Here is a 72,089-nt window from a genome sequence, read left to right as displayed (position 1 = left end):
CTTGACATGTAGCTAATGTCAGTGTTTCCAACTTTTCAGTCAGGAAATTATCTATTTTCTGTCCTAAAAGTCACTAGAAGTTACTTTTCCAACCCTTCTCCTTTATCCGGACTTGGGGACTGGGTAAAGTGACCCAAAAGAGACACTGGAGCAATTTTCCCTCTAATTTTCCAAAGTCATGAGCTGGCATTCAACTCTCCTGATGATCCCCCCCCCCCCCCCCGGCTGCGACTACAAATTCTTTCCCTACAGATTAACAGAATCAGAACAGAATCCATGACATAGGGCAGCAGTGGCGGAGTCCAACTCACACTGGGAACAAAGCCCACTTACTACCCGCAATGTGGACTAAGATCTGGCTCTGGTCATACACGGACCTAATGGCCCATAGCAGTAGACCATGGACCCCATACTCCCGCAGCACCCTCCACAGGATACCCCAAGGAACACAGTCAAATGCCTTCTCCATATTCACAAAACACGTGGATTGGATGGGCAAACCCCCATTAACCCTCTAGGAGCCTGTGGAGGGTTAAGAGCTGCTCCAGTGTTCTGCGACCATATTGTTCTGCCTGAATTTGGGGTGTGACTATCAGTCGGACACTTTTCTCCAATACTCTGGCACAGGCCTTCCCAGTGAGGCTGAAGAGTGTGATTCCCCTATAGTTGGAACACACCCTCCAGTCTTTTCTTGAAAAGGGGTACCAAGGGTCTTCCAATCCACTGGTACTGTCCCTGTCCTCCATTTGATGGTGATGAGATGAGACATGTCAGCCAAGATAGCCCCACAACATCCAGACTTTTAAGGAACTCGGGATGGATTTCATCCATCCTTGGGGCTCAGCCACCAAGGAATTGTCCAACTACCTTGGAGACCTCAGCCTGGGGGATGGGCAAGCCCACCCCTGAGTCCCAGGGCTCCGCTTCTGCCACAGAAGGTGTGAAGGCAGGGTCAGGAGATCCTCAAAACAGTGCTCCCACCGTCTGATGATACCCCCCCCCCCCCCCCCCCCCGACTTACCTGACAGTTTACGCAAACATCTTTGAGGCCAACCAGAAGTCAAGCTCCATGGCCTCACCAACCTCCTCCCACACCTGTGTTTTTGCCTCTGCAACTGCCAAAGCTGCAGCCCTTTAGCCTGCTGGTACCTGTCACCAGCCTCAGGAGTCTCAAGTGCCAGCTAGACTCCTGAGGCTTGACTCTACCCCTTACCGTTTCTGTCCACCACTGGGTTTGGGGATTGCCACCACAGCAGGCACCAGTGACTGTTTGAACATCTCTAGAGGGGTCTGAAAGATCACTAAATATACCATCAAACTGGTTTAGTGTTTTTTTTTTTTGTTTGTTTTTTTTTTTGTTTTTTTTTCTGACTTGTCTTGTCCAGCCTCATAATAGCAGAATGGTAGTCTGGCTGCCTTTTGGTGCTGAACAAATTTGCTTTGCCAAGGGAAACTTCATAAAGTATACGAAGCTCCCCTTGATATTCTACTATCTTTATTATGAGTGTTGTAGAACCACATTTCGATGCCAGACCTGACATGGGTGTGTGGGTGGGGGGGGGGCAAGAAAGAAGAAGGTGGCGAAGACCCTTACAAGAAAATATCAACAATACAAACAAAAACAACCATGGTGACAATTATAGTGGTAACAATAACTACAACCAGAACTGAGTAAACTGGACAGAAGAGAAAGAAAAAAAAAACAAAAAAAAACCAAATGAAATTACAATAAAATAAAACACATAAGACCTATTAAATGATGAATATAAGAAAAGAAAGCATGAACAGAATATCATAAACAACGTCCGCTCAAATAATACCATTAACAAATCCACACATCAGTTGTTCACATTAATCTGCTGTGACAGAGTGACTGCATCAGAGTAAAGCAAAGAGAACAAGTCAGAGACTGAGGTGAAGAACACAGCCATGCAACCGCAACTGCACCCCCTCCAAGGACCAGGGGCCAACAAAGAGGGCCCCAAGGCCTGGCCAAACAGCAGACACCACAAAATGGGGGGATCCAGCCCGCCCCCCCGAGAGGCAACAGTGCGCCCGCCCCAAAGATGGTCAAGGGAAGCCCCAGCCAGAGGCCCCACAGCAGCCGAGCACAAGCCCCAGGGGCCAGGGACACCAGCTGCCACACCCCCGCTGGGGGCAGGCCACCCAGGGCCAAGCAAGGCGCCGGTCCCCAAGCCCCACGAGCCCAGGAGCCACCCATCCCCCCAGGAAGGGGTACCACCCAGCACGCCAGGAGACCAGGCTGGCCCAGGCAGCCACCTGCCGTGGACCAGTGTGCACCTCAATGCCAGGGCCAAGCGCCCCGGGGGCCTGGAGGCCCCCCCCCCCATCCCTGTCCCACCAACCCCCATAATCCCACACCCACAAGCCCTCCAGTTCCCCACCCACCCACACACATAAGCATATGCACACACACACACCCACTGACATCCAGACACACACACCACCCATTCCACATGTTCAGCCATTCTCACACACCCACACGCACAAACACCTCCACGCATACCCATACACCCACCTACCCACATGCATGCCCACACACACACACACCTACATGTACAAACACACATGTACCCACACCCATCCACAGCCCCCCACACCCACCTACACACACCTGCACTCACCAGACACGTGTATCTGGAGCGCTGCCACCCCCCCCTAGGCAGCAAGCCGCACCGCCGTGAGTCCCCCTAAGGCACGGCAGCCGAATGCAGCCCCACACAGCCCCAGCGCCCACCGGAGCCCAAAGCAGCAACACCAGCCGACAGGAACCCCACCGCGGCCCGCCACCCCACCGGCAACCGCCACACCCCCAATGCCCGCACACACACATCTTTCTTGTTCCAACACGTCCTGCGGCAGGCAATAGGACAGCCAGCCCAGTCAGTAAACACTGACTTTTGCAGCTAGGCAGACAGACTGTTTTTCTGACTGTGACAGTAGTGTCATTTAGAAGGAAAATGTGTGTGTTTTGGTGTTTGAGTCACTTTTCAAAAATTGCTAAAAGTTTCCAAACAAATTTTTAAAGTAGCTAAATTTTTTCAGGTGCTTGTGGAAAAATAAAAGTTGCTATGGTAGTCTGACAAGTTGCTAAATCTAGCAACAAAAGTGCTAAATTGGCATCAGTGGCTAACATTAGCCATCTAGCAAACTATACAAGGACATAAAGTTAGACATGTCTTTTGCAGAACTGACCTAAATGTGCTCTGACAGACTGAAACCACAGCTGAATGTGTTAACAATATAGGGCCATACAGCCACAAATGTTTTGCTGAAAAAGTTTCGTACTAGTTGATATCGATAATAATCACCATGAAGGTCAAATCATTATTTATTGCAGGTTTAAATGCCTGAGTTAAATTTTGAAGAAACCAGACAATTAGTTATGGTTTTAGTAAGACATTATGATGAAAATGATGGAAAAACAAATATGCAGCAAGATGAAAACAATGTAAAAGATAGAATGATTAAAAAAAACCAGGTAGAGGACACGATGAAAATGACAAGACAAAAACACATCAGATGGTGTGTGTCTCAGTAGTTGCAAATTTTGTTATTTCTACTTTATTTTTGTTAATTTTCTTGAACATGGAAAAAAAGATGGGCAAAAGATAAAAATGTTCTAATTATCAGAACATGAGAAATATTTAACCAAACACCACAACATTTCACAAATCCAGAGGTGGAACACTGACAGCAATGCTAATAATAAAATGGTTCTGTAGGGTGATAATCATCACAGCAAATTATCATGATACAAAAATAAATAAATAAATAAATAAATATTTATATCTATATCCGATAATATTGGCCCACCGATATTATTGGCCCAATATTGGCATAAAAATGTAATATCGGTGAATATCGGTATCGGTTTTTTGCCTATCATTAAAACTGATAAAATAATGCTTTGATTTCACCGGCATTTACCGATGCGTAAATGAAGCATTGTTTGTAGCTGAAAGAAATGTGCAGTTTTCAAAACTGTACAGTAGAGTTGCCACACTGTAATAGACTCATGGAGGGAGGGAGAGAAAATAAATAAATATGGCATTTTTTCCAAAACTTAACTCTTTCTCCGCCAATGACGAGATTTTCCGTCAGTCCATGTTTTCACTGTTGTACTGTAGTTGAAGCTGTTGTGGATCATGTGAATTACTTTCCTTAGTCCAGAAACAAACAGTTAAGCAGCTTTTTCGGAAAAATGACAGACCGGGTTTAATGTTTTTGCACTGGAGTCTCCGTGTCCCATGGCAACGCATCCAGCGGCAGTCACTGAATGAGGAAATACAGACTGTGCAGGAACAGCGCACAGTTTTAAAAGCCTTAACGATGATTATGGAGACAGAGTCCGACAATTCAATATATGATGGAGTTACAGAAGAACCATTTAGAGACAGGTACGGAGAAATAGAAGGTGAGGGAGACGGACACAGAACACGGGAAACACGGATCGGCTCAGGTCCGACGCGGGGGTGGGGGGGCACGGAGCGACACGGAGAAAATGACAGACAGGAGGAAGAGAAAAGAGACATTTATAGTGGACATTCAAGGAGAAGACAGACACAGACGTGGGACAAGACAAAGGACAGCTAGTCTGCATCTGTTAGAGTGAGTTCAGATTCAGACTGAGGACATGGAACAGATTCAGCTGTATAATGTCAGCAGGGACACAGGTAAGATACTGTTTGATTTGGCTTTAGTATGAAATAAATAAATACATACATTCATACAGAGATAAATTACTAGATGTCCATATAATTATTTCCAGATCAAACACAGCAGGTAGGCCGACAGGAGGACCTGGTACAGCCAAGCAAAGACCAGAAATCTACAGCATTTAGGGCATTTGTTTCTTTTTTTCTTGAAAATGAGGAATATTGAAGTGTTTATATCAAAAAACTAAACTACTATGTGGAAGACTTATAACTGATGTATGTAAATGTGTAAAGTTTAGAAGGAACCTGGTGCTTTAGAAGATGTTTGGTCTAAAGTTTGGTGTGGATTCCCCTAACATTTTGTGGAATGATGGGATATCTTCAAGCCCGGATTAACCATATGGGCAACTGGGCAATTGCCCAGGGGCCCACGACCTCTGAAGGGCCCTGGGTAGCTCGGGCGTAACGAAAATATCTGGTTATCTTTTGCTTATAAATGAAACTGTCCGCTGCCCGGAGCCATTGCACTGCACAGAAACCCTGCTCCTGCTGTCTGTGACCGTGAGCTGAGACCCGCTCCTCATTGGTCAGTCCAAAAAGCGAATCAGCGGTGACGCAAATCAACGTGCGTGCACTGAGCGGGATGTGAGACGTCAAGAACTACGCAACAAGTATGCGAATCAAAACATTGCAAACATGGAGAAGCAGCTAAGTGGGAGCGCCAAACGAAAATTAAAAAAGGAGGACACTTCCCTCTTTCTAATGAAGTGGATCAATTTTAGATTATACTGATGCTAATGTGTTTTGTTTTCATATCATCATATGCAAGTGAGTGGCCTTGACAAGAGGCTATAGTGGTGCACTTGTAGTTCTACGAGCATTTACACATTTGTACATCAAAATGCATTTGATGATAGTTAGATATTGAAGTATATTTACATATATTCCTTGAACTTATTCTGTATTTTGCCAGATTATAGGGATCCTGGGGTTGTGATGATGGGGCCCTTGAATATTGTTGCCCAGGGTACAATGAAGTGTTAATCTGGCCCTGGATATCTTAGAGCTGTTTGTTACTATTATTGTTGTTATTATTATTTTATTTTGTGATTTGGAATACAGTGTTACTGTTGGTAAATGAGAAAGACTCAAAAATGTAAATAGGAAATCAATTTTATCTTGAAAATCAATGTTTGGAAAAAAATGCAGTTTTCTCAGTTTTTTGCTCAAAATTCAGTTTTTTCATGAAAATGACCAATATTCAAATGTTCATATCTCATGAACGAAATGAAGATAGAATAAAATTGTTTCTTGTGTTTAAAAGTTGAAGTTCTGTTCTTTCTTTTGATGTATTCAGTGTTCACATACTCCTAACACAACATTTTCAGTGAGCCTCCAAAGATTAGTGAAAATGACCAAAAAGGCTGGCACTGGCTACCAACTCACTGGAAAATCCTCTGGCGGGGAAAGAGTTAAGTTGAAGTATGTATTCTTTGCACAGACAGTGTTTACCATTTTAAAAGCCTTGTTGCATTTGAGAATGCATCCAATGGGGCATCACAATAAAATTAGGCATGATGTGTCAATTCCATGACAGGAGATATGTGATGTTACCTAAAATTAGTTTAATATCCCACATACATCGGCAGCAATATCGGTAGATATCGGAATCGGAAATTAAGCGTTGGACAATATCGGCATATCGGTTTTTGGCAAAAAAGCCAATATCGGACATCCCTAATAAATACATATATATATATATATATATATATATATATATATATATATATATATATATATATATATATATATATACGTGTGTGTGTGTATAAATAAATAAATAAATAAATACATGTAAATATATATATATATATATATATATATGTATGTGTGTGTGTGTGTGTGTGTGTGTGTGTATATATATATACACACACACTATATGGCCAAAAGTATTTGCTCACCTGCCTTGACTCGCATATGAATTTCAGTGACATCCCATTCCTAGTCTATGGGGTTCAATATGACGTCGGTCCACCCTTTGCAGCTATAACAGCTTAAACTCTTCTGGGAAGGCTGTCCACAAGGTTTAGGAGGGTGTTTATATAAATTCTTGACCATTCTTCCAGAAGCGCTTTTGTGAAGTCACACACTGATGTTGGATGAGAAGGCCTGGCTCTCAGTCTCCACTCTAATTCATCCCAAAGGTGTTCTATGGGGTTGAGGTCAGGACTCTGTGCAGGCCAGTCCACTTCATCCACACCAGACTCTGTCATCCATGTCTTTATGGACCTTGCTTTGTGCACTAGTGCACAGTCATGTTAGAAGAGGAAGAGGCCAGTTCCAAACTGTTCTCACCAAGTTGGGAGCATGGAATTGTCCAAAATGTCTTGGTATGCTGAAGCATTCACAGTTCCTTTCACTGGAACTAAGGGGCCAAGCCCAGCTCCTCAAGAACAACCCCACACCATATTCCCCCATCCACCAAACTTTATACTTGGCACAATGCGATCTGACAAGTATCGTTCTCCTGGCGACCGCCAAACCCAGACCAGTCCATCAGATTGCCAGATGGAGAAGTGCGATTGGTCACTCCAGAGAAGGCGCCTCCACTGCTCTAGAGTCCAGTGGCGGGGTGCTTTACACCACTGCATCTGGCGCTTTGCATTGCACTTGGTGATGTATGGCTTGGATGCAGCTGCTCAGCCATGGAAACCCATTCCATGAAGCTCTCTGCGCACTGTTCTTGAGCTAATCTGAAGGCCACATGAAGTTTGGAGGTCTGTAGCGACTGACTCTGCAGAAAGTCGGCGACCTCTTCGCACTATGCGCCTTAGCATCCACTGACCCCGCTCCGTTAGTTTACATGGCCTACCACTTCGTGGCTGAGTTGCTGTCGTTCCCAAACACTTCCACTTTCTTATAATACAGCTGACAGTTGACTGTGGAATATTTAGGAGCGAGGAAATTTCACGACTGGATTTGTTTCACAGGTGGCATCCTATCACAGTTCCATGCTGGAATTCACTGAGCTCCTGTGAGTGACCCATTCTTTCACAAATGTTTGTAAAAGCAGTCTGCATGCCTAGGTGCTTGATTTTATACACCTGTGGCCATGTAAGTGATTGGAACACCTGATTCTGATTATTTGGATGGGTGAGCCAATACTTTTGGCAATATAGTGTATATATATATATATATATATATATATATATATATATATATATATATATATATATATATATTAGGCCTGTAACTGTACACAAAATTTTTGGTTTGGTACGTTTTCGGTTTTCAGAGCCACGGTTCGTTTTTTTTCGGTTTGGTACAGGAAGAAAGAAAACCCCTCAAAATGTCTATTAATGCATTTATGAATTTTTTTAAACATTTTTCCCCCAATTTTTGGAGACAATAGAATATAGAAAAACAGGAATAATATAATTATGCTGCTACAAATCAAATATAAAATAAAATAAATTATTAATATTACTAAATGTATTTTGAACATTAGTATTGCACTTTTCCCTGAACGGTAGTTTCGAACAAACAAGAAAAATCTAATCACAGTTCTGTCAGTTCACATTCTGCATAAAAATAACAAAAAAATTCCACATGAAGTGCAATATTAACAAGAGGGTAAACTGGTATTCTGTTAAAACAAACTGAAGAGAAACATTGACAACACAATGAACCAAATTATTTATTTTAGGACAGAGAACAAACTGTTTAAGCCACTGTGTGTATTTGTGTGTCTGTGTGCACGGGGGATTTTTTTTTTTTTTGTCGGAGCCAGGGGGTAGGGGGGGCGCGCAGTTATATACCTGGGGGTGAGGTCCATAACTAACGTAACAAATGCTGTCGTGAAACGAAAGTGAAACTTTACATACTTTCAGCGTTCTCTTTATTCCTCTATTATACAGCGTGCGTGATACACAGACAGACAGACAGACCGACAGAGCTAGTGTAAGTGTTTTAGAACTACCGTAGTTCATAGGGGCCAAACAATGTCCATCTTATTAACGTCTGTTTCCTCGTTGTTGTCTTTCACCTGAACCTGAACTGATCCAAACTGGACTGTAATGGTGGTGGAGGGTCTTCAGTCTCTTCCTTCCAGGTTCACATTATATTTGTTGTTTTTTTTAACCTTATATCAACTGCTATTTCATATTTCGGGTCAATGTGTCCTCCTTTATTAAGTCCGTGTGAAACTTGCGCAGATTTAAAGTTCCGCATCGAACGACGTCTTTCATTCCTTTTTCTTTTTCTCATCATACTAAGCCATTTCGGTACAGCTGTGTACTGAACCGAACAGGTGCGTACCGAAACAGTTTGGTTTGGTACGTGTACCGTTACAGGCTTTATATATATATATATATATATATATATATATATAATGATAAAAAAATTACATTGTGGTGTAAGTGTATCTGCTCTGTAAAATACACTGAAATATATGATTAAGTATTCTTTCTTGTTGCAGTACTCATTTGTGATCCCCGTGCTGCTGAACAATGAGACAAGGTGAGCTGCCATTGGTATTGATCTGAAAGGCGAGACTCTCTGATTCTCTGAGCTCTCTGAAGTTTTTGATGTGAAACATCTGCACAGGAAAAAAGAAACTATCATCAGATTAATGCATGATCTACACAAGAGCAGAAGCAATTGGAAATAAAGACTATACACTCTCACGGCCACTTTATTAGGTACGCCTTGCCAGTACTGGGTTGACCCCTTTTGTTTTCACAGCTTCATTAATGCTTCATGGCACAGTTTCACACGGTGGTAAAAAACATTCCTCAGAGGTTTGGGTCCACATTGTCAGTTTCTTCAGATTTATCCTCTCTCATTCAAAGGATTCAAAGGAGTTTATTTATCATTTCATCACAGAGAAAGAACGAAAGTAGTTACTGAGGACCCGTATTAGCCATAGCGATATAGAATAAATAACTAATAAATAAATGAATACATTAAAATTGACTAAAATCCAAGGCTAATTTAAAAAATAGAGTAAAATATACATCTAAAATTTAGCTTTAAAATACCTACATAAAATAATGGCACATTTACAACCCTAACCTAACCTAAACACAGTACACACTGAAGTACAGTGCAAAAACAGCACAGCAAAGTGCAGGGTGCAAAGAGGCTTGTGCAAGAGTCAGTGAGTGGCTCTGCAGAGCAGTGCAATAAGGTGCAGTTTAGGTACTGGTGTGTCCGTCCCCCTGGGTGAGAGGCTACGGAGCAGTGCCTAAGTTCAACAGCCTCACAGCTGTTGGAAAGAAGCTGTTTTTCAGTCTGGTGGTCCTGCTCTGGATGCTCCACAGCATGAGGAAAGAGGGACAAAAAGTGCATTTGCAAGATGGGTGGGATCCTTCATGATGCAGTTGGCCCTCTTTCTGCATCTGGAGAGGTAAATGTCCGTGTGGTGGGGAGGCTGCACCTGATGACCCTCTGTGCAGCCTTCACCACCCTGTGCAGAGCCTTCCTCTCTGCCACAGAGCAGCTGCCATGCCACACTGTGAAGCAAGAGGTGAGGACACTTCCCACCACACACCTATAGAAGGAGGACAGGACTGATCCTCCAAGTCCAACCTGCCGCAGTCTTCTGAGGAAGTATAAGCGCTGGTGAGCCTTCCTAACCAAGCCTGAGGTGTTGTGGCTCCAGGTAAGGTCCTCACTGAGGTGGACACCCAGGTACCTGATGCTGGGGACCACTTCCACAGCTGCTCCTCTGATGTGCAGGGGAGGGGGGCAGTGTCTGCTCCTCCTAAAGTCCACAATCATCTCCTTTGTCTTTTTCACGTTGATACAGAGGTTGTTGTCAGTGCACCAGCACTCCAGATGTTCCACCTCCTTTCTGTATTCGGATTCATCATTATTGGTGATGCATCCAACCACTGCCGTGTCATCCGCAAACTTTACAATATGACAGCTTGCACGTTTGGTGGAGCAGTCATACATCAGCAGGGTGAACAGGAGGGGCCTCAGCACACAGCCCTGAGGGGAGCCAGTGCTGAGGGTGATGGGGAGGAGGAGATGTTATGGATACGGACAGTCTGTGGTCTATTGGTGAGGAAGTCTAACACCCAGTTGCAGAGGGAGGGGGTCAGTCCAAGATTGTGGAGCTTCTGCACCAGGGTGTGTGGGATGATGGTATTGAATGCAGAAGTGAAGTCAGTGAAGAGCAGGCACACATAAGTGTCCTTTCCCTCCAGGTGGGTTAGGGCTGTGTGGACCACTGATGCGATGGCATCGTCAGTGGTGCGGTTCTGCCGGTAAGCATACTGGTGAGGGTCCACAGTGACAGAGATGGAGTGTTTGATGTGGGCCATGACAAGCCTCTCGAGGCACTTGGTGACAATTGGGGTGAGGGCCACAGGCAGATAGTCACTCAGGCCCATCACTGTGGGACTTTTGGGGACAGGGATGATGGTGGATTTTTTCATGCAGGTTGGAACAGCTGCCTGAGATAGGGAGATATTATAAATGTCCGTTAGTACTTCTGACAGCTGAGAAGCACAGTCTCTGAGGACCCTCCCCAGGATGTTATCTGGGCCGGCATCTTTGCGAGGGTTAATCCGTAACAGGGACTGCTCCACCTCAGCAGTTGTCACCCTAAGGGGTGTTTCCTCTGGTAATGTGGTAAGTCTACTGCTGGGAGAGGTGGCTGAAACCTCAAACCTGGCAAAGAAGCTGTTTAGTGCATCAGGAAGGGTGGGGTCTCTCGGGCTCTGTGCATTTCTGCTGGTGTAATCCGTGATGCATTTAATGCCTTTCCACATGCTCCGGGAGTCATTGGTAGAAAAATGTCCCTGGATTTTCCGAGCATTTGTGGCCTTGGCTCTCCTGATGCCTTTGGTCAGCTGTCTCCTGGCCTCCCTGAGAGCTGCTGCCTCACCCGATCTGAATGCTGCGCCCCTGGTTCTCAGCAGAGACCTGACCTCTGCGTTGAACCAGGGTTTTTGGTTTGGGTAGATGGTTATCGTTTTGGTGGTAGTGATGTCTGCATCATTCACCTGGCACCAACAGCACCATGTTTAAAGTTGGTTAAATCACCTTTCTTCTCCATTTAGATGCTCAGTTTGAACTTCAGTGGATCATCTGGACCATTTCCACATGCCTAAAGGCTTTGTGATTGGCTTGGTAAATATTTACATTAAAGAGCAGTTTTGGTGTATCTAATTAAGTGACCGGTGAGTGTATGCAATGATTGTAATTATGAGTTTGATATGTATGATGGAGTTATTGGTGAAAAAATGTTCATTATACTGTGTTTGCCCAGAGAACAGGGAAACATAAACACAGTTACCTTTAAAAATATTCCACAGATAAAATCACAGCTTTATTAATGTAAATAAAGAATTTTTTTCTTGAAATATTTCAACTTTATTCTCATAATACTGTGGCTTTCTTGTGGAAATATCCCATTTAGTCTCTGTCATCATTGTCCTTTTACATTAGAATCAACAATTAAGTCTATTTCATTTTATTCCTGAGCTCCTCGTTTGTGTATAGACTCAGAGGGGAATTACTGAGTTATTGAAAATGTGATGGATTTGGATCAGACACTCTTCACCTGATACTTTTCAAATTTAACACACATGTTCATTACCACTAGGAGAGGTGCAGTACACAGTTTGGTGGCTAAATGTAAATTTTTGGAGTTTTTACAAATTTTTGAAAACTTTTTAAAAAGATTGAAAGTTAAGACTCAGAATTAATCCCTGGGTAGGCACCGTATCAGTGAGCAGGAGGGGCAAAGTGTTGTTTGACCGGATGGGGGTATTAGTAAGCTCTGTTTACTTTTTCACTTGTTTAAACTCATTTTAGTATGTTCGTTGCTGTCATTTGCCAAGTTAATATTAATCTTAAATCTCTTCTCCTGTGTGCAGTACATACTGTGAGAAGGCTTCCCTTCCCGTCCACATCCTGTATCTGCACCTCCAGTGAGTATCATGTTCTGTCATGTGATACTGTTTCCACACTGTGGAAATGACGTTGTGGTGTAATACAGGTCACAGTTCACAGTTATGTAGAGTTGTCTCACTAAATCAAGTATGTCTCACCAAAATGTGTAGTTTGAAACTAATGTTGGATCCTTAAACACATGGGTCAGCAACCTTTTTTATCTAAAGAACCATTTTTGGACAGAAATGGAAGAGCTGATTATCCTAAAGCAGTTTTGCATAAGGGGGTGCACCACTGCCATCTAGAGGAAGTCTGTGTTACCCTGGTAGTTTGTTCAGAGGTCTGGTGAACAACTGACTTAAAAGGTGGAGGTGCAGAACCATGAACAATTTTAGGTCCTTAATGTCAGCTGTTGCAAATTTGCATCGGACCATTTACATTTCCCCAATGTTGGGTTGTGCATATTTGATACATACCTAGTCAGGACACAGAAAATAGATTTACAAAATGGTCAAAAATTACTATTTACCATTATACGTGTTGTCCCAGATTTCTATTTATTTTATATTTTAAGGTCAAATCAAGATTCTCCACTTAATTAGCATCTGCTTGAAAGCAAAAACACAAATAAATGTGCTTGAATATAAATCCAGGCACTATAAGGGGTATGTTGAGCCGCATTATGTAATAAATTCCCGTTATATAATAAAAGTGCAAAATGTAATTAAAGCTGCAAGCAGCATTGGGCGGGACCTCGCACCGGGCGATCCGCCTCCCCCGCGATCCGCCACCCGTGACTGTCGACGCCTCAGCTCCACTCACACCTGTCCGTCCCCATACCAGTTCCCATCCTTTAGTGTCTGTCCTCCTTACATCTGTACAGAACACCAGTGACCCTCTGCTGAAACCACCATCACCTTTAAAATGAGACTTTTATTTTGGAAACCCTACTGTGTGTATGTGCATTTGTTTTTAATGTGAGAGAAAGAATCAGTTTGAAAAATGAATTGAAATTGTATGAATAAGTGAGTATAAAAGTGATGATTTACCACATTTAAGGCTTTTATTTTGGAAAAACCCTATTGTGTGAGGATGTGTGTCTGTGAGAAAGAGTACTTTTGAATGAAGAAACATTGTACAAACAGTTGAGTGTTTGGTCATAAAAATGAAAAGAAGTTATGTAATAGACATTTTGTATTATTCTTAATTTTGGTTTTATTTTGAAAAAATGTACTCCGTGTACTTTTGAATGTGTGCAAAATTTCCAATATCCACAATACAATGCAGTAAAACCTGTTTTAAAATAAAAAAAAAAAAAAAAAAAAATTTTTGAATTACCTGGGACTTGAACCAGGGTCCTTCGGCTCCAGAGGCAGCTACATGAACCACTGCACTACAGAGAGATATGTGAAAATGTGCACCAGCAAGACTTTTATAGGGATTTTGCCATTTGGAAAAGTGAAACTAAACATAGTCTTCAAAAAATCGCTATAATTCCATAACCGTAGGTCGTATGTGAAAAATTCTTTCACTTTTGGATTCTGCAGACTTGTGGGAATTCAATGAGGTCTAACTTTTATGTCAAAACTCTGAAATGAATAAGCAGTAATTGCAGAAACGTAGAGTAACTTTCAAAGGCAGATTGCCAACTTCCTGTTGGAGTTAGCTCATGAGTGTCAGTGTATGATTTGTCGGGCTCAATCAGACCAACATTTTGGCATTTGTTTCATGTTTCTGTGACATTCCTACTGGCTGTTAGGGCAGATTTTGTGTGTTTTTTAGTACATAGGTGGCGCTACAGAGTCCATTTTGGCACCCAAGGGGTTAATTTTTGATATTGTATGAAAGTGTTCACCAGCCATGACATACATGGCAAATTTGGTGAGTTTTGGAGCATGTTAAGGGGGTCAAATGGCAGTCTAAATTGGAAAAAGTATGAAAATAAAAGAATTGTTATAAATCAACAACGGTACATCCTATCTCAAAATTTTTTGCATGTGAGCATTGTGCTGAGTCCCATGAACGTGTAGATATGTCACATGTCAGGAAAAACTGCAAAGTGAAAAATGAGTTCCAAACATCACAACTTTGCGGGCTTGTAAAAAAAAAACTAAGACAGTTCCGGAAAAAGTGAGAGATCACTTTTTTGAGGAGGTTTCACTCTATCTTTTGATGCTATTTAGAAGTCAATATGACAAACGGTGTCATCGGAGTTAGTTTTAGAAATTTTATTTTGAAAGGCATATTGCGAACTTCCTGTTGGAGTTAGGTCATAAGTGTCAGTGGATGATTTGGAGTGCTTCATCCAACAAGAATTTTGGCACTGGTTTCATGTCTGTATGACATTCCTAGTGGCCACTAGGGCTTTTCCCATTTTTTTCACATAGGTGGCGCTAGAGAGGCCATTTTGGCACCTATGGGGTTAATTTTTACATTTTATCAAATTTTTCGCCAGGCCTGACATGTGTGCCAAATTTGGTGAGTTTTTGAGCATGTTTAGGGGGGCAAATTCCAGTTTAAAGCGTCACGGAAAAATAATAATAATAATAATAATATAAAAACGAACGAAAAACAATAGGGCCTTGCTTGCAGGCAAGGCCTCTCACTGTGTGAGAGGGCCTTACCTTTCGGCTCGGTCCCTAATAAGAATGTCACGTCATCTTGTAATAAACCTACATTATGTAATAAGCTGACACATTTTGTAATAAACTACGTCAACGCATTATATAGTAAATTTTTTCACATTATGTAGTAAGTTATTACAATTTGAGAAATTTATTGCAAAATGCACTTGACACATTTTTATTTTTAAAAAAATGTAATAACATGGTTCATTATGTAATAGCAATTCAAATTAATATAATTTCAGAGCAATTTAGAAGAAATTAGTTGCAGGAGCTATAGGTAATGAAATGAGAATTTTAACCACACAGTTTAAAGATTAATTTAGCACATTGTTATTATATTGCTGTGTCATTTGTGTCTGATACAGTATCTTATGAACTTGGAAATTAACCATGTTGCTACATTTTCCTGAAAATAAAAATGTGTCAAGTGCATTTTGCAATAAATTTCTCAAATTGTAATAACTTACTACATAATGCGAAAAAATTTACTACATAATGTGCTGAGGTAGTTTATTACAAAATGTGTCAGTTTACTACATAGTGCGGCTTTATTACAAGATGACGTGACATTCTTATTACATTTTGAACTTTTATTACATAATGGGCATTTATTACATAATGCGGCTCAATAGGGCAAAAAAAACAAACCAACATTTGCATACATGATCATATTTCCAAAACTTAAAATCTTATGTTTATCAAGTACACGACAGTGGTGATACTATTGTGTCTTCGTATGTAAGATTTTAATGGCTTGTTTTTGCAGAGATTCAAGAGGTTTCAGTGATTAAAATTAAACCTGTCAAATACCTGTTCAGTTATTAGTTTTTAAATGAGTCAAAACCAAATGAACCTGTTGAATTCCATGTTTTTCCACAGGCATTATGTAGACATTTGAGGATACAAAAGGCTGCAAATGGATTCTCTCATATCTTAGCACTTATGTCACTGTTGATAACAAGAGACACACAAAACTATTCTCAGAATGTGTTCAGACTCGTGGCCCAGTTTGTTGTACGAAAGCAATGCTCACATGTCTCTGAATGGATTCAACAGACGTCCATTATGCTTCAGTCACAAAACACTCATGGCAAAAATATGATTGCCTGCCTTTACTACATTAAGCTGAAGGATTCTGTGTTGCCACTTTGTAAACGCATTAGTTTACATTACGTTTTCTGTCAAATCTTACAGCCAGCTGCAATTGGTCTGTTTTAAGGTTGTATATTATAAGACAAGGGGAGGTCAAAGGGCTTAGTTGGTCTGTAACTCTTTCCTTGCTCATAGACTCTCTTTGTAGAGTTCTTTTTCCTTTATTTTCTTGTTTTTTTAACCTTGCACCTAGGTGAACTCATTTGTCAGTCAAGGTCAGGTCAGTAAGTAATGCTTTCATAGATTTTTGATCTAGTAGACTTGGAAGGTAAGCACTTGTGCACCTTATTTTTAAAAATTTTACCTTGTCTATATCCTTTATTACCTTATATATCCTTTATATAATGTATATATTTCTTCTGTGGGATACAGATGCCCTTTATATTGTAGCATTTCTATATTAGATTAGAAAAAACTTTTTTGATTCCTTGATCAGAGCCCTCAGGGAATTAAGGTGCCATTAGCCGCGCAAGACCGAATGTGCACATATAAGAAATATCGCAAGACAAAAAGGAAAGAAAATAATAATAACAATAACTATAAAAACAGTAGTGGAAACAGGCAATTGCACATTAGAAAGTATACGTACAAATAAAAAATAATAAACAAGAAAAGCACTCGGAGAGCGCAGACCTCCGCCAAGACAGATTTGCCCCCCCACCCACCCAATCACCACCAAAATTTAATGATTTCTTCCTTGTGCCAGTATCAAAATTTCCTGAAAATTTCACGGAAATCCGTCCAGAACTTTTTGAGTTATCTTGCTAACAAAGTGATCACAATACCTCCTGGTGGAGGTAATTAGTAATAATATTAAATAAGTAATTATGTTATAGTAGCATAATATGCACTGTATGTATATTAATATTATAATAATAATAATAATAATAATAATAATAATAATAATCAATAAGAAAACTGAATTAATAATCTGTATATTGTACATACATTGTATATTGTATACTGTCAACATTTTTCAGTACATATTTTCAATGTAATTGTGTCATAGTTTGAAATAGTCTTTCTTTTTGCACTTTAACCTGTTGCTAAACAGAAACAGAGTAGCTAAATATTCTTCTTGTGAGAGTGACAGTACAGACCTATTCTATTCTATTCTATTCTATTCTATTCGTAAGTAAACCATCATCTTGATGATAATTGAAACAGAAAGTTCTAGCTAATCTTCATGATATAGGCGCCAGTTAGAAGATGGAAGACATTAGAAAATAAATCAATCAATGTCAAGTACATAACAACATAATGGGAACATAATAGACTCAAATGTATGCAAAGTAAAAACAACAACAACAAAAATAACAAACAAAACAAAATACTATTATTCATTTTCATATCAGCTGATCTTTTTCTACTGTGAAACGTGAACATAGCTGTTGTAGTGCGTGTCATCAGTGTCATGACTTTTTTCCAGGATGTCTATGACTGTGTACTACCTGGCCCACTATGAGCAACTGTCCATGGAGGCATATGAATACATCGACTGTGGGTCTAACAGCACCATCCCACACAGTGTGCAGCCGTCCACCTGATGGATGGGGCAGAGGAGGACACATGTCTACATATAGAGTAGGATCCTTTAATCCTGGTTTAATCATTCAGGATGAATCTGGGTCCAAACTGCGGATGGATGGATGGATGGATGGATGGATGGATGGATGGATGGATGGATGGATGGATGGATGGATGGATGGATGGATGGATGGATGGATGGATGGATGGATGGATGGATGGATGGATGGATGGATGGATGGATGGATGGATGGATGGATGGGACTTCTCCACCTGTCCGATGTTTTCCACTTCTATACATTCTGTCATCTGATGAAGGGGTTTCTTCTGTGTGATGTCTAAATGTATAAAGCTTACATTGGACAAAGCCATGTCAATGGACGGACTGTATGAAAGCCCTGAAGGGAAGCCATTTAATTTAGAACTAATGACGATGTGAATGTTTGTGTTTCTTTTTCCATTCAGTGTAATGTTTGTCTGAAAAACACTGTTGAGGTGAAGTGAAAATATGCATCTGCATTTGTGTATCAAAATGTAAATTGCACTGTAACTTGGTTACTGTGGTACCTGCATGATGAAGTAAAGGTTTAGAGAAATAGATGTTGAATTGGTGCATAATCAGATCCTGATGTATTTGCATGAATTGTCTTAAATATCTGTTAAAGCTGATTCTGACAAACAAATAACGGTGTTTGTTTCTGGAGTCATAAAAAAGTGAATGTAACATTTTGCTTCCTTAGTGTACCAGAACACACCAGCCCTCATCCTTTGAGATGTGTTGTTTAGTTATGTAGTTTTGGATTATTAAACCATGTTAAAGTGTCACATGATGAACATAATTCCTGGTCCTGACAATTCACATTAAAGGATCACATGACTGCTCACAGTTTTGTTTGTGCTTCTCTCATAACCACAGAATCAGGTTTCAACCTGACTGATGACTGTGATTTCAGAGGGCTCTCGATGTGTCTTTTAAGTCCTTTTAATCTTTTTACATCTTGTGTTTTTTTTTTTTGTTTGTTTTTTTTGCTTCTAAGCATAACAGGGCCAGATCAAGCGGTGACATGGGGACATATTTCATGTTCAATAAGCTCTGTGTTCAAAACTAAATAACTTATCTCCATGTTTAATACATGTATGAATAAGTCTCAGTAAGTACTTTTACATGACATGTTACAATTTGCAGAAATAAAATTTAGGGGTAAAAATACTTCAATTACTGCTGTGTGACACAGGGACTCAAAATTTACTTTTTTTTCTCCCCTTTATGCAAATGTACAAAACATGCTGTTCTCATAAGAAATTTATACTAAATAAAACATGGGGCTTTAGCTATGATGTTAAACTACAATTGTGATCAATACTGTATAAAAATGTTTAAATGATAAGCTTTTATGAACACCCATGTTGTGACATGGGGACAGCAGTTTATTTCTTTGTTCAGTAGTCATTTTAAAAGACTTGGCTGGAACTAAAACTCTACAAATATGGTAATAAACTTTTATTTAACATACATGCTGTATTACAAATGAAGTGAAAAAAGATGAATGCTGTTCATCTATTCTAAATAAGAAAATAAATTCCCATATCAAATTATTACTTTTCCCTCATGTGTTGTATGTCTACCAGTTGACAACCTGATAAAAGTAGCTCCACAATGTTAAGTTTGGGAAAGGTAAGTCTAGATGATAAAAGAAGGCTGTCCAAACACGCTTAATATGTCTTCATTGTGCAGTGTAAAACCAGAGGCCATCACTGTTGAGATGTCGCTACAACTGTAATTACCTCCGCCAAGGAGGTTATATTTTTGCCAGGGTTTGTTTGTTTGTTTGTCTGTCTGTTTGTTTGTCTGTCCGTTAGTGTGCAACATAACTCAAAAAGTTATGGACAGATTTGGATGAAATTTTCAGGGTTTGTTGGAAATGGGATAAGGAAGAAATTATTAAATTTTGGTGGTGATCGGGGGTGGGGGGGCCCACGGGAGGGGCCACTGATCGTTAGTGTGCAACATAACTCAAAAAGTTATGGACAGATTTGGATGAAATTTTCAGGGTTTGTTGGAAATGGGATAAGGAAGAAATGATTAAATTTTGGTGGTGATCGGGGGTGGGGGGGCCCACGGGGGTGGGGCCACTGATCAGCCTTGGCGGAGGTCTGCGCTCTCCGAGTGCTTCTAGTTGTTTATAAATGTTAAAAAAACAAAACAAAACTGTGATGTGACTTTACTTTAAGCAGGCAATGGTTTGTTTTAGTCCTGGTTTCATAGTTTCATTGTAGTAGCAACATGATGCATGTGTGTTTGCAATGTAGTTTCCTAATCAGTCAGTAGGTGGCAGCAGGACAATGAACACTTTAACACCAACATGTTCACTTGTTCTTTATTGCAACCAAACAAAGCTCACTCACATGTGTTTAGTAATACAGATCCGTCTGGTAAATAACCCATCCCTGAGTAGCTCGTAGTGCCACTGCTCAACTGTTCAGTAGTCCAAAGTGTGGCCACATGTTATTCCTCACCACTGTTGCTTGTACTGCAAAGACTGGGACATACAGAGACACAAGACCTGAATTTCAGATGTGTCTAGAAGGAGGTTAAATGCAGTGTGATTCCCTGTCACCTACTGAGTATCTGTTGGGGATCTTCCCAGGCTGGACTGATGTCTTCAGGTCGCTTTTACAGTGAGGACACTGATCTACAGCTGAAAGCAACACAAGGAAAAGACAGTTAAAGCTGCACAAAATCATTTGTATTACAATGTGCACCATAACCCAAACACATGGGGAGGTTTTGGAGTTTTTCTGCAAACATACACTTCATTTTATTTTAATGAGTCCCTTGTATGTTTATATGGAATCCAGTGCTATTCTGTACAGACAGATGTATGTCTCATCATATCGGTCTAATGATTGTATTAAAAAATCAGTGTTGACTCAACTCTGTCAGTTCTTTTTTTAATGTCCCAATTCCAACCCTCCTCCTTTATTTGGGGACCATCTAAACGGATCCAAAAGACACACTCTGGAGGAGTTACTGAGGTTCTTTCTTTCTTTCTTTCTTTCTTTCTTTCTTTCTTTCTTTCTTTCTTTCTTTAAGCTTCCTTTTCTAAAGTTTGGTTTGGTTCTTAACCTTACGGTCCACTTCGGCGCCTACAACAAGTCATGGTCAAACATGAACATTTTTAACCATAACATTTTTAATTTTCAGTCTACCTTAACAATCTAAATGTTAGATTGTTAGAAAAAGACACTGTAGAGAAACCTTTCAATGGCAATGGGAATGATTTATTTTCAGTGCAGTGATTTGTTTTAGACAAAGAACGATATGTGTTTTCATGTCAGAGTCTCCAAAAGTCTCCAATGACACCAGAAAAAGTTGTACTGTATACTAACAAAGTGAATAAGTTCTCAACACTGATGTCTGTATGGGGACTCATTTGCCCAGGTCACTCCAGGTTCTTCTTGGTTGTTCTTCTCGGTAGTTCTCGGTTCAACTGGACTGGTTTAGGTCTTTTGAAAATGTTTCATCGACGAAACATTTTTCCAGTCCAGTTGTGAACCAAGAACTACAAAGAAAAAATTCTCAACAATGACTTTTCCAAGATGGGTCTCACAGAGTCAAATATCTGCTCACAGTGCACAGATCAACACACTGTTGATAGTTACATGCATGCCTTGTGGCAATGTGCACCTGTCCAGAGGTTTTGGGTTCAGGTTTGTGAGGATCTGTCAACATGGCTCAGATGTAATATTCCAGCACACCCCACACTGTGTTTACTAGGTGACCTGGGCCACACCAACATGGATACTAACACCTCACTAATGGTACTCACTGCTTTATGCATGGCAAAGAAAACTATCCTTGTGAATTGGAAAACAAAAGCCAATCTGAGCATTAACCAGTTTAGGAACCTTCCATTAGATCACATCAGTAATGAGACAATGTCTGCCTCTTCAAACCATCAATTGGATGAATCTCATTCTCTCTGGACCCCTGTGATTAACTCTATCGCATCACTCTGAGTGTTAGGAGGCCGGCGGGAGGTGCCACAGGGCTACGGGTCACTAATGGTTTCTCGGGATGGGGGTCTGGACTGCCCTGCTCTGGGTGGGCTTGGTGTTTGTCCCTGTTGGGGCTGGGGTGGACCCGCTGCCAGGGTTGGCCTGTGGCGGTGGGGTGGGGGGCTCCGGGTTGTGCCTGGGTCAGGGCCCGGTGGCCCCCGGGTCGGGTGGCTGGGCCGGTTGGGGGTGGGTGGGGCGGGGTTCCTGGGTCCTGGGGTCCGGGTGCTGCCCCTCCTGGGGGGGTCCCAGGCTTGCCGCTGCTGGGGTGGGCAGGTGCATGCCCTGGTGTCGGGCTAGTGCCTGGGAGTCCTGGGGTGGGGGAGTGTGCGTGTATTTGTGTGGTGTGTGTGTGGGGACGTGTCAGTGTGTGTGTGAACGGGTGCTCGTGTGTGGGTGTGTGTATAACAGTGTGAATGAGGGACTCTGTGTGTGCGTGTCTGTCTGGTTTGGTGAGTGGGGGTGGGTGTACATGTATGTTTGGTGATTAAGGGAGGGCTGTGGTGTAGCTGTGGTGTGGTGGAGGTGGTGGGGAGGGGGAGGGGGAGGGGGGGCGCTGTGCAGGCGCGCCTGGGGTGCTGCTGCCTCTCCGGGGGGTGGGGGGTGTTGCCAGGGGTTTTCTCGGGGTGTGGTGGTGGGGTGCGGCTGTGGCAGCGATTGGGGCTTGGGACGGGGGTGCTGGTCGCTGGATCTCTTGTGGCGGGGTGTCACTGCGCCGGTGATTGCTGCACCTCTAGGATGTGAAAGACTAGGGAGGAATGGAGAGTGGTGGTCCCCGCACCTGTTTGGGTGGGTTTACGGTGGCTGGTCCCGGATCCATGCCCCCTCGACCGCCTTTGCAGTCACCATAGGCAACCACACATCCTCCAAAACCTAGATTGCCTGTGGATTGCCACAGGGTTCAGTTTTAGGTCCACTTTTATTTTCTATTTATATGCTCCTGCTAGGTCAGATTTTTCAGTGCCACAATGTCTCTTTCCATTGCTATGTGTACAACACACGGATATATCTGCCCCTGAGACCAGATGACCCGAGAAGCTGCTGTGTCTGACTGTCTCAATGATGTAAACTGTTGGATGGCCCAGAACTTTCTTCAACTTAACAACTCCAAATTTGAAGTCATACTGTTCAGTCCACCAAATTCCACCATTCATTCATCCATTATCCACCGCTTTATCCGGGGCCGGGTCACGGGGGTAACAGTCTAAGCAGTGATTCCCAGACTTCCCTCTCCCCAGACACTTCCTCCAGCTCTTCTGGGGGGACCCCGAGGCATTCCCAGGCCAGCCGAGAGACATAGTCTCTCCAGCGTGTCCTGGGTCTTCCCCGAGGTCTCCTCCCGGTGGGACATGCCCGGAACACCTCCCCAGGGAGGCGTCCAGGAGGCATCCGAAACAGATGCCCGAGCCACCTCAGCTGGCCCCTCTCAACGCGGAGGAGCACCGGCTCTACTCCGACCTCCTCCCTGGTGACTGAGTTCCTCACCCTATCCCTAAGGGTGCGTCCAGCCACCCGACGGAGGAAGCTTATTTCGACCGCTTGTATCCAGGATTTTGTCTTTTCGGTCATGACCCAAAGCTCATGACCATAGGTGAGGGTAGGAACGTAGATTGACCGGTAAATCGAGAGCTTCGCCTCTCGGCTCAGCTCCTTCTTCACCACGACAGACCAGTACAGCGACCGCATCACTGCAGACGCTGCACCGATCCGTCTGTCAATCTCACGCTCCATTCTTCCCTCACTCGTGAATAAAACCCCAAGATACTTAAACTCCTCCACTTGGGGCAAAGACTCCCCACCAACCCGGAGAGGGCAAACCACCTTTTTCCGGTCGAGAATCATGGCCTCGGATTTGGAGGTGCTGATCCTCATCCCGCTCGCTTCACACTTGGCTGCAAACCACCTCAGGGCACGCTGAAGGTCCAGGTTCGATGAGGCCAACAGGACAACGTCATCTGCAAAAAGCAAAGAGCAGAAACGAAATCCTGTGGTCCCCAAACCGGACCCCCTCTGGCCCCTAGAAATTCTGTCCATAAAACTTATGAACAGAACCGGTGACAAAGGGTAGCCCTGCCGGAGTCCAACATGCACCTGGAACAGGTCTGACTGACTGCCGGCGATGCGAACCAGGCTCCTGCTTCGGTCATACAAGGACCGGACTGCCCTTAACAGAGGGCCCCGGACCCCATACTCCCGAAGCACCCCCCACATGATATCACGAGGGACACGGTTGAACGCCTTCTCCAAATCCACAAAACACATGTGGACTGGTTGGGCGAGCTCCCATGAACCCTCGAGCACCCGATGGAGGGTACAGAGCTGGTCCAGTGTTCCGCGACCAGGACGAAAACCGCATTGTTCTTCCTGGATCCAGTTCGACTATCGGTCGGATCCTCCTCTCCAGTACCCTGGAATAGACTTTCCCCGGGAGGCTGAGGAGTGTGATCCCCCTGTAGTTGGAGCACATCCTCCGGTCCCCCTTCTTAAAAAGGGGGACCACCACCCCGGTCTGCCAATCCAGAGGTACTGTCCCCAACTGCCACACGATGTTACAGAGACGTGTCAGCCAAGACAGTCCCTGCACATCCAGAGACTTAAGGTACTCAGGGCGAATCTCATCCACCCCCGGTGCCCTGCCACCAAGGAGCTTGCCAACCACCTCGGTGACTTCAGCTTGGGTGATGGACGAGTCCACCTCTGAGACCTCAGCCTCTGCTTCCTCCATGGAAGACGTAGCAGTGGGATTGAGGAGGTCCTCGAAGTATTCCTTCCACCGTCCGACAACATCCCCAGTCGAGGTCAGCAGCTCCCCACTTCCACTGTAAACAGTGTTGGTGGGGAACTGCTTTCCCCTCCTGAGGCGCCAGACGGTTTGCCAGAATTTCCTCGAGGCCGACCGATAGTCCTTCTCCATGGCCTCCCCAAACTCCACCCAGACCCGAGTTTTTGCCTCCACAACCGCTCGGGCTCGGGCTGCCAAATTCCACCATTTCCATCAAATATAGTCTTGGTCTTCTTTCCACAAATATCACACCCACTACCAGAAATCTTGGGGTAATATTTGATTCAGACCTCACCTTCCAACCACACATCAAGAAAGTTATCCAGTCCTGTTTTCTCTATCTACAAACCATTTCAAGAATCAAACCAATTGTCCCACACTCCGACCTGGAAACAGTTATCCACTCATTCATATTCACCAGACTTGATTACTGTAACTCACTCCTGTCTGGCATCAGCCAAAAATCACTGTCCCGCCTCCAACTGGTTGAGAATGCAGCAGCTAGGCTTCTCACTGGTTTTAACAGATGATATCACATCACCCCTATCCTGGCCTCCCTCCATTGGCTTCCTGTGTATTTTAGAATTGATTTTAAGATTTTATTGATCACTTTTAAAGCCTGAATGGGGCTGGCCCCTGGCTATATAGCTGACATGCTGGTTAATTATGAGCCAGTACGCAGCCTTAGATCCTCGGGCGGAGGGCTCCTTACTGTTCCAAAGTCTAGGCTTAAATCGAAAGGTGGCCATGCCTTTTCCATCTGGGCCCCTTGACTTTGGAACAGCCTGCCCGAGGAGATAAGGCTTGCAGAATCAGTAACATCTTTTCAATCACTTCTTAAAACACACTAACTTTGCTTTATGGGATGTTTGTCCCTTTTAAATTTTTAATCTTATCTTGTTTGGTTATTAATTTGTATTATCATACATGATGTTGTTTTATCTCACTCCTTCATTTTTGCATTGATTTGACAGCATCATGTTAAGTTATCCCTGCCCTCTTTACTCCAATTCACTCGATTTATTCGAAGTGTCATGTTTTCGCATTTGCTGTACATATCTCTTTCATTATGTTTTTTCTGTTTTAGTGTCTTTACTTGCATCTTGTTTTCTGCTGTATGCCCTTCTGCTTTGTCTGTCAAAGCACTTTGTAAACTTTGTTTTTAAAGGTGCTACATAAATAAAGCTATTATTATTATTGTTATATCTGAAAGTGTTTTCACTTTCTGTATGTCACAATGCAAAGGCCATCTCCAGAGGCATTTAAATGCTTTGACTACAAATAGTCAGGGAGCCAAAGTATCAAAAGCTCAATAAAATGGGTTGAACCTGACATGGTCTGTGTAGGAGCTATTTGTTGGTTTTTAGTTTTTGGTTTAGTTTTTTGTTTAAAGTTAGTTAGTTAGTTTAAAGCTTTTTGTTTAAAGTTAATTTGCCTTTTTTGTTTATTAACTTAGTATTTTTTTGCTAATTGTTTATTTTTTGTTTATTTTTGTTTGTTTAATATTTAGAATATATTTTTTGATTTTTATGGTTATTGTTTTCATTCTTTGGTATTTAGCACCTTTTTGTTTTGTGTTTTCTTATTGGTTTAGACCGTGGGCACCTGGCTATAAATAGGGAGCACAAAGATAGACCAGCATGCACCTGGGTGGGCCTATGGTTTTTTACCAGTCACAGACACAGTCACACAGAAGATCAGACAGGATGAGCAGGAGAGACATCACAAAAGGCCTTAATTGTTGTTTGCCTGCAAAATCTTGAAAATAAACCATTTGAACTACATCTATGATATGGACATTGTGTTTTGACTGCGTAAACCACAAACCCATGGTGCATCTAGTGGTTATTTGAGTTCTGTTTACAGTCTTAAGTTCAGTCACCTTTAAGCTGATTTAATTTTGATGACAAATAGCCGCTACAGTCTGTCATACTTTTTATTTGTGTTTTCTTTGTTAATTTTGATCCTAAGGACCAATAATTGGAGGGTCTGCTCTGCTGGAAATAATCCAAAAAAAAAATTGGCCTTGTTAGTGTATGTACCCCTCATTTTTTGATATAAAATTTTGAAAAATGACAATTTTCCTTCAGTCCTCAGTGGGCTGGGTAAACTGTCAATAAATGCATTCCAGATGCAAACAACACATATGGTGACAACCTTCAATAAAAAAAATAATTCTTAAAACACGATGCATGATTTTGGCTCCATTTAATGCAAAAAAAATTTTTGTTTTCTCACTTTTATTTCCAATATTTTCAACTTTACTTCATTGGCAATCAACTATTCCCCCAAGTTATGATGTCAGCCAATATGCCATTCTTTTCACCAAACAATATACTCATTCCACAGAAAAAATTATAAAAATCCAACCAAAATCAATGGATCTGTGATGATTTCTCTACTAGTTGGCAATACAGGCCCAGAACCTCAACAGAATTTTAAGCTACTCTCAAAATTCCGAAAGACAGAAGATGAAGATATTTAGCTTCATGGCACACTTACACACACAGACACACACACACACACACACACACACACACATACACATGATCTTAGTAATTTGAATGAGTTTGGAACCACCTATCAATGGTTACCAACAGACTTCGAGGCTGCGCATCATCATCTGTATGTAAGTCCAATGGGTAAATGCTGCAGAATGGAAATCATTCAATTATTAACAGACATTAATATTTCTTTTCTTTTTTTTTAATTTAAAAAAAAAAAAAAGACATTAATATTTCTTAGGAATTGTAGGTGCAATTTTATTTAAAAAAAAATAAATAAAAAAATGTTTAATAACAGAATTTGGATTTGTTGCCCGTTACTCTTGTTACCCCAAATTGGATTGTCAAGAATAGATGTACTGTTTCTTTAAGAAATACACAGAATTCATTATACCTGATGTTGTCGATTTTATCTGAAGTAAGTTCTATATTTTGTCTTTCTTTCAATTGACTATTTTAGTTTATGTCTATGGCTTAAGTGTTATAAAGCATTGCCTACAATCTGTATGTGACAAGATCTAATTTAGGGATGTCCTTTTATTTACAATTTACATATTTAAATGTTATTTGCATGCATATTATCAATATCTAGTCATATTTGTATCTGTAATTAGCTAATGCTATAGCAGCAACACTTGATTACTAGTTATGTAGTTTTAGGGTACTTGTAGAAGCCAATAATGTAATAACGACCCATAATGTAAAAAATTTGCCATTTTTAAAATGTAATAGGCCCATAACGTAATAACTGACCAATAACGTAATAAAAGTCCTGAACCGATAACATAATAACTTTTGACCAATAACGTAATAACTTATTACGTTATTGGTAGGTTATTACGTTATTGGCCTGATGAAAAAAAAATTCTTTGTAAATGTAATAACTGAGGCAATAACGTAATAATATATTAATATCACTGTATTTAAGTTTCATTTACTAGATATAACTGTGAAAAAATCCCCCTCCCTCTCCCCCTTTCCCTCTCTCTCTCTCTGCCCCCCCATGTATTTGTCTATTTAACTTGATGGTTAAAATGATCTCTAGTCCTGTCTGCTGCTCCTTAGCCTTTCAAGCTACTGTATCTCCAAACAAAATGGAAGCACATGTTTACAAACATAGACAATGGTATGATATGAAATATGTATGACATTTATGATAGTGGGGCAGCTTAACCAAAATATCCATAACAATTGTGCATTTTGTGATAAAAGCATGAAATTTGGCACACATATAGATATTAATATTCTGAAGAGATCTGGATATTGAGCCATCTCAGATTTGACCACTGATCGCCATGATGGCCATTTTCTTCAATGGCTGACTGCGGTTGCTGGTATTTTACTGACCTGCTCATCTACAGAGTACTGTAGGTTGACTTTGGGACGTGGTTCATCTGTAAATGATCAGGAAAGACCAAGGAAGAACCAGTACTTGAAATTGTGCAAAACATAATATTCTAATTATACTAATTAGCATAATTAGTATAATTAGCATAATTAGTCTAACTTGACCCTAAATGGACAGGTCTGTGTGTGTGTGAGGGAGACTGCTCACAAGAATGACTTCTGATCACTGGAAAGAACAATGAGCCGGTGACAATATCTTTGATCATAAACTGTCAGAGAACAGTTACTGCTGCCATGTTGGAAAACAAACTGCCATGTAAAATTTTGTAATGGCCAAAAGTTTTCAATAAATACATAAATGTGACAGTACGAATGCTAATGTTGATATCTTGTTCCACAGTCTGAACAGAAAATTTATTGCAAAATGTCAATTTTAAGCAGATTTTGAGCGCCACCTTGAATCAAATCAAAATTTTGACCTCCTAGGAGACTGGAACCACAAAAAATGCCTTCAGCACTTCTCAAACTATAGAAACAGACACCAAGAACATGAATATTTATCAACTGTGTCTAATTCTATGCTTAAATTAATTTTCACACAACGCGATTGGTGGCCATCTTGAAAAATGGCCGTTCAAGACAAAATTTGAGGTGGCTCAATATCTATATCTGCTCACTATCTATCAGTCTACATCTGTGCCAATTTTCGTGGTTTTATCACAAAATGCACAATAGGTTAGCTATGCTGCCCCACTATGACATGTAACTCACTCTTGAAGATAGGAATTGTTTTCACTGTTAAAGGTTTTTTGATTTCCCATAATTGACCACTAGAGGGCAGCGGTGTGATATTGACTTTCTTTGGTTGTCCAAACTTCCTTGCTTCCTTTCTAGGACACATTGAAAGGCAATCAGGGATCAATTTTCTTTGGTGAACAGTTCATTTTATTGAAATTCTGGTCAATTATGGGAAATCAAAAAATCCTTAACCCTATAACACCAAACATATCATATTTGATACATGGGTTTGGAACCCCTCTACATGATCAGTGTGATATTTTTTTCTTGAAAAACCTGATGTATACAATTAGATAAATGCAATACACTGATAATCCACCAGGGGGAGGAATTTATTGACCAGAGGCCTTTAGTGACACTACAAGACACTATATTAATGAGGAAGGAGGCACAGGTGGTTTTTGAAGAAGAGCTTTGCCAATTTTGAAAAGGTTAAGGTCAGAGAACATTAATTTTTTTTCTTACTGAAACATCAATAGGAAAAGTTATTGGGTTGATGCAATGTGAAATTACTTAATATTTCATAATCTATGTTTTAGTAAAACCGTGTTGAAAAAGGCATATCAAATTTGACACAGCAGGTATATGAGGTTATGAGGGGCCGTATGGGACATAATTCAGAATTAGCATTCACACACACACGTGAAAAGCATTCACACACACACATGAAAATGCATACACACACATGTGAAATCATTCACACACACATGTGAAAATGCACACACACACGTGAAAACGCATACACACACATAAAATCATTCACACACACATGTGAAAATGCGCACACACACATGTGAAATCATTCACACACACATGTGAAAATGCGCACACACACATGTGAAATCATTCACACACACATGTGAAAATGTGCACACACACATGTGAAATGCATTCACACACACGTGAAAATGCACATACACACACATGTGAAATGCATTCACACACACATGTGAAAAGGCACGCACACACACGTGAAATGCTTTCACAAACGCATGTGAAAATGCACACACATGCATGTGAAATACTTTCTCAAACATAATTTTTTTCACCTAAACAGGAAGGCATTTCACCTAAACCGGAGGGCATTTTACCTAAACAGGAAGGCATTTCACTTAAACAGGAAGGCATTTTACCTAAAAAGGAAGTGATTTGTGCTGAACAGCCAATAAAAAAAAGAGAGAAGTGAACCGGAAGACGCAACTCAGTAAACAGATTTCAACAAAAGGCTTGAGGGAAGTTTCAGTTTTACCTTTTTTCCAGCAATGTATCTTCATCTCATGCTTTTTGTATTTCATTTCCAAACGTTTTTTCTTCAAGCCAAAGGCACTGAAGAAGAAGATATTAGATTTTTTTTAAATAGTGCCTTGCAATGCATTGAGTCACTGCAAAGGGAACAACCTGACAGCTTCAGTGAAGAGAGACTGTACAGACAACTGGATGATCATACAAGGACTCTTTGTACATTTATTGCCGCTGTGTCTGGATATGATCACCTTAATTCTGGTGTTAGCAGCCAGTTAGTATCTTTGTATAGATGCTTTTGGCATTTGCTGCAAGATCACTACGCCAGACAGAGCTCTACTAATGGGACACCAAACAACTTGAGACCCCCAACAACCCTGAGTGGCTATCGAGGTCGGCCTCGATACACCATATCTGCCGAACAGATAGAGCACTGCATGTCAATTGGTATGACATGGCAGCTGATCGCATCATGCTTTGGAATCAGTCGGCGAACCCTGTACAGACACAGGCAAATTCTGGGAGTGGAGCCATTACAGTTTTCCGTTTTATCAAACCAGGAGTTGGACACAGTTGTTAGTGATATATTACACAACACTCCAAATGCAGGTGAAACATATGTAATGGGAAGTCTTAGATCCCGTGGCTTAAGAGTCCAAAGGTGGCGTTTAAGACTGAGCCTACATCATGTTGATCCAATTGGGTGGTCATTTAGACGTCGTCATGCCATACATCGAAGGGTGTACAGTGTTCAGGCACCCAACCAATTATGGTGAGTTTTGTAAAAGAAGCAATGTACTGCCATAATAGCAATTATTGTGTGTATTTTGTCAAGCTTTTTATTTATGGTAGCCAAACACATTAAGAAATACTTATTTCTTCAGAATCTTAAGTCCTCTATACTTTTTGCTTTCATTGTAACTGTGATGCAGTATACACATGCTCAAAAGTGGATTCTTATCTCCCAACAGGCATTTTGATGGTAACCACAAACTGGTTAGGTGGCGGATGGTCTTTCATGGCTGTGTGGATGGCTTCAGTCGGACTATCATATACCTACGATGCTTATCTAATAATAGAGCTTCAAGTGTATTGTCATTATTCTTAGAGGGAATAGCCAACTTTGGTTTGCCCTTAAGAGTCAGGTGTGATCATGGTATGGAAAATATACATGTTGCTCGTTTCATGTTAGAAAGAAGAGGACTGAACAGTGTTATTACAGGCGTCTCAGTACATAACCAAAGGATTGAGAGACTGTGGGCAGAACTCAATAGAGTTGTAACAAGACATTTTGCAAATATCTTTAGCTTCATGGAAGAACATGGGTTACTTGATTCATTGAATGAATTACATCTATTTTGTCTCCATTATATTTACTTACCAAGAATTGAACAGGCTGTGACAGAATTTATGAACCAGTGGAACAACCATGGCCTCTCCACACAAGGAGGGCAGACGCCTCTTCAGCTGTGGCATACAGGTGTCATAAACAACACTGGAATCCATCCAGCTGTAAATGGTATTTTTGATGTTGATAACTATTACGGCATTGATGAAGAAGGACCCTTACCTGAACTTCAAACCAATAACAATGTTATAATTCCAGACATTGATGTAGCCATTAATGAGACTACCATGAACAGTATTCGAGTGAATCCATTAGAAAATGATGGAAACCATGGAATAAATTTATTTTCTTCACTTATAAATTTTCTGCAGTGAACAGCATGTGTTAAAACATATTTTTTAAACAAACAACATTTGTGCACAAAGTTAAGGAGCACTTGCTTCTATTCGGACAGAGATGAGAAACGCCAACTGTTTGTATGAAACTTGATAAATAACAATGAAAATAAAAGTCAACTTGAGCTGATGTCATATCAATTGCCACTGTATTTATTTTGGCATTGATCTAGCTGATGTCATCATATCTATGTGTGAACTGATGTCAGCATATTGCTCTATATATGTGCCAAGTTTGAAGTAAATTGAAACAAAATTGATGTTTTTATAGACATTTGAAATTTCACCCATTATAAGTAAATGAGAGAAGAAAAATATTTTAAAAATTCACAAAAAAATTTGAATTTTAACCTACTTTTCCCAAAATGTAATCAGATCCATTCTGGGTCACTGGCAATCTATAAACCCAATTTGGAATGAATTCAACCAATAGTTTTGCTGCTAAAGTGTTAACAAACAAACTGAACCAAAAACAATAACCTACCCCTTGCCTTCCCTTTGGGGGGTGGAAAAATAGGTCTGCACCCTCTGACTGGAACCAGCAAGGTGGGCATTCAAATGCAACTAACAGTGGCCCTTTAGTTTTTTAAGTCAGACCTAGACAAGCAGAGAAAGAAAGGTAAAATAGAGTATGATGTGTTCATGCCCTGCCAAACCCATATGTGTTGCCGAGTGCGAAGTCAAACTTCTCCTTGAACAGCAGGTATGACACGTGTAGTGGTAACTTGATACAGTTAACACACGTGTTGGCCATGGGGAACATTGGTGTACAGGAGAAGTCGTCATCTCCTTTGTGAATGAACTGGATGGAAGGGCTTGGTGAAAAGCCAATGGGTGGTACAACAGATGCTCCAGTTGCGAAGGCCAATATTTTCTGTAGTTTGGAGGGCCCTTCCTCCTCTTATACAAGGAAAAAAAGAACATTATAAGTGGTTGTAGTTTTTATGAAATATTTACAGAGAAATTATCATCAGCTGAGAAGACATATTGGATAAGTCCATTTATATTACTATTATTATGTGATTATATATAATCAGAATTTTATATATAATCAGTATTTCACACAACCAAAGAATCAAAAAATGTTATACCTCTTACAGTATTGATATCCTTTCATGTCTTCTACAACCTGAGGGTGAAAATTATACTTCAAATGGAATAATAAAAATTTTAGTTACCCTCTGCATCCTGGAGATAGTCTCTCCAGAATGTAACAACCATCTCCTCAGCAACTCTCTTGTTGCTTCCTTCAGGAGACAGATGAATGCTGAACAAATCATCCATCAGGTCAGCAGTCAGTGGGCTTGGCTCAAAGCAGAACAAAGGACGAAAGCTGTCAGGATGTCTTTGGATTTTCTCCAGGACCCCAAGAGTTTTTAGTCCCTCACAGAATCTGTGCACAGAACATATACAATTGCATTCAACATTTAATTGTGGTTGCTAATAGGCCATATTAATATTGTGGCCATTTTTCTTTAACATCAAGCTCTGGGAAGGAAATACAAACTATGATATGGAAGGAATAATGTAAAGTCATAAATATGAAGAGAATCAGTCAAATCACTATAATTTTCTGCTTCCCAAATGATGAGTTACTGAAAAAGTAATGGATGTTATAAATCTGGAGGTGTATCGGCCAAATTTTGAAGATAAAACAAAAATATTTAGTCATGTGTTAGTTACAGGTAACTGCATTCAGCCTCTTCTTACCATTATATAGTGACATCTATTTAATTCTGAAATATTAGGGCACATTGGAAATACATCTCTTAAAGCCTTTAGATAAAACGCACCTCATTTATTCAAGCTCACGTCATAATATAAATTTTCTTGCTGTCTCTTCAAACTACCTCAAACATATCCTGGTTATATTATTACACAATGTGTACATGTATTTGTCTCACTGCTACACATTTCTGTGTGTAGTTCTAACAGATTGCATCCACGAGTGTATTCTGTTTTATAAAATGATAGCAGGATATACCTGCTTCCAAAAACTGTGCAAGCTTAAACCAACCAGTGTATTTTAGTTCCAGGGTGTAATGCAGTTTTTACTATGCGTATTTATATTTTTGAATGAAATAAATGCCCCTCCAATTATTTTATATCACACTACATAATGTCTCTGTGTGAGTACTTGAAAGCTAAAAATGTAATTCAAATGTTTTGCCTTTTGAGTCATTTTTCCAAATTGTCACCATTCACTGCTTTTTCAGTTGTGTATCTTTCAGCAAGTGATTAAATGGTAATGTCATATTCTCCAAATTTATAATACTAGCAACTGGAAACATGGCAATATGACTTCATTCCTTCCACAACAGAACTTTGCATTCTGAGAGTGACATCAGAGGTAAAATGGCAGCCATGCAAATATGGTGAAGTTTTTAATAGAAATCATTTTGTTATGTTTGTCTGAAGTCATACTGGTCAATTAAACTCAGATTCCTATTCTAAACAACCTGACAGGAAACATCCAACTGAATACCTTTGAAATGGACACTGCACCCTGTAGATAACCTGAAACATGACAATGTCATGCACCAGTAGATCCCTGTCTCCTACTGACCGCATAGGCCTCAGGCATCCTGCATTGGCCAAATAGTCAAGTAGAGGAGCCTTTGACTTCTCAAGGTCTTCAAGAGTTGTACTTTCAGATACCTAACAGGAGCAGCAGAATGTTGGTTAAGGAGGTCTCTTAGTTTTACCCTTTTAGTTGAACACAATTATTAGAGGTATGTATAATTACATGACATCCAAAGGCACCCTTATACTTTGGACATTTTTCAATCACATGGCTAATCATGTCACAAAATACAAGGACAATGTAATTTTCTTATAACATTGGTCCACTGAGTAGTTGTGCACGTCTTTCTAAGAGGCCAATTGGGAATATAGCAATGGGCAGACTGGCCTGGTGTGAAATGTCCTATGCCCTCTCTAAGTGGTAACTAATGAACAAACATCTTATTGTAGCCTAAACATTATGTAGTGTCAAATTTACTTCAACTTAATATCAACTTCCATTTACTTCACTTTACAAACTGACCTTTTTAACTTTTTCCAAAAGTTCTGTGTCAGCAATATCTTCTAGGACTGGATTGGCTGAGCCATCAACCAAAAGAGAAAATACTGTTGGGGAGAGGAAATTTGGGGGTGGACCGCCATGTACTAAGCTTACTGCAATGGCTCTGCCAGCTATGTAGTACCAGTCCTCTCTTAGAGCTGCAACACAATGGAAGACAGAGAAATGGAATATTGATAAATACCTAATAATACTACATAAAAACATGGAGATCATTGTATTTTTGTATTATTTACAAATCAGATAAAAAGTTAATTTTAAATATAAAATGGATCCCAGCATCCATTTTTTGAAAAGCAAGTTATTACCAGTACTGTCCAGAGCCAGGTTCTTCCTGTTTTCTTTTCCCTGAAACATGGAGGACATGGCAATAGTCTCCATCAGCAGCCTCAAAAACTCTCTCCTTGGGCCCCCCAAATCCACCCCTTCCTCAATTCTCCCCATGTCATCTGAAAATTTTACACACATTCTGTAGGTGGGGTCATAGGATACCCTTTGGAAGCCTCGCTTTGCCCCATCCCAGATAGCAGCACGGTTTATATTGAATTTGCACTGCCGTTGTGTGCAAATTTTCCTTGACAACTCCTGCAGTATCACATCAACTGGCACCTTTTCTGTACTGTAAGAGAACATAGGAAAACAACAGAAATGCAACAATACCATATGTTTTGTAACATGATGCATTCTCTGAAATCACGGGAATAAAAAAAAAAAAAATCATATAGCTTTTGGGTCTGAAAAAGTTTAGGCAACATTAATCTGCATTCTTTGTAATTACCAGCAGAGGGCAGCTACTCTAGTGTCACAAAGAGCTAAGTGTAGTCTCAATTATTCAGTTATTAATTATTGGATCATATCATCCTCAGTAGTAATTCCTATCTCTTAAGCTTACGTTCTGTGTGTGCTACTTACAGATGACTCTCCAAACTAGCTGTTATCGCTTTGTTTAGTTCCTCGTCACCAGAAGATTCATCAGAAAGACTAGCTACAACTGTTACATATGAGATGTAGTCTTCATCACAACCAGGAGCAGAGTTGCCATCACTTCTTGCATTATCTTCTGCATCATGTCCACTCGTGCCAGGAGTTATTACTTTGCAGTTTTTGATAGTACTGGTGGTAATGTTATTGGCACCACTGCAGTCTTCATTAGCAGTTTTAGTGCGATGGTTGCCATCTCCACTGTGACCACTATGACAGCCAAACCTTGCAGCAGACCTTGTGGTAGCCTGCCCACTTCTGCCCATGGGGATTTGTGGACCAACTAATTCAACACAGTCTTCATCGCTGTCACCTGACATTGCTCTGGTAGTGGCGTGGGAAAGTTCATTTTCATCATCCATGTCAGTCTTAAACAGATAAAGATAGTTGACCATTAAAATACAGAAAAAGCAAAAAACTGTAATTTTGAAATTAAAATCTTAAAAATAAGTTACTAATTTTGTTCATTCAATGATACCACTAGCAATTTGATTTATGAATGCCAATTATCTTAAAAAAGTCTATTATGTGATTATTATTTTTTAAATAATAAAACTTATTGATTTTTAAAATGGGACAGTTCATATTAATGAACATTTACATGTAAATACAAGAGATTATAGCCATATGGCTAATTTCCATCTCGAGTCCCATTGGCACTTAAAAAAATTACAGATAACAAGATACCACAACTGAACAAAGACATACAAAAAGAAAAACAAGCAACAACACATAGTGTGCTCAAACAAAGAAAAACAGGGGGACCAAGGCAGCCACCTAGCAAAACGTTATTAAGGTTTTCACATGATTATATTGCAGATATCCCATTATTGCTGTTACACATTACGTAAGACAACTTACTAAAAGGGTCGTTGATGGTCTCACATAGAGGGCTTTGGATTTATAAACCTTATGGAACATTATCCCATTCAGCTCTTGTCCCTCCTGGAGTTTTGGGGTCACCAGCTTATTGCCACAAGACATTAAAAACTGGATGCTAAAAAGGAAGATGAGGGTATTATAAAGACAAAAAAAAACAACTTTAAAATTATGTAGCTTAACCAGCTATTGTAGCCTATGTGTACATATGTGTATGTCCCTAGTTCCTTGGTCCTATGATCAGTGGGGGCTGGTCCATTCTTGTAGGTTTGCCAGGTTAACATTGATGTTAACAGCATTAATCCTAATTTACGTTGTGAATCGAGAATTATTGTATATACTCCACTGCATGGCACACTAAGACGCAAAACTACAACTACTTATTTACCCAATTACTGAATCTGCTGCAACAACAATATAACACACCACTATTAATCCAAACTGAATTTATTTTACTTACTTTCAAATTAGTAATTTGGAAACACAAATACAGATTGGTTCCATAAACTCATTAAATACTGTTAAATTACATAATTTTGAAAAAGTTGAACATCCTGATAACTGGCCATGGCTCATCTGATGAGTATATTATGCACTGATTGTGTATTTACATATCCACAGTGCCCATATGAAAGTCTTTTATTTGTACAGAGCATGTAATGCAGAAGTAAATCTTATTAGTTATTCCTAATATCACTCTTCTCAGGGGTCAAGGGTATAATAACAGCAATATTAGAGATGCTTATATTATTGTTATACACAGTCTGGAGAAAAAAATAACCATTACCTGACATCTTCTGGAATGCGCCCACCAAAGCCATCTCTGATGTGTTGTACAATTGTCTGATAGTCCCAGGCCTTCTGGAATTCAAAGGCACTGAGGATGTGCCCATGCTTGTGTAAACGTAATTTCGGACCTTGCTTGCACACAATTCCCCATGATGGATTGGGGAGTAGTATCACGTCATTGTGGAAATTGCCATGTTGCTGTGTCTTCATTCTGAAATGCAAATGTAACTATCAGACATATGTGGTAACAGCAAATGCAAGTCATATTAATTTTAGAAACATACATACAAACTTGTACAAACCAATATGTTACAGAAATAACATTGTCCTATAGCTATTTAAAATCTGTTGTTAACAACCTAAATTACTCTACTGTTGCAGAGTAATTCTAGCTCTTTAAGCACAGCGACAAACATTGAGCTAACTTTGTCGAGTGACTGGCTTCCCTATAGGCTCAAATTAAGACATACAATAGCATATTGTTACATAAAAATACGTATGCGATTCTGAAAGCGTGCATTTCACCATTCAGATCATCATGTATCCGTATTTAACTGCTATGCATTATTATTACCTACTGGAATATCATGACAAATGTAAGAATGCTAATACGCTAATCTGACAAAGTATGCTGCACTGACAGAACACCCGGCAGTGATGCGTCAAGAAATGTATTTGTTGTTGCAGTCCTAACGGGTTTATAATAACTGTTATTACCTTTTTTTTCTTGAGCAGGTCGTCCACGAACTAAAGTGCTTCTGTGCTTGATAGCGTGGCGCACATCCAGGCATATTAGAACCTGACGGTAGAGGCGGAGATCCCCTGGTAGCTCCGGAGCCGCTACCAGCCTGATGTGACGGGAAAAGCATTGCTAGGCGGGTGTCAACGGATCCGACCGAAGTAGTCGGCTGCTGGCCGTCTGTAGACGCATTTGCCAGAGTCTGCGTAGATCCTAACAAACTCTGAAGTAATGTCGCTGCTTCTGATAAATTGTTTGCTGACATTACAACGAGCGGGTCAGCGCCTGCAACACTGTAGTTTCCGCTTCTCCGCCTCCGCCAATAAAAAAGGAGGAGGGAAAAAGGTTTCTCCACCTTCCGATTACTGTGAAATGCCTTCCTGTTCAGGTAAAATGCCTTCCTGTTTAGGTGAAAAAAAATTAGGCTTAAGAAAGTATTTCACATGCATGTGTGTGCGTTTTCACATGCATTTGTGAATGCATTTCACATGTGTGTGTGCGTGTATTTTTACATGTGTGCGTGAATGCATTTCATGTGCGTGTGCGTGTATTTTCACATGTGTGTGTGAATGCATTTCACATGTGTGTATGCATGTATTTTCACACGTGTGTGTGCATGCATTTTCACGTGTGTGTGCGTTTTCACATGTGTGTGTGAATGCATTTAACATATGTGTGTGAATGCTAATTCTGAATTATGTCCCATACGGCCCCTCATATAAATACAACCCCCCCAAAAAAAAATTAATGAATTTTTAATAAAATATCGGGACCCAAATTGAGACATGAAAAGCTACCTGGGTGTCATTTTTGATCGGAAAACGTGCTTAAATGGTCTTATGACATTGTGTTAAATGTGTCGATCCTAGTGGTTTTTCTAATCCAGACATACAGGTTTTTCATGAATCTCAGTCTCATTCCAGGTTTCTAGTGTAACCCATCGTGTCCATTCATGTTATATGCGGAACCTACCCATTTAAACACATGTAAATCACGAGTGATTTTGCAACAGCGGCCATTTTTATGAAACACTCTGCCTTGCATATTTACTTCGATTCTCAAAATGTACATGTAAGAAAATAAAAAGATATTAAAAAAATAGTAGCGTATAATTTTTGTGTAATTTTTACGAAAAAAAAAACTTATTTTATCTAAAAAATAATTTATTTTATCTCGGTAAATATATATATTTTTTTTTAAATATATCCAAAGTGCTTCCAAACTTGCTTCATAACATTAGTCTACATCTGGTTTGAATTTTTAGCCCCAATGTCCTCTTTTTAGGACCAGTTTCATAGAAAAACTCATATTCAACTTGCTGTATCATGATGATTAATTACTAGGTGGGTGTTGCCATGGTACCATTGCTAGTGACTTCCTTTTTCTTACTGATTTTCACTAAAAACTGACCAATTTAGAGGAAAAAATACACATTAAACTGTTTTTGTGTGTGCACATGTGTTTTTAGATGGCAAAAAAAATAGTGTTGAAGGAGCGTTGAAAATGATTATGCTATGATTATAATGATATGATAAGCTCGCATGTTCACAATAAGAAATGCAGAGTGCATCTTTGTCTGAACAAGGACAGGAACTGTTTTCATGTCTACCACCATGCAAAATAAAAAGTTTGTGAGCCACAAAATTAGTCAAGAAAACTGAAATGTTATGACCTCCAGACTTCCACTGTACCAGTTCCACAAGTGGATTTTTCATTACTGCATGATAATCGCACTGGAAAATGTTCTTATGTATGTTTGGAATTACCAATTTGTTAGATATGTTTGTGTTATATTATTTTTTTGTTTGTTCAAAAATAATATTTGAGCATTGAGACGCAATGTATCAAATATGATACAAACTGAAACTCATACATGGAAATTAGTATTTGATTTTTTTTTTTTTCGTTGTTCAGAAGGACCAATAAGGGCTCCAGTTTTAAAGAACTGGAATTTTCTGTCAATAATTCAATGGTTCAGGCTTTACAGGGTTAACAGTGGAAAAAAAAAATCCTATATTCAAGAGTGAGTTACATGTCATAAATGTCGTACATATTTCATATCATCCCATTGTCTATGTTTGTAAACGTGTGCTTCCACTTCTTTTGGAGATAGTTTGAAAGGCAAAGGCGGAGCAGACAGGACTAGAGACTATTTTAACCATCAAGTTAAATAGACAAATACATGGAGGGGGGAATAAGAGAGAGAGAGACAGAGAGAGAGAGAGAGACAGAGAGATTTTTTTCACAGTTATATCTAATAAATGAAACTTAAATACAGTGATATTAATATATTATTACGTTATTGGCTCAATTATTACATTTGCAAAGATTTTTTTTTTTTTTTTTATCAGGCCAATAACGTAATGGTGGTCAAAAGTTATTATGTTATCAGTTCAGGACTTTTATTACGTTATTGGTCAGTTATTACGTTATGGGCCTATTACATTTTAAAAGTGGCAAATATATTACACTATGGGTCATTATTACGTTATGGGTCGTTTTTACGTTATTGGCTTCTACAGTACTGAAGCCTGAATTCTGTACATGTATCACTTAAATATTACAAAAGAAGTAATAAATTAAATATTTATAGTAGCAATTGAGTTTATTATTTCTCATCAATCTTGTCAAGTTAGCATAGCCTAGCAATTAGCTTAGCATGCTAAGGCTAGCAGTTAACATGATATGTAGGTTTAGGGATATAAAGATTTTAAATTGACATTTAAGCCAAAGTATGGTCTCTAAAGTGAATAGGTAACTTATTAACTTGCAATAATAATATAAAACACATATTATACATGTTTATAGAAATCTTAGGTGAATAAATAAGCTAATTAATTTATATGCTTGTCATTAGTTTATGCCCTCTTCTTGCTTATTGTTGTTGTTCTTGTTTTGTTTGTTTTTGTGATGTGTATGTTATTATTATGTGTATCTTTTGATTTATAGTGAATGAGTGTTGTATGAATGTTGACTGTTTTTCATAATACGTGCCTAGGGACTGCAGATGAAAAGTAGTTATTTTACTAATTCTGGCATATTTACATGATGTATTTTTATACAACAATGTTAATTAATATGCATGATCCCTATTACATAAACCAGTAAATAAATAAGATAAATTATAAGTGGTTTGATTTGGCAAATAAATAATATATAAATAAATAATAAATACATTTGGCAAATATTGTCATCACCTTATATATGGTTGTTTCATCTTCAGTGTGTAGGAATGGAAAGGACAGTAAAGCATTGAGTGAAGAGGAGACTGGAGGACTGAACAGAAGACGTGAGAATGAGGAGAGAATAGTGAAGAGGACAGGGGTAGACTGAACAAGACTGAGACTTTGGCTCCCCGACTAAAATGTGGTCTGGTTTCAGACACTGAGCTTCAAGAATCGCTGTTAGCATTTAAGTATACTACAAGAAAAACAATTCAGGTGTCAAGTAAAAATGCTACTGGCAGGAAAGTCATAGGACACAAAGTAACAAATGAGATCTGAGTCTTAATGGTAAAAATATGTAAAAGCTCTTTGTACCCTCTGTTATTTGGAGGGTGGGGGGAATGAGGTGTTGTATATAAATACTCCGTTGGCATTGTGTGTGAAGAGTTTTCTTCATTAATAAGGCTGCTTTGCTGTCTCCAGGTGCTAAAGACCTTCGATGATCACACAGATATTAATGAAGTGCTAATTGCCCATAATAGCACCATTGTCCTGTGAATATGAATGTCAATGGCTGTCCCACCATATGTTTGGACATGATTCAGTGGGCAATTAGGGGTAAAACAGCCCATTCTCAGGCAGAAAAGTGTCTCTCTGAGAGGGGTGTTGACCACAGCTGATAAGACAGGGTTTGTCCATGGTCCAGCCCTGGTACTCTCAAGGCTAATTTATGCTAATTTTATGTGTGTTTCAAATGGTGTAAATGTCACTGCATTTGACCTTCCGTGCGTCCATTGCGTTAGAATGAGCAAACAATCCACCCAAGGGTGCAGCTCTGAATAAACATACTGGCGAAATACCAAGATTAAGAGTAGAGTTTTTTGAGAGAAGAAGAAATCTATGGATTTTCCCCTTGTGGGACTAGTAAAGGCACATCTTATAAGAAAGTCAATAATAATAACAAATATGGCAATGACAGAGAAGGTATTACTAATGTTGAAAAAGACACATTTTTTCAGTTTTGTCTGTTTTGATCAAATAAACTTTGAATTTACTCTGAGCTTTTATGATCTATATGATCATTGAATTAAATATGAGAAAATACAAGATTTTCTCTGAAAAATACAAAATACAGAGGTTAGAGCTAAAATAAATGGTGATAAATCACTTAAAGATAAGATTTAGAGAAAAATAAGATTTTGGAAGTTTACACAAAAGTAGTTCTGGGTCTTTGAGGGTTAAGTAAAACTATTGATCAATAATATATTAAATAAATCACTTGAGAAAGACCAAAAAATTATTTGGAAGTTGTGACAAAAATAGTTGTGGGTCTTTAAGGGTTGTTTCTTTCTGTCTCTATTTTGATATCTTATCTTATCAAGCAGACAAATTAGATCTGACTTTAGGTGATCACTCCAGACACATTTTGGGAGGAACTGTAATTGCATATGAACTGAACACTTAAGTCTGGATATCTCAGGGCAGATCTTAATGCAAGATCTAGACAGAGCCTAGAACCTGAAGATGAGAGTCTACAAACAGGGCAAAATCCATACCTTTCCAGGCTTTATTTGACTGATCACAATTTCCCGCCTGAGTGTGATTTTCTAGGAAAATGGCTGCCATGTTAATATGATCTGTGCTTTATTTTAAACCAACAGGGTCCGAGTCTCATTGAATTAGCTCTTGACTTCTGACCCAAAACCCAGTTATTTCAAGTAAATAAGAGCATTCCAACAGTGGGAGTCCTCACGGCTAGACCAGGAAGGATCTTAGAAGGAATCCTGCCCCAGGACAACAGCTGTATGCTTTCAGATGAATGGAATGATACCTGTTTGCTGTTGTGCTGGCTTTGACTCAGTCGCTGTGGCCTTGGGATCCTCTCTCAACAACTGGGAAGAGATAGAAACAAGAGGAAAACACACACTTCATAGCATCCAAGCTGCAAAACTACACAGTTTAACTCCACCAGGAGAACAACACACAGGGTCTCTGGTAAAAATAGAAGTACTGATTCAACTTATTTCTCAAGTCAAAGGATAAAAGTACAGACTCTAAAATGTAGTCAGAGTATAAATGAAGTAGAAGTAGAAGTTTCTCCATGGTCCAGATTACCTGTTTATTCAAGGTTCAAGGTGACTTTATTAATACCCGTAGGTAGATTTGTTCTGCAATCAGGAGAGGGCATCTCAAACACAAAAAACATTAAACACATAGAGGGGACAGATTAAAAACAGCCCAGACAAAGACACGGACAAGTACTCCCAGCAGCTCACTAATCATGATTAAAACAGACTGAAAATAAAAACATAAAAAGCAGACTAAAATAAATAAAAGTCATCAAATATCACTAAAATGCCAACATAAAACCTGTAAAAAGCATGACAAAAATATGATATAATGATACAATATAATATAGAAGGGACAGCAGGTGAATAAATGATAAATAAGTTAAGACCACATTAAAATAAGCCAGGACCCAAGAATTAAAACAAAGTGAGGTGCATCAAGGCTTATTTAAAATAGAAATAGCAGCAGGGTGTGGTGGAAAAATTTACTTTTTATATTTTATACTCTTTATATTTTATACTGTTAGTACATCTTCTTTTAATGCTGAGTCATTATTCATTATGTGTGATGTTTACCACTCTGTAACACCCCCAACCCAGGAACGGAGTTCTTGCCTTGAGTTAAAACCCAAACACCTAAATGTCTGAATGTGTAGATAGAGGATGGCGCCTGCACTCCAGATTGGATCCAAGCAAGGTTAGAGTGGAGAGGTCATCATGACCTCTTCACGGAGCAGAGAAGGAGTAGTATGGGGTGGTACGATGTACGTAAGGAATGACATCATAGTTTGAGGGGGTTGGATTTGGTTCTATATAATCTTTAGTTTTCTCTTGTTTAATCAGACTTCACTTACAGAGTTTCTCTGTGATTGACTTCTCAATAAATGCATTTATTTATTTTAACTCTAACTTTCTCTCCTCCTCTTTGTGTGTGGGTTATCAGTTGAACATTTCCATAACAAGGGACAAAACTGTTCCTGTAGCGCGTGGTCCTACATTTTGGGACTTTAAATCTCCGTCCAGATGGTAGAAGCTGTAAGTCAATGATCAGGGGATGGGAGTTATCAGCACAAATGGAGCTGGCCAGCCGCTGTACCTGCCTAGTGTACAGCACCTCCAGGCCCAGCTGTGACTCCCCAATGAGACGACCAGATCATTTAATGATCTACTTCAGTGAGTTCTTTTCTTTTAGAGGCAGGTTTCCAAACCATGACACAATTGAAAAAGCTAAAACCGATTCAATAAAATCACAATAAAAAAGTTTATCATTTGTGACATTATTTTCATCTTACTTGATCTTGTTTCTTGTTTTAATCTTTTATTACTTAACCTATAAAGACCCAGTGCTACTTTTGTGGCAATTACAAATTTTTTTTTCTCTCTATTTAACCTTTCTTAAGTGTTTTATCATCATTTATGTATATAATATATAATATTATCCTCTGTATAATGCATTTCTTTAAATGAAAATGGGGTTTTTTCTAATCTTTAGCTTACTGATCATGTAGATGTTCATTAAAGCTTGGATTAGACAGAAAGTTAAGGGTTATTAAATCAGAAACAGAGAAAACTGAAGAAAAAGTGGCTTTATCTGCTAGTATATAATTAACTGAATATAAATCAAGTGTGTTAGTCCACTGTCATTTATCAAACTCCATGGGTTTTACTGGTGAATCAATGCTGTAGAAGATGATGGTGTTTCCACGTTCACTACGGAGCCTCTGAACATCCAAATGAGTCATATCTGATGACCATGAAAAGATGACAAAGTTTATTTTACCTGAACTATTTCAACATATGGATAGGTTTAGTGGTTCAGAAGTTATTAATCATTTTAGATCAGTAGATGATTTTGCTTGCCAGTGGTTGTTTGGTTGTTTGAGGGTTATGTGCATTGTGAAATGTTTTTGGGATTCGGCACTATGTAAAGAAAACTGAATTGAAAGGCTACTTTTGTCCAATTTGGAGATGATTGTACTAAGAATACTTATACAGTTATGCAACTTAGTACTTGTAACCCATTAGAATTTAGATGATATTTGTCACTGTCAAAAATCCAGTCCAGATGTAAAAATCAGAGAAGTTGTGTCGTGTTTATGGTTCTCGCCAGTTCTCTTAGTCTACTTTATTATTGAAAAGCGTCAGGGCTGAGTGGAACCTGAGCAGCGACATGTAACACCTCAGCATCGTGTCGCAACTCCCTTCCTGTGTGAATGTGACAGTTTGTATCCTGCTGTTTGTGCATTGTCAGGAGTAAATGGAACATACACATTCATGTTCATGTCCATTGAGGATTTAGCAGGCTCAGTACCCAAAACACCTTATTAGGGTATTTTTTGGTCATTTTTTTAGAATCATTCAGTAACTTCACTTAACCCTTAAAGACCCAAAACTAACTTCGTGTCAACTAGGAAATTATTTTTTTCTTGAAATCAAATCTTTTTAAAAGTAATTTACCACCATTTATTATAAGACTATCATGTGTATTTTGAATTTGTCAGTGTAAATCTGATATTTTCATATATTTAATTCTCTGATCATGTATATGTTCTTAAAATCTCAGAGTAAATTCAAATGTTATTATATTAAAACAGAGAAAACTGAAGAAAAAGAGACTTGTTATGACATTTAGCCCATCTAAACGCTAAACCAGGGATGTCATACACATTTTAGTTCAGGGGCCACATACTGCCCAGACTACTACCTACAGCCCAGACCAGTAAAATAATAACAGTGAAAAAAGTAAAATTACACCAGGAAACTGTTTATATCTACAAACTATCCTTTAAAAAATGTGAATAACATGAACAACCACGAACAGCCTGAAATTTCTTTTACAAAATATGTTACATTTTGCCTTAGCTTCTCATTTAAACATGTGCATTAGAACTTACAAATACAAAAAAAAAAAAAAAATTGTAACAGGCATAATAATGTTAAAATTGCACTTACTACGCTTAAGACATTTTAGGTTTTTCATATTTGTTCAGGTTATTCAGATTTTTTTGTGAAAGGATAGTTTGTAAATGTAAACATGTTTATGTAATTTAACTTTTTTTTTTACAGTAAAACAAAGAGAAAAAATTTGAAGTTGTCACTATTTATAGGTTATTATGATATTATTTTACTGGTCTGACCCACTTGAAATCATAGTGGTCTATATATGGAATCTGAACAAAAATGATTTTGACATCTGTGCTTGTTAATATTGTTAGTGTAATTTTTACACTGAGGGGTGGGATTGAACCCTTTGGCAGGCCTGTTTTGGCATTTAGTCAGAAGTACCAAAGAAACTGTCAGAAGTGCCAATATTTAGACAAAGGCTGCAGAGCTGTAAGAGTATCAATTAAAAGTGCTAGCTAACTCACTAAAACAATAAACTTCATCAAACACTGCAAAACAAAATCATATTACAGTCTTGTCAGTGGAACCTATTAAAACAACCACAGTTAAAATATCAGGATTAACTGGATTTTATTAAATAAACTGAAACTCTATACTGAAAGTCTTATGAGTAAATGTGAAAATACTGAATAAAATAAGTGACCACCTAAAAGTTAGCATGTCCTAATGCTTTCTGAAGTGTAGATGAGGCATTTACCTGCTGTTTGTGTTGGACCGTCTTACGGTCCAGAGCACTCTGACGCCGTCGGGCTTCCCAGTGCATGGCAGACATGATGAGGTACAGCACCTACCGTCACACAAACACATACACTACTGTGCAAAAGTTTTAGATGGCCTATAGATTTGTTGTTTTTGCAGCGTTGAAATGAGCATGCATATTTATTTCTCATTCTCTTTTCTTCAGATACAACAAGAAAATACAGGAAATAAGTGCACAGCCTTAAAAGATACACAAAAAACTGAACTAAATGGGCTCTAAAGGTTGAAGTTACTATTTAGCATGACCCCTGACCCCATGACAAGAAGCAGCAAAAACTGTTAGAAACATCTGGCATGTGTTGAATGAAACCTGGAATAAAAAAATCAGAAAGTGAATGCCAATATCTTCATATTGTCTGAACAAAAGCATTAAAGACATGTTAAGTGTAAAAGGAAGGTCACACTAAATATGACCACCACTTTGGTTTATAGAAGCTGTTTTTTGTTTTTTTTTCACTGAAACTTTTGTTTTTACTCCTTTACATACAACAGTCAAGTATACAGTAACAGGTTCTTAAGTTCAGCTGGTATCCGTCTCCTTCTCTGGTTTCATATTTTACATCAGTTTTATTCTCTGTCATATTGATCTTGTTTTGAATTTTATATGTTGTTTCCATCTTGTTAGTTTTGTGTTTTACATCATTTTAGTCTGGTTGGAATCTTAATTTGTTTCCAGCTTGTTGTATCTTAATAAAAGAAAAGAACATTATATAATATGTTGTTTTCATCTGGTTTCATTTTACATTATTTCCATCTTGTTTTGTATTTTACATAATTTCTTTAAGGTTAGTGTATTAGCACATTATCATTTATATAGTCTATTTTTCTTAAGCTAAGCTAACCTGTTGCTGGTATGACGGAACCATTAGTGTTGTCAAATATTCTCCACAGGGAACAACTCACAGTAAGCATTGTTTCCGGAATATACACATACATTTCCAAATTGTCTCATGCTGTGGTTATTGTCATTTCGGCCGGTACAGAACAGTACAGAGCCTTCTCTTTGATTGGTTACCTGATCCATGTAAAGGCCAACCAATGCCACCGGCTACCTACTCTGATTACCTGGAACACACTGAATGCACATCACTGCTCAGCACTGTCATGACTTTTTTACTATTGGAATTAGGTGACATTCATCATTATTATTATGATTACTATTGTTATTATTACAACACACAACAATATTGTGTAACAGATAATTAAAGGTAATAAATTTGCTTGTAAATGCTTTTGTAATATATTAAGATGTAATATTATATATGAAATGCCTGGGAAGTAATGAGCATAGTGGTAAAGCAGTCAGGCTCACCTGAGCTTGGGCTTGGGGAGCTGGATTGTGCAGGTCTGGCTGCAGTTCTGGTTAAAGGTCTGGGTGCAGGTCTGGGTGTAGATCTGCTGAAGGCTGCAGTGTACAACTCTCTTTACCTCTGTGACCTTGTTAAGTTGAGTTTCCAAGCAACATAATGCTCTCCTGGGCTGCCTTTGAGAGAGGGAAACAGAACTGTAACACAGATAAATCACCTCCTGTGGCTCAGTAACAATCCGCTTATGTCACTGTGGGGCTGTGTGAGGCTGTGTGCTTGTTTCAAAAACATAAATCTTTCAATACACTCATTGCTGGCGACAAAAAGCAGATCTGAAGCTTAAAGTTGAGCCTTATTTTAGGACCAGAGTTAGACCTATAAAAGTTGACAGATGTAGCTGATACACTACATGCATTTGCAAGGGAATGTCTTTTAGTGTCCATGTTTATGTACATGAGACTAAAACACAACCTACACTACTGTGCAAAGTCTTAGGCAGACTCTAGCGTTGTTTTTGTAGGGTTGTAATGAGCATGTGTCTTTATTTCTAACAAGAAATGTACGGAAAAAAATTTGAACTACACAGCCTCTGCAGGTAAAGTTTTGTGTTACATTACACATCAGCAGAATGTCCCTGAGGCTTTTATGGTATTTTATCCTTTTCTCTGTCCTATATATGCTGCACATCACAGGTGTCAAACATGCGGCCCGGGGGCCAAAACCGGCCTGCCAAAGGTTCCAGTCTGGCCTGTGGGATGAATTTGCAAAGTGTAAAAATTACCCTGAAGATATTAACAGTCAAGTGCATCAAACTCAAAAATAATAGCATAATAACCTAGAAATAATTACTCCAAATTTTCTTCTTTAATGTGAAAAAAATAATATGACATTATTCCTTTAAATAATGGGAACACCATTTTTTTCTCTTTGATTTATTGCAAAGAACATTAAATTCTGATATCCTTTAACAATAAAATGTCAATAACTAGGACAAATATGAACAACCTGAAATACCTAAAGAAAAAAAAGTGCAATTTTAACAAATGTTTTGTGCCTTGGTAGAGCTGATCTGTAATGCACATGTATAAATCATAAGTTGAGGCATAATATTGATAAAATTGTGCTTGTTTTTCTTCAGAAATGTCTTTTTTTTTTTTTTTTAGATTATTCACATCTTTTTTGTTTTGGATAGTTTGTAAAATGTAAAAAAAAAAGAAGGGATTTAAGTCATTTAAGTTATTTTTGCACTGAAATATTTGGAGTTGCCATTATTTATAGGTTTTTATGCTATTATTTTATTGGTTTGGCCCGCTTGAGATCCAATTGGACTGAATGTGGCCCCTGACCTAAAATGAGTTTGACACCCCTACTGTACATTATTCATATTTTTTTCTCAAATGCATGACCATACATACACATTTCTCAGGCTTTGAAGTAAAATATGCAACATTTGAATGTATAGCCAATATGCAAATAATATTAAAAACAAAAATGCATGTCAGAAAAAAAAAATACAAATAGACACATGCCTATTAAAACCCTGCAAAAACAACAAAGCTCAAGGCTGCCTAAAACTTTTGCATAGTACTGTATAGAGCTGTAGCTATCAATTATTTTTGTAATGAACTGATCTAGCAATTATTTTATTTTATTTGATTTAACAATTATTTGAATAGGCAAAAAATATAGTAAAAATGTGGGGAAAAAAAACAACAACAAACATATCTGAAAATGACAAACAACTTGTCCTTTATTCCAGAACCAACTGAAGCAACAACCACAAAAAGTATAAAAACAGAAGGATATAAAATATATCCATGCACATGGGCATGCATTAAAATGCTATTCATGGGCAGGTGATCTTTTTCTATGTGAAGTTCTTTTATACCTAATCAAACAAAAGAAAGGCAAGAAGAAGCACTTAAGAGTCTGGTTTAGACCAGCTCTAAATGTAAAGTGTCATGAGATAACTTTTGTTATGATGTGACACTATATAAATAAAATTTGCTTGTTTGCTTGATTGATTAACAAACAATGAAATGACTCAAAACTAAGGAACCAATGAGTGAACCCAAAAACAAATCCAGACACGTGTACATCTTCATAAACAAAGACATATGGATGTAAAACTGTTGGTGTGAACTTTCTTGACATTAAACTAAATCCTGACTTAACAGAGGTGCGTGACCCCTCGGTCCAGCGTTGGTCACCAGAGTGCTAATCCTCTTGCAGACAAAAGGGGGCGCTAATGACTGCTCAATAACAACAGATGACTCACTGCGCTAGAATCAGATCCACACACTCAAACCTCCTGGGGCCTGTTTCACAAAACTAGGATAAGGGATTAAGCCGGGATATGTTGGCTATCCTGGCTCAACTTATCCATGATCCGGTTTCACAAAAGCAGGATAGGGGAAAGCAGGATATGTTTTGATATAAGTTACCATGGAGATTTAGTCTGTGGAGCTAGCCTGGTTCAGACCAGGCTAAGTTCCAGGATTTATTTTATCTCATCCCTCATCTCAGTCAACAGTCACCATAAACGGAAACCAATAGTTCTTCCACTGCCCATTAAACAATGGAATCACAGTAACTAGACCCACTGTCAGTATATAAACATTTGTGATTATTAATTTCAATAATTTTACATAAATGATGATTTTAGATGATTTTGCAATCATTAGATCAGTTCAGTTCAATTGTGTTTATTCAGACATTTCAAACATTAGACATTTATGCAGATACAATTTTTTAAAACTAAAGAGTCTGTAAAGGAATAGGCTGAAGCCCAAGATCATTCTGCTGACCCCCCCATTCATATCACCAAACAAAATGAAATAAAATAGATACCAATGCCTTTAGCTTAGTAACAACAGAAACAACAAAAAACTAAACAATTCAATAGTTTCAGTGGAAAAATGAACATTCACATTATTCATATATTTTCATGACATTTAAACATAGTTTTAAACATAAATAGCGTTGTACAGTCTTTGAACTCAGGATTGAACTTGTTCCAAACATTTTCTCCAACACAGACTAAATGTCTTCATATTTGTTCTAACAGAAGGTTTATTGAACACATGACTTCCTCTGAAATTAGAAATAATTTCCCATATTTTAATCAAGCTCTGAATATGAACAGGCAACCGTTTTTTTAAATTTTCAACATGAATTGTTTTGTTTTAAAGTAGACTAAGTTACCGAACTTTAAAACTTTTAGTTTGATCATAAACTGATGAGTGTGTTCCCTATAGGACACTTTATTGATCAGTGGTATTGGCCTTTTCTGAATAATGTTGACTGGATTTGTATTAGTTCAGTCAATATTCACCCACACCTCCATGAACTACAACATCTTCACTTCTTTTGTATAGTTATTCCAAGGAATTTGATTACATTGACCCTTTCAGTCTCTGTATTATTTATACTTAGATAACTGACAGTTTCCCATAGACTATATATGTGATATAAATATAAATACACAAAGAGTAACATGATGTTCCTTTATTGAATAAGGATCAATCTGTAGTCCTTCGCCACGCTGTCTCTGGTTGTTTTTGTAACTGTGGTGGTGTTGTCTTTCTATTTCATTCGCTCCTTTACTTCCTCGTTAGCCAAAATGAGGAGTTTTGCGTCCGACGGGGTAAATTCCGCTGCTCTAGTTACCATGGTGAATCGGTGAATCTGTGATCGATGTCGGGGTCTACAGAGGAAGGCGGGTGCGCGCACTTATCCAGGAAGAGTTACACCTGGCTGGATGAATCCGTGTCCGTTCATCCTGGCTTGGTCTTTGTGAAACCGATTAAGCCTGGACTCCCATGTTTTGGATTCGTTGAGCGCAGCTTATTCAGTCATCCTGGATGACGGAATACTAGGTTTTTTTTTTTCTAGTTTTCGTTTCGATTCATCCAGCAAGGTGTAACTCATCCTGGATAAGTGCGCGCACCCGGCTTCCTCTGTAGACCCCGACATCGATCACAGATTCACCGATTCACCATGGTAACTAGAGCAGCGGAATTTACCCTGTCGGACGCAAAACTCCTCATTTTGGCTAACGAGGAAGTAAAGGACCGAATCAAAAAGAAAGACAACACCACCACAGTTACAAAAACAACCAGAGACAGCGTGGCGAAGGACTACAGACAGCCTGAATGAGTAAGTAGAGCACAAACACACACTGACCACTCCGCTGAAACCATCACAATTTTAACCCAAACAGTTAATGAACATCTGTGAAAACGGAGTTGTGAAATTGTAAGTTAAACTAACTGTAGATGTGAGTGAAACTGTGTAAATGTAACTGCATCAGACTGAATAACTCTGATAAATAGATGAGCTCACTGACTTCAGTGAATTTACCTTTGGGATAAATAAACTTATCTTTTTTTTTTTTATCTTATCATGATTCATGACTTTGATATTGTTAATTAATCCATAAAGACCCAACCATCAATCACTACTGATCTAAACTGTTTAATCCCTGTTGATCCACTAGTCCTATTAATCCATGTCAATAATTGGTGTAAAATACAGTTCTTCATCTTTTCATGGTCATCAGATATGACCCATTTGGACGTTCAGAGGCTCTGTTGTGAACGTGGAAACACTGTCATCTTCTACAACATTGATTCACCAGTCAAACCCATGGAGTTGGATCAGTTCCAGCGGATGGACACACTTGGTTTATGTTCAGTTAATGAATGATTGGACTGAAAAAGACACTGTTTATTCAGTTTGATCTGTTTCTGATAGAATAACAATCAACTTTAATCTGAGCTGTAATGAACATCTGCATGATCAGTGAATTAAATATAGGAAAATATCTGATTTATACTGATAAAATACAAACTACAGAAGATAATATTATAACAAATGGAGATAAATCACTTCAGAAAGGTTAGATATAGAGTACATTCATTTGTGAACTGACATTAAAGTAGTGCTGGGCCTTTATGGGTTCATGAACACTGTTCATTGTTTGTGATGTTCGTTGTTTGGCTTAATATTCTTCATCTTATCATTTCAGATGGTCCATGCTGACCGTCTCATCAGTGTTGTGTCTCAGTGGTCTGGTTCTGGTTCTGGTTCAGTCCATGACTCCTGAGTCTATCGGACCTCTGGAATCTGTCAGCGCCGATCACAAGGTGAGCCACACAGCCTCTATTAACAACCACGTTTTACATCATGTCTGTGTCCAGAATGTCCCTGTATTTATGAGGTTGTGATGCTGAGGTTTTGTGTTGACAGGTGAATTGTCTGGTGTGTTTCTGGGGGACAGGGGGTCTGCCTACCATCCTTTTCTCCCGACACCATACACAGACCCCTAGGAACCACAGCAGGCCTACAGTCATGCCCATACCAGGACAAGGACCAGGATCCAAATGACCTTTGACCTCCTGAAGGAACGCTTTCACTGTCTTCACCACTGTGAAGACAGTGACCTGTGACAGTGACAGTGTGTGACCTCACAGCCCTGTGAGGTCATGTGACATCACTGTGGCCTGTACTGTCCTCCACAATGTGGCCTGAGGAAGGAGAGGGAGGGAGGGAGCCCCCCCCCCTCAAAAAAGTGCATCACACTTGGACTGGGACAATCCTGCCATCTTCCCTGATGACCGCAGTGGGCAGCTGGTCAGGGACAAATATGTGCTCAATTATTTTAGTTCACGTGCATGATTTAAGGTAAATATGTCCTGCTGGGGTAGAGGAATTTGTGTTTTTTTTTTTTTTTTGTTATTCAATTTAAATTGACTTGGCCTGTTTTGAAGTTTGTGTTACTTACTGAGTATATACTGTGTGTTTACTGTGTACTGTGTTGCAGGGAGACTACTGCATCCATTCATTTGTCTGTTCATTTGTTACGTGTGGATTTGTCTTGCATTTCTTTCAGTGTACAGACGTGTATTTCTTTCAGTGTACAGACATGTGTATGTCTTTCATTGTACAGACATGTGGGCTGTATTCTACCTTTAAATGTGTATTTATTCTTCTGTTCTATCATATGTTTTGGTTCTGTTCTTTCTATCTTGTACAGTCTCTGTGTGACTTCAGTTTTAAAGGAGCTGATGGTTTAATTGCTTTGATTGATCCTTATTCAATAAAGGAACATCATGTTACTCTTTGTGTATTTATATTTATATCACATATATAGTCTATGGGAAACTGTCAGTTATCTAAGTATAAATAATACAGAGACTGAAAGGGTCAATGTAATCAAATTCCTTGGAATAACTATACAAAAGAAGTGAAGATGTTGTAGTTCATGGAGGTGTGGGTGAATATTGACTGAACTAATACAAATCCAGTCAACATTATTCAGAAAAGGCCAATACCACTGATCAATAAAGTGTCCTATAGGGAACACACTCATCAGTTTATGATCAAACTAAAAGTTTTAAAGTTTGGTAACTTAGTCTACTTTAAAACAAAACAATTCATGTTGAAAATTTAAAAAAACGGTTGCCTGTTCATATTCAGAGCTTGATTAAAATATGGGAAATTATTTCTAATTTCAGAGGAAGTCATGTGTTCAATAAACCTTCTGTTAGAACAAATATGAAGACATTTAGTCTGTGTGTTGGAGAAAATGTTTGGAACAAGTTCAATCCTGAGTTCAAAGACTGTACAACGCTATTTATGTTTAAAACTATGTTTAAATGTCATGAAAATATATGAATAATGTGAATGTTCATTTTTCCACTGAAACTATTGAATTGTTTAGTTTTTTGTTGTTTCTATTGTTACTAAGCTAAAGGCATTGGTATCTATTTTATTTCATTTTGTTTGGTGATATGAATGGGGGGGGGTCAGCAGAATGATCTTGGGCTTCAGCCTATTCCTTTACAGACTCTTTAGTTTTAAAAAATTGTATCTGCATAAATGTCTAATGTTTGAAATGTCTGAATAAACACAATTGAACTGAACTGATCTAATGATTGCAAAATCATCTAAAATCATCATTTATGTAAAATTATTGAAATTAATAATCACAAATGTTTATATACTGACAGTGGGTCTAGTTACTGTGATTCCATTGTTTAATGGGCAGTGGAAGAACTATTGGTTTCCATTTATGGTGACTGTTGACTGAGATGAGGGATGAGATAAAATAAATCCTGGAACTTAGCCTGGTCTGAACCAGGCTAGCTCCACAGACTAAATCTCCATGGTAACTTATATCAAAACATATCCTGCTTTCCCCTATCCTGCTTTTGTGAAACCGGATCATGGATAAGTTGAGCCAGGATAGCCAACATATCCCGGCTTAATCCCTTATCCTAGTTTTGTGAAACAGGCCCCTGGAGGACTGAAACCAAACCAAACCAAACCAAAAAAAAAAAAAAAAAAGTACGAAGACCAGTAGACAGACGTGTAAAGACACATTCCTTAACGACCTCACCTTCTCTAGGAGCTGTTTTTTTTTTTTTTATTGCAAATCCAGGGGTGTGCTCGTTGCATACTGAATAAAAATGAAAAATGGTTGGGACATGTTTGCAACAAAGACCAGAACTACATCAGAGCCAGAGATGCAGAGATGTTGTAAGGACATGTCCTGGTCTTAGTGTTGGCTAATATGGACACTCAGTGGGTTTAAACTAATACAAAAACACCAAAGCTGCAGTCATCAAGTATTTTTGTAACTGATTATATCACTCTGAATTCACCATACTTTAATAAATTATTCTTAACCTGAGATCTCATCCAAGATCATTTGAGGCTTTCACCTTTTGTTTATGGCCAGAACCTGTGTCAAACAAATGAACATTTCACACTTTTAGGGGTAAAACATTCAAAACTATAATGATAAAATTAGGTTCAATTACGTTGAAACAGTATGTCTTTTAACTGAGAATGTGAACAAAATGAACCTTTAAAACAAATGAAAAATGCACATCACAGTAAAAATTTATTGTGATTTGAAGATATCAAGACTGGCAAAGTTTATATCAGACTTTAGGTATGTCATCTGTCACATACGTGCCTTTTGATGCTGATAAAAAGACTTTTAATGAAGCCTTTTAATGATGCTTTTAGAATGTACTTTATATTGTTCATTATTTATGCATATGCCAGAAGACAGAGACAAATCTCCATTTCATGTAAATGTAATGGACAATAAAATTTTGTTCTTTCTATCTAAAATATGATCAGATCAAATATGTCAAATGGGATGAGTTAATGATGGCATACCCACACTGTGATTTCTACTACAGATTTCAACATCACTCCAAATTTTATCTTTACAGACTCAGGTCTTTCATATATATATATATAAATATATATATATATATATGTATATATATATATATATATATATATATATAGATAGATAGATAGATAGATAGATAGATAGATAGATAGATAGATAGATAGATAGATAGATAGATAGATAGATAGATAGATAGATAGATAGATAGATAGATAGATATGAAGCTGCGGAATATATTTACAGAGCTATACACATAGAGAGAGCTACAGAAAGAAAGTGGATTTAAGTTGAATTTCGATATTTCAAACATGACTATGACAGAGCTGAAATACACCTGTTGTACATACACCTGTTCAGAGTTAAGATTAATTTATGTCGATCTGAGACTGGTCACTCGTGCATTACATGACTTGTCGACTGATCCACTAACCTCAGAGTATCCAAGTCTGCAGTTTGGATTCTTCAGTCCAGAACAAAGAATCTTCATCCCTGAATCTTTCAGGTCACCATTGTTTCTTAGGTCTACTTCTGTGAGATGGGAGGGATTGGACTTTAGAGCCAAATCCATAACTTTACAGTGAGTCTCTGAGAGTCCACAGACAGAAAATCTGACAAAACAGATTTAATGTATAGACAGTTCTGATAAAATATTTACTGGATATCTGGGTCCTGACAAATCAATTGTATAGTCAATAAGCATTCTAAGAATTATATTTGAGAATAGTGAAATTAATATATAGAGAAGTGATTTTATGCAAACTGAAAAAACCTTTTTGTGGTTCTCCTTGTGTCCTCGTCTCTCCCACTAGGAGTCCCTCGCGGGGCCTTGGTCCCGCCTGTGGTTATGACGTCATTGACGGGGGGCGGGACACTGTCCTCCACTTAGTCTTTGTAAAGGTCCCAGACTGAAGAATCGGAGAGACAGAGTTCTGAGAGCAAACCTTTCGGATTATTTCAACAGTAAACCTCGAATATTTTTAGGAATTTGTGTACTGCGCAGCTATGGCGAGTAGTTAATCCGGCGCCGACGTGCTGAAAGGTAAGATACTGAAGGAATATTGCCGAAAAGGTGGTGTAGTTTGTAGTTAAATGTGAGTGGATAGCACGGTCGACAACAGCAGCTCTTTGAAGATTACTCCGTGAGGTAAAGCTCCAACACATCAACCCTAAAGTTAATATAATAACTAACTACTTAATGCGCCTTTTATCAAAATTTTGCAGACGTGGTCAAAGGCAAATGTGTGTTGTTTTTTTTTTAAATGTGCTTTTCTGTATGTTTACTCTTTAAGTATGGTGGCTTCTAAATATTAGCTACCAAATGGGATCTATTAAGGATTCAGTAGTTTTGGTTATTAATTAGCATTAGCCAACATTTGACAATATTTTAGCTGAGTTTGGAAGAGAAACTGCTAGAAACAGAAGCAGCAGCTGACAGTACCTTCTGTCTTTTATCATGAAAAGACTTTCACATCCACTGTCCTGTCTTCAGGCAGGACAGATATTTATCAGCAATTTACACAAAGGTTTTACAAATGTGTAGCCTTCTCTTTCTACCTCATTAGCCAGAGACTAGTGCACTATATCGTAGGATGCTTATGCCGCCTATAACTCACTCACGTTCATATTTTATAAAAGTGTAATGCTGTGTTTTTGTATTTTTTTCCCCGTCAGCGTACATAAAAAATACCAAAACTTAAAGTAAAAAGTATCCAAGCCAAATCATCACCAGACAACAGAGTGTGTAGTTGTTCCAACCTCCTAAATCTGGAGGTCTCAGTTGCAGCAATTTTCCATTATATAATTGCTGATTTTGTGGTTACATTTCGATTAATTGTGCAGCTGTGCTTCAAGGCTAGCCATCGGTTTGGATATGTACCAAGTCCCAGGCAGTCTAATTACTGTCAGCCCAGTGCCCTTGTTAAAATAGCTGACTCATGTTTTCCTCCCCCTCTCTGTTTTTCTCTCCAGGTCTTCAGCGACTACATCTGGTAATAATAAGTAGTGTTGTGCTGCAGCCCTTTGAAGTGAGTGTGAACCTGCTGTACAACCACAGCAGCTACTCTCTGACATTTAGAAGCTGCCAAAGGCACAGAATCTGAGCAAGACTAGGAAAACAACAAAACACAACGAGGTTAAAGGAGGAGCAGTTGAAGGATAATTAAGCCCTTTCAACTTCTGAGGGATTATTACGCTTTATAGGACACAACATGGGGAACCAGTTAACAGAAATTGCCCCTAACACCCCATTCCTCCCCAGTTTCCAGTCCTTGCACATAGTTGTGATTGGTTTGGACTCTGCAGGGAAAACCTCCCTGCTCTACAGACTGAAGCTACGAGAATTTGTTGAGACAATCCCCACTAAAGGTTTTAACATGGAGCGGATTAAATTGCCCATGGGGAATTCCAAAACCAATACCACCATGTACCAGGTGTGGGATGTTGGTGGCCAGGAGAAACTACGACCCCTCTGGAAGTCGTACACCAGGAGGACAGATGGCCTGGTGTTCGTGGTGGATGCTGCTGAGACAGAGCGCATTGAGGAGGCCAAAGTGGAGCTCCACCGGATTGCCCGGTTGGCTGAGAACCAGGGGGTGCCAATGTTGGTTCTAGCAAACAAACAGGATCTGGAAGGAGCTATGTCAGCTACAGAGGTAATTATTGCTTAACAGTCAACACGGTTATGTTTTTAAAACTGCACAGTGTTGATATTGTTTAATTGCTACCAGTGGTCTTACTAAATGAGAACCTTACAAAAGCTATGAAAATTCGTACTTTTTGAATCCATTTGTAGGGAAATGTAGTAGTAGTAGTAGTAGCAGTAGTTGCAGATCGTACAGTTCTGGTCCAGTCAGTCAGTCTGTCGACTTTCTTGTTTGGCAACCCCTGATCTGAAATGCATGTTTCATGTTAAAAGACAAGTCAAATGTTCAATCCTGAAGTGTTGATACTCTGTTTGTTTGTCCTGGAATATTATTATTTAGTTAATTATTTATTTTATCTTCAGATATATTGTCAGAAATGTTATGGACATGATGGGATGCTGTGTGTCAATGCTGTTCACAATGTAAGAAAGCTCTGATTTGGCCCAATAGAATGTTCGAATTCAACTAAGTTAACTTTTTTAAGTTTTGTGGATAATTAACTGGATGAAGCTTTTCCAAAGCTGTTGAAGTCTCATTTAGTTCAGTTGGATGTTGAGCAATGAATTGCAGACTCACTACAAATACACAACATGGACTTGACATGCTGTACACTAAATCAAATTACAAATCAGAAATTGTTTGTCCAGTTTAGGGGTGCAGCTATCAAATATTTTAGTATTCGAGTATTCTACTGAAAATTCCTTCGATTAAGCGAGTAATCAAATGAAACTAATTTTTGCTTAGTTAAAGAGCAATTATAAATACACAATATTTAATATATTATAGTATAATAATATTTCACGTAATAATGAAGGACCAGTTGGTTTCCTTTTTTTTTTTTTTTTTTTTTGATAAGTAACAGTTTTATTTCTTACATTCATATTGTGCACATACAACAAAATGTATTTTCTTGAAAATAAATAAAACACAAATAAAAATAAATAAAATTTAAATACTTTCAACTTAGTATTTCTTGTAAGTTTCAAAAATATAAGACATCAATAATTTCTTTTTTTAAAAAGGCATAAACATTGCCTTTTTGTAGTGCAACTGAACTTTGGCAGCTTCAAGTTTCAGAATTTACAGTTTAGACATAACAGGAATGTGTTGTGGTATATAAGAGGCAAGAACATTTGAACGGGAACTTGGAACGAGTCCATGCATGAACAGTTTCACACATTTCTGATATATTCAGGAGAATCAAGGCAATGGCCACCTCACCTTACTAGTCTCTAATAACCTATAACCCCCCCCTCACACACACACTCACACACACACACACACACACACACACACACACACACACACATATCCAGTTAATTGATGATTCGCTTCATTTTGGCAAAAAGTAGTTGGATTTTGCCAAAATAAGGCCATGACAAGGTAATAGAAAGCTTTGAGCAACGTGTGCACCATTTTGGCCGTGCTTTTGGGAAACTAACCGTGCAATTCAAAGGTGCAGGACTCGCTGCCTAAATCTATGCTTGTTACAATCGTAATAAACTAGTCACACATTCAACAGTAGCCATAATTAACAGAAACCTAGCCCTCCGTAGGGCTAATGTTATGTTAGTAAGGTACATTAACGTTAATCTCATTGATTTGCCCTACGTTAATTTTATTTTATCTCGGGTCCTCCGCTCCATTCTGGGTGTCTTCGGAGAAGACACCCAGATGCTACATTGGAGATGTGCTGTTGTGGTATGGAAGGGCCGTGTTACAACGGATACATGTCATGGCGTTCACCTTGCTGTTCAGTTTGAGATGCTTCCACACTTTCTACATTTTGTCTTTTTTATTGTGTTTTTTTTTTCTTTCGTTATCATTGCTGTATTCACTCACCTGTCTATGCTCGCCTCTTCCGTCTTCCCGCTGCTTCAACCAAACACTTATGCGTCCTCCATTATCTTCCTTTGTGTGAGTAACATAAGCACGTTGTGTCACATTAAGTAGTCCATGCGAAATGTCGTGCTTTGAGCTTTACAATTAAATAAGCGATTCCTTGAGGCACAGAAAATTCCTCAATCATTTTTTGTAATCGAGGTACTCTAATAACTCGAGGAATCGTTTCACCCCTAGTCCAGTTGGAACAAAACTCAAATGGTATGTAGATAATAGGGGTGCAGTGACTAGCTGACAAATAGTCAAAGGTAAAATTAGTTGTAGGGCTGGGCGATAAGGAAAAAAATCATATCACAATAATTTTTTTCATATTAGATGATATTAATATGTATCATGATATAAACTATTTTTGTAAGCTTAAATTTCCTGTTACCCATAAGTTAGTTGTGAAGACAACAGAAAGTTATTTTTAAATTAAATATGATTTATTTTCTGTCAGAGGTTGAACATGACAGATGTGCTGAAGAACATTATACAACTGTTTCAGATAAATAAAACGGGTACATATTTTGTGAGTTCCGCTTCAAGATGTGTGTGGAAAGGCAACATAATGGATTAGTGCATATATATATGTCAGGGTAGAGACTGCGATCTGGTAGGATCGGCGATTCCACCAGTAGAGACTCCAATCGTAGTCTCTACCAGTAGAAACTCTGATCAGAGTCTCTACTGGTAGAAACTCCGATCCTGCCAGTAGAAACTCCGATCGGAGTCTCTACTGGTAGAAACTCTGATCCTACCAAACATTTAATAGGATCGGAGTTTCTACTGGTAGAAACTCCGATCCTACTGGTAGAAACTCCAATCGGAGTCTCTACTGATAGAAACTCCGATCTTACCAATAGAATTGCCAAATGCAAAGTTAATGTTGAAATTCCAAAGGTTTTGAGAAAATTGTTGTCATTTTATATTTCACAAATGGTTTTAATATTTGGTGCTTTCCATAAATTATTTATATATTATGTGAGCATGCTGAGACTAACTAAAAAGTCCAGATGTGGTCATTGTACACATATAGTTTGAATATTTTGTGCTTTATATGAGGTTGCTGAAAATAACTAAATTAATAAATGAAAACAAACATAAAATATCATGTAACGCCCAAATGACCAACATATTTATTGTAATCAAATGAAAGTATGATATAAACAAATATACATATCAGGGTAGAGACTGCGATCTGGTAGGATCGGCGATTCTACCAGTAGAGACTCCGATCGTAGTCTCTACCAGTAGAAACTCCGATCAGAGTCTCTACTGGTAGAAACTCCGATCCTGCCAGTAGAAACTCCGATCGGGTTAGGGTTAGGGTTACGGTCAGAGACTCTGATCGGAGTTTCTACTGGTAGAGACTACAATCGGAGTCTCTACTGGTAGAATCGCCGATCCTACCAGATCGCAGTCTCTACCCTGACATACACATTATATACAGGGTACTGAAACACATCCCAGGTGCATTTTTGTTGTCATTGTATATTTCACAAATAGAAGGCAATATTTTATGAAAATTCATAAGAACATGTGCATTTCATATCACAGTATAGTAGTGTCACTTGGCTACATTGTCCACATCAGTATTGCCTTTAGTACAATTTTACAGTTTATTCTGGCAAACTCCAACTGTTGATGTATGGCACTTGGTAGAGCACTTCAAACCGGCCTTCTTACATTTGCACCTGTTGGTGATGCAGCTGCCTTTGCATGCACACACAGTGGGTCCATCAACTCTCGCTTGCCAATTGGTGTTCTTCCTTGATGCTTGAATTAATGTGACCTCTTCGAGACTGCCGATATCTACATGCTGAAGGGAGGGGAAACAGACATTGCGCATGTCTGAAAGCTCCTCTGCTGTGAAGTAGTTCTTGATTATTCCCCCAGCTGTGTACAACTTGTAGAGGGTCTTGTCCTGCTGTTCCATGACCTCAAGCACTCGACAGGGCAGAATACGTGGGTCAGTGTTGGTTCTGTCGACTTCATGTATGCGGATGCCTACTGTGTCCCCCTTGCTGAAGCTCTTCGTAAGCTTCTTTACTTTGGCATTGAAGTTAACTTGCTGACGGTCAATTAAGTCAATCTGGACATGAGTCAGAAAGCCCAGTGAAATGATGGGTCTTCCTGAAGGAGGTTTCTTCACTGGTACGCGAGTGCAACACTCTGGACAAGTGCGAAGAAACATTTGAACCAAGTCATGTTGGATCCAAGAATAGTTGGCCTTAATCTCATCCCAAGTTTTTGAGCGTCGTGCATGACCTACTTGTTGATGTCATCTGAAACCACAAGTAATAAACAGAAATGATCATTAAAATGTCTGTTATTTTTATGTTATTCAATAAGGGTACAAGATTATCCATCTGGCATTTCCCAATATCATGAATATCATTACACAATTTTGAGAACTTTGAGTTAAGATTTTTTTGTTTGAATCATTAAAATAAAGATGATCCAATGTCTATATTTTTTGTCTTTTGGGGTCTTGGAAAATCACAAAATACTAATAGAAAGCTCCTTGAACAAATTCTCCATCTGTGCTAACCCTGCAAATTACAGCAAAATAATTTTAACAGAATACAAGTTAAGTGGTCTTAACTTACTGTTTAATGGTGTCGAAGATATCAGCCTTGGTGACGACAGGGCATGATGTTTTCTTGCAGTAAAGGATTTTCCTGGAACCGATTTCCTGTATCTTGAAGTGTTTGTTGCACCAATACTTGAAGTGGCTGCCTTCTGTGCACTTTACTCCCTTTTCTAATTCAAGGGCTGCAACAGCCTTGTCATAAGTCTCTTGAGTAATGCAGAAACTAGCTTGTTTTTGCTGGTCAAGGCCACTGATGTGATCATCTAGTAGTCTGTAGAACTCCAACTTCTGTTCATCCATGATGTCAATAGCTGAGGGTAGTTGTCAAAAGGTTTAGGTCACACTGACTGCCAATACTTAATTGACCAAGGTGGATGGATGTGAACTTTTTATATGCTCTATTTCTGTGGTGTTACTTGTCATATATGTCAGAATGACCTCTCCTGTGTCATATTAGGTGTTAAACCTATTGTCCCTTTGAAGCTTATTCCTAGAGGTGTGAAAGTGCCATCTTTGCAAGTGCTGTGGTGTGAAAGCCAACACTGACAAGGGATTGACAGCTGAGGAAAATATTCATAGCTGTCCAAATTTAATGACAGGTGAATTGTTAAAACCTCAGAATATTTAATTTTCAAATTTCTTTGATATATTTAATTTTCAAAGATGTTTGACCATATATATGTGAGGGTAGAAACTGCGATCTGGTAGGATGGCTTGAAATTGTTTTCATTTATTAATTTAGTTATTTTCAGCAACCTCATATAAAGCACAAAATATTCAAACTATATGTGTACAATGACCACATCTGGACTTTTTAGTTAGTCTCAGCACGCTCACATAATATATAAATAATTTATGGAAAGCACCAAATATTAAAACCATTTGTGAAATATAAAATGACAACAATTTTCTCAAAACCTTTGGAATTTCAACATTAACTTTGCATTTGGCAATAAATGTTTGGTAGGATCAGAGTTTCTACCAGTAGAGACTCCGATCGGAGTTTCTACTGGCAGGATCGGAGTTTCTACCAGTAGAGACTCTGATCGGAGTTTCTACTGGTAGAGACTACGATTGGAGTCTCTACTGGTGGAATCGCCGATCCTACCAGATCGCAGTCTCTACCCTGACATATATATATATATATATATATATATATATATATATATATATATATATATATATATATATATATATATATATTAGGGCTGCACGATTAATCGATTTTAAATCGAAATCGGATTTTTTAATTAGGACAATTTTTAAAAAAGGGAAATCGTAAAATCGATTTCATCTCTCTCATGCCTCCGGGCCGCGCGCCTCCGCGTGCCCGCGGGCTACCATAGGCTCTTCCTGTGACAGCGGTCTGTCACAGAAGTCTGTGTAATGACCGGATGTTAAATCTGTTCATGAACCCGCAGTATTTATACCAGTATAAGCCGTGGCTTCACGCACGGATCCCGCAACTGAAGTATAACTGCAAGCGGATCACTAATCTTCCGTTGTCCCGGATCAGTACCGTACTGTCTTCTTGCGAACCGGGTCCGGGTCTCGGGGTCATCAGCCTCAGCAGAGGAGCCCACACAGCCCTGTGCCCACACACATCCACCAGCTCCACACATAGAATCCCTCCAGTGTGTCCTGGGTCGGTCTGTTCCACGCACAGATCCTCCAGTTTAAATAGAACCGCATGTGGATCACTCATATTAACCTGGTCCACGCACGCACGACTGATGCCTGTCACTGACTGACACTGGTATCACTGCTGTGGGCCAGATACCCAGAAAAGAAAGAAAAAATAAACTTTTTTTTTTTTAATAATTAATTTAGTCCTCTTACTTGCTAAATTTTTCATTCACAAATGTAAATTCTGTAACACAAAACCAAATATTATTTATGTTTTGTAAGATGTTGAAATTTATTTAAAGCTGTTAGATAAATGTGGAAACAAAAAGGCTGTAACAACTATCAGTATTTGCTCTGATTTGGACATTTTCTTATAGTGTATTCCCCCTGACAAACTTATGTTATTTTCTTGTTGTATACATTGTTTGTATACTCTACTTCATTTCAAAGATTTAATGAAGAAAAAAAACAAAACAAAACTGTGGGTTCATCACGTGATACCATCACAGCTTTGAGGTCAGAGCAGTGGCTTGCATTGTGGGCTGCTCACGAAAACGACATGCTGACTGCTGTTGCCTTTTCTAGTTATACCCAAAAATCGAAATCGAAAATCGAGTTTTTAGAGGAAAAAATCGGGATGTTTGTTTGCCAAAATCGTGCAGCCCTAATATATATGTATATGTATATATATATATATATATATATATATATATATATATATATATATATATATATATAGTGCTGCTCGATTATAGGAAAAAAAAATAATCACGATTATTTTAGCAATAATTGAAATCACAATTATTAAAAACGATTATTTGTTAACCTTAAGTTGTTTATTTTTTTCTTGCAAAACAATGTAAAATATACTCTTTAAACAAAAATAAAGCTTTTAACCACTGAAACAAAGTATGTTCACTTTTGTACGAAACAAAAAAATCTTTGAATGCAAATAAGTGTACTGTAAATTCAAGTATGTTTCCTTTTGTAAATAAATAGTGCACTGTAATTAAACTGCTATAGACTTGCCATAGAACTGTAGCAATAAAAAAAAAAAAAACTCACGTAAAGTGCAAATTATAAATTCAAGTATGTTCAATGTAGTATGAAACAGTAAATTCAGTGGCGTGCCGTGAGGTTTCAGTTCAGGCCTTCTGTATACATCAGCCATCTAGAATACGTATGTTAGGGTTATACGGGTTAGGTCAGGTTAGGTTAATACGGGAGTTGCAGCGTAAAGAGATTCGGAGACTGAAGATTGCATTGCAGGCGAAGTTGTAAACGGAGTTGTTTTTATGTGTTTTAGTTTTTCATAAGATTATGATAACGGTGGCGGTGGTTAAACTTTAGATGGTTTAAAGGTTTGTTGTGTTACCGGTCGGTGCGGACACAACTACGAAACACTTTTTGCACGTGATGTGTTTTTGCTCTTCGTCTTCTTCATCAAACCCAAAGTGATTCCATACAATTGAATTTGACTTGCCTTTTTTGTTTACCAAGCACTTCTGCTGTGATTCTCCTGCCATTTTTCAAGACCGCTAGGTACAACTTTCCTCTTGGGGTGGACCTGCCGGCTAGCAGGCAGCAGTAGCTTAGAGGGGAGCGGGGCAGAGCAGCTCATGGGAGCTTGCGTGCGCGTGAATTAAAACAACTCAAAATTAATAATTGTTTTTTCTCAATTACATAATTTTTGTAATCGTTGCGTGTAATAATCGAAATCGTAATCGAATTTCAATTAATTGCACAGCCCTATATATATATATATATATATATATATATATATACATATATATACACATACATACATACATACAGGGTGGGGAAGCAAAATTTACAATATTTTGAGGCAGGGATTGAAAGACAGTGTACGACCAATTACTTTATTGAAAGTCATGGAATTTATTTGCCACAAGAAAATTTACATATTAGAAAATGTTTTTATTTATGTGTCCTCCTTCTTTCTCAATAACTGCCTTCACACGCTTCCTGAAACTTGCGCAAGTGTTCCTCAAATATTCGGGTGACAACCTCTCCCATTCTTCTTTATTAGTATCTTCCAGACTTTCTCGTAATAGTTTTGCTCATAGTCATTCTCTTCTTTACATTATAAACAGTCTTTATGGACACTCCAACTATTTTTGAAATCTCCTTTGGTGTGACGAGTGCATTCAGCAAATCACACACTCTTTGACGTTTGCTTTCCTGATTACTCATATGGGAAAAGTTTCTGAAAAGGTATGGATAATAGTGTTAGTTATGATTATGACATCAATATGTGTTTGGTTTCAAAACAACTGACGTAGTGCCTGCTGAGAAAAAACAACTAAATATTCATTGTAAATTTTGCTTCCCCACCCTGTATGTACATATATATATATATATATATATATATATATATATAGTTGGTTTTTTTTTGTTGTTTTTTTTTTATAATTTCCCCTGCAAACATGTAAACAAGCCCTCAAACAAATAAGCAAACAATACATTACTTGGTAACACTATGTTGGCCCATTTAAATACGGAGATGTACCTCATATTATATTTTTGCTAATCTGTATGATATTTGCCCAATCTGAGTGGTGTAGTGTGTGCAGAAAGGGTTCATGGGTGTGGGAGATAAATCTGGTGCCATTTCACTGAGTAGAAGCAAAGTTACTGAATTTTCAATATGTACAAATTTTCAGATTAGTACTTTGCAAATGGTCCCTAAACCAGTGCTCACTAACTGGGTCCACATTCAAGGCAATGCTGTCTACCGTTCGTTCAGGACCGTTTGGATGGAAACAAGGTTGTAGTAGCCTCTCTGTGCTGCCAAAGCCGTATAGAGCTGTCATTCGTGTCTCGATGATTATTGACCGATGATCTATTGAACCACTAAGTGTGAATCTGTGAATCTCTTGCCAGCTTTACCATGGTGAGTGTTTGCATTCTCCACATAGGCTATACAGGGCATCAGTAGGTGGGGGATTGGTGGATATTTGTCCAGATTTACAGACCCAGGTTTCATGCAAAAGTGAGCAAGGGGCAAATTGCACAATCCAAGTAAAAACTGGATTGCGTGAAGTAGCGGTGGGATTTCAAATCAAAGGTCATGGGAGGGGACAATGGGCATCCATCTGGTTTTCCACAAAATTGCCAGGTTACAGCATTAACACTTTTGCCATCATGTCACTTTCATTTCTTTTAGGTTAGGGGTAGGGTTAACCCTAACCTAACCCACTGCTGTATCTCCCACAGCAGCCCAAACATTAGCATGTGTGCAGCGGCTGCTCTTACGCCTGTACTGTGTGTGTTAACCTAACTTGATGTCGCTCTAGTGTGATTGGTGCGGTGCGGTGCGGCGCTACTTACTTACTTTTTATGTCCACTACTAGTTTTTATGTTTGTCAAAACATAAACGAATGAATACTGTCGAGATTGTATTGAGCATGTCTGATACTTCTATTGAGGAAAAGTTATATCGCAATATATATCGTTACCGTTTCATCGCCCAGCCCTAGTTAGTTGTCGACTAAATTAGTGACATCATGCACTTTTGTTTAAGGAAAAAGTTCATTTTATTGCTGATTACAGCTCTTGAGTATTTAGTTTAACAAATTTTGTTAGGCCAGTATTTGGCTGCTGCTGCAATATTTGTTGAATATTGAAGTGAATATTTGTTAAACAAAGTTTGTTACGCATTCTAATTGCTGTGCACGAAATGTTGTTAAGGAAAGAAAATGTCTTTTACAACAATGATGAAACAGGTCTGAAACCGTATCATTGTTTAATCAACATCCCACATGTTCTTTATTAAAGCAATGAAGCTAATTTCAAACTGTCGTGGTTGGCTTTATCCCCAGAAAAGCCACCTACAGCTATGTTTTGTTTGAAGTTTGTGTATTTCATTTTTTTACTATATTGTGTGAGTTAAAAGCCTCCTAATTACAAATTATAATACTGAGATGAAATTATGTTTTTAACTGACTGTTGATGTTTTTTGGTTTTCAGGTGGAGAAGGTTCTGGCACTCCATGAGCTGAGTTCATCCACGCTGCACCACACTCAGGGCTGCTCTGCATTGGATGGTCAGGGTCTGCAGCCAGGCCTTGAGAAACTCTATGAGATGATTCTGAAGAGGAAGAAGATGCTTCGACACAGCAAGAAGAAAAGATGAGGAGGGTAGTTCAGCTGTTGCTTCACAAACCAGTACTTGTATGAGGACCTTCACACCAGCCAAATATGTGACATTCTGGATCTAGCCTGTGAGAAACCGGAGAAAATAAAAGTGAAGTCATCAACCACATTGTGGCTTAGGCTTTTGGAGCTGTCCCAAATGTTAATACCTTTACCATCCATTCTGTTGGGATTTTATGAATGCTTTTCCCTCCCTGCTAAGACCTGGAGTTCCATGGAATTGATCCAGAACAAAGACACAAAGAATCATGTGCAATATATGATGAACAGACACTGATCCACTCACTCCAAGATTGAAGGATATGTTGTATAAACTGTAGTGCTACCAGAAACCATGGGAGCTTAAAAAATATTTCCTGTTCCTTTCACCACTTCTAAATGTTACACATTATTATTAAATCTTTATGTTGCAAGACGTTCACCCAAATGTCTGCTTAAGGTCAATACTTCTGTTGATCAGAGTAATTCTAGTCTTCTTCCTCTAGGTGAGAAAATGCCCAGTGTTAAATTAGGTGTGCCATTCAGAGTAGAGAGTAGGTGTGCCAGAAGTTATGACATATTTACTTATATCCAGTCATGCAACTTTAGATTGTCTTGAACTCTTTACCAAAGTCTTCTGTTTGATTTACTTGAGGGTTGACAGAATTGTTGGTTGGTGTTTTTACATTATGTAAATACCGTTTTGTAAAATGTCAACAAATTAATAAATTATTGAGCAAGTTTGGCAATTTTGTGGAAACCTGTGTCTTTCCTTGGGAGCGAGTCATTCATTGAGGTTTAGAAGTTATACAAATAACAGTAATGTTTGAAAGGTGTAGAGTGGTGATCCATTCAGTCCTGTCAGAACATGTTTTTAAGACATTAACTGTATTTGCAATCTGCACAGTAGATATTATCTGGAAATGAAATTTGATGTGCCAGTACTGACAAGATAAATGTATATGATTCATACCTACCAGCTGTTACACATAACACATTAACAAAGTTGGGTAGTGATTAAATGGGTTGACAGAATAATAGTAAAACACTAATAAAGTTATTTAATATTACAGTCTTTTTAATGAAGCTTCAGTGCTGGTTTTTAGCAAGCAGCTAAAATAAGCCCTGAAAAATGGAAAGAATATGGAGGCTCAGCTATGACTATGAGGGGAAAAAACATCCTGTCAAACAGAGTTCTTATGACCATAGAATGAATGGAATGTCAATTTGTTAGCATCTCAAAATTAAGTTCTTTTAGTGTTTCCTTCTTTCTGTATTGTTTATTGCATTAAAGTATTTGCTCTTATCACCACTACTTTGTTTTGTTAGTTTTGTTGCAAATAAGGCCTACAATTTAGCAAAGTCTCTTTTGTGCATTTTAGATTAGTTTGAAAGTTCAGTTGTGCATTAATGATTCCAAAATCAATCAAATCAAGTAAAAACATAGATTTAACTAATATTAAACCTAAAACTTTATTTTACTTTCTGCCCAAATATCAGTAACATCTTTACAATGTGGCCCAAAATTCCAACCTTAAGTCCTGCAAGAATATTTGGTTTGTACTATGCAACTTCTAAAACTAACAACACTTTACTAGGATGATTGCACCATCATTAACCCATAAAGACCCAATGCTACTTTTGTGGCAGTTCCCAAATGAATGTTTCTCTTTATTTAACCTTTCTTAAATGATTTATCACTATTAATTATAATATTACCATCTGCATTTTTCTGTGAAAATCAGGTATTTTCCAATATTAGATTCAGTGATCATGTACTCGTTCATAAAAGCTCAGACTAAATTCAAAGATTATTATATCAAAACAGAGAAAACTGAAGAAAAAGTGACGTTTTCAGTAGACAGTAACAATGTAAAAATAAGCACATCCTTTCGCTGTCATTTATCAAACTCCATGGGTTTTACTGGTGAATCAATGTTGTA

General features: G+C 38.6%; 4 protein-coding genes across 6 annotated transcripts in view; 2 read left to right on the top strand and 2 right to left on the bottom strand.

The window, feature by feature from the left end:
* The window catches only part of LOC115424425 (transmembrane protein 106B-like), a 54,364-nt gene extending 36,291 nt beyond the window's left edge, over window positions 1-18,073 (top strand). The window contains exons 6-8 of the mRNA XM_030141695.1: window positions 9,157-9,197; window positions 12,569-12,622; window positions 17,793-18,073. Coding sequence (XP_029997555.1) covers window positions 9,157-9,197; window positions 12,569-12,622; window positions 17,793-17,910 — 213 coding nt within the window. The 3' untranslated portion in view covers window positions 17,911-18,073. The remainder of the gene's footprint in view (window positions 1-9,156; window positions 9,198-12,568; window positions 12,623-17,792) is intronic.
* A 14,679-nt stretch (window positions 18,074-32,752) lies between these two features.
* Window positions 32,753-35,810, bottom strand: LOC115424866 (G2/M phase-specific E3 ubiquitin-protein ligase-like). The gene is made up of 5 exons (XM_030142260.1): window positions 35,753-35,810; window positions 35,409-35,584; window positions 34,848-35,020; window positions 33,541-33,755; window positions 32,753-33,262 (listed from the first exon to the last, which is right to left on the bottom strand). The coding sequence occupies exons 1-5, from the start codon at window positions 35,808-35,810 to the stop codon at window positions 33,003-33,005; spliced, it is 882 nt and encodes a 293-aa protein (XP_029998120.1). The 3' UTR covers window positions 32,753-33,002.
* Window positions 35,811-36,438: 628 nt separating this feature from the next.
* Window positions 36,439-47,741, bottom strand: LOC115424864 (uncharacterized). The gene is made up of 6 exons (XM_030142259.1): window positions 47,667-47,741; window positions 38,811-38,941; window positions 38,092-38,304; window positions 37,287-37,422; window positions 36,539-36,793; window positions 36,439-36,456 (listed from the first exon to the last, which is right to left on the bottom strand). The coding sequence occupies exons 1-6, from the start codon at window positions 47,739-47,741 to the stop codon at window positions 36,439-36,441; spliced, it is 828 nt and encodes a 275-aa protein (XP_029998119.1).
* A 10,411-nt stretch (window positions 47,742-58,152) lies between these two features.
* On the top strand, window positions 58,153-70,895 carry LOC115424646 (ADP-ribosylation factor-like protein 4D). Of its 3 annotated transcripts, none has more exons than XM_030142021.1 (3): window positions 58,153-58,286; window positions 59,216-59,898; window positions 69,983-70,895. In XM_030142021.1, exons 2-3 carry the CDS (start codon window positions 59,455-59,457, stop codon window positions 70,145-70,147), a joined length of 609 nt encoding a protein of 202 aa, XP_029997881.1. In that variant the 5' UTR covers window positions 58,153-58,286; window positions 59,216-59,454; the 3' UTR covers window positions 70,148-70,895. The 3 variants fall into 3 exon arrangements, with proteins under 3 accessions (XP_029997881.1, XP_029997883.1, XP_029997882.1); XM_030142023.1 differs by having other exon boundaries at window positions 58,153-58,391; XM_030142022.1 differs by lacking the exon at window positions 58,153-58,286 and adding an exon at window positions 58,321-58,418.
* The last annotated feature ends 1,194 nt before the right edge of the window (window positions 70,896-72,089 follow it).

Source organism: Sphaeramia orbicularis, chromosome 8 (genome assembly GCF_902148855.1).
Source record: "Sphaeramia orbicularis chromosome 8, fSphaOr1.1, whole genome shotgun sequence".
NCBI lineage: Eukaryota > Metazoa > Chordata > Actinopteri > Kurtiformes > Apogonidae > Sphaeramia > Sphaeramia orbicularis.
The sequence above is the reverse complement of the archived record's forward strand: the minus strand, read 5'-3'. Positions and strand labels throughout refer to the sequence as shown.

What these genes read in the sequence shown, in the direction of transcription:
- LOC115424866 (XM_030142260.1), bottom strand. Translation starts at nt 35,810, where the DNA reads ATGTCCTCCATGTTTCAGGGAAAAGAAAACAGGAAGAACCTGGCTCTG. An exon ending in TTTTGGAAAAAGTTAAAAAG is followed by an intron (nt 35,021 to 35,408) that starts GTCAGTTTGTAA and finishes TGCTCCTGTTAG; the next exon opens with GTATCTGAAAGTACAACTCT. An exon ending in CTATCTCCAGGATGCAGAGG is followed by an intron (nt 33,263 to 33,540) that starts GTAACTAAAATT and finishes TCCTTGTATAAG; the next exon opens with AGGAGGAAGGGCCCTCCAAA.
- LOC115424864 (XM_030142259.1), bottom strand. Translation starts at nt 47,741, where the DNA reads ATGTCTGCCATGCACTGGGAAGCCCGACGGCGTCAGAGTGCTCTGGAC. An exon ending in CGGTCCAACACAAACAGCAG is followed by an intron (nt 38,942 to 47,666) that starts GTAAATGCCTCA and finishes CCGTCACATCAG; the next exon opens with GCTGGTAGCGGCTCCGGAGC. An exon ending in ACCTGCTCAAGAAAAAAAAG is followed by an intron (nt 38,305 to 38,810) that starts GTAATAACAGTT and finishes TTTGCATTTCAG; the next exon opens with AATGAAGACACAGCAACATG.
- LOC115424646 (XM_030142021.1), top strand. Translation starts at nt 59,455, where the DNA reads ATGGGGAACCAGTTAACAGAAATTGCCCCTAACACCCCATTCCTCCCC. An exon ending in GAGCTATGTCAGCTACAGAG is followed by an intron (nt 59,899 to 69,982) that starts GTAATTATTGCT and finishes TTTGGTTTTCAG; the next exon opens with GTGGAGAAGGTTCTGGCACT.